This window comes from Molothrus aeneus, chromosome 2 (genome assembly GCF_037042795.1).
Source record: "Molothrus aeneus isolate 106 chromosome 2, BPBGC_Maene_1.0, whole genome shotgun sequence".
In the NCBI taxonomy this organism is placed as follows: Eukaryota; Metazoa; Chordata; class Aves; order Passeriformes; family Icteridae; genus Molothrus; species Molothrus aeneus.
In genome coordinates this window covers 109,344,777-109,411,555 of record NC_089647.1, presented here as the reverse complement: position 1 = coordinate 109,411,555, position 66,779 = coordinate 109,344,777, and the positions used below count along the sequence as shown (strand labels likewise).

At 42.1% G+C, this 66,779-nt stretch overlaps 1 protein-coding gene across 1 annotated transcript; it reads right to left on the bottom strand.

Moving 5' to 3' along the window:
- Positions 1–6,439: 6,439 nt before the first annotated feature.
- ATP6AP2 (ATPase H+ transporting accessory protein 2) lies at positions 6,440–18,260 on the bottom strand. Its single transcript, XM_066545487.1, has 9 exons — positions 18,144–18,260; positions 15,384–15,514; positions 13,065–13,187; positions 11,646–11,741; positions 11,396–11,533; positions 11,025–11,078; positions 9,473–9,622; positions 8,288–8,404; positions 6,440–7,513 (listed from the first exon to the last, which is right to left on the bottom strand). The coding sequence occupies exons 1-9, from the start codon at positions 18,220–18,222 to the stop codon at positions 7,319–7,321; spliced, it is 1,083 nt and encodes a 360-aa protein (XP_066401584.1). The 5' UTR covers positions 18,223–18,260; the 3' UTR covers positions 6,440–7,318.
- Positions 18,261–66,779: the final 48,519 nt, after the last annotated feature.

Below are 66,779 nucleotides of genomic sequence, written 5' to 3'. Positions count from 1 at the left end.
TAGAAGCATCTTGCTTCTTTCTTTGGCACAAAGAACAACAACAAAATCCACACAGCCTCCAGCTCTTTCTAAGACTGATGTTAAAGTTAAGAAGTGGAGGGAGCAGAGGGAGGAGAGCAGCAGGGACTGGCCCAGAGGTGCCCAGTGTCCTGCAGAGGGCTGGAGAGAGGCACAGCCCCTGGCTGCTTCTTCCCTCCTTCCCTGTGGCCTCTCTCCCAGCCCTAGTGCTGGCACATCCTCCCTGCAACTCAGAGGGAGCCAGAATATCCTTCCTGCATTATTGTTCTTCACTGCTTTCCAAACCTTCATTTTTAACAAAAGAGCTCAAAGTCTTACTCTGATTCTCTTCACTTTTACAAATTTTCCTCCCCGTCTGAATTGAACAGGCATTCAAATAAACAAATAAAAGTATTTTTATTTTATACTCCTCCATCCCATCCCAAATCTTTGCCAGGGTGTCCCATGTTGCCAGTGCAGGCTCAGCCTAGTTCAGGGAGTGGCAGAGGGCAGCTTACAGCTGATGAAATGAAGATCACCTGAGCTGTGCAGGAACAGGTCAGCCCTGGAGAATTCATTCATGTGTCCTCCTGAGTGAGGGATGTCCTGAGGAATAATGTCCTGTGTAGGAATAGTTAATTCCATCAGAATAGTTTTGTCCATTTGTGCTACTCCAATGCTGGCAAGAAGTGCAGATTATAAAGGACTTTGAAGGATTGGAGTGCAGAGCCTACAATGCTTCAAAAAACAGAAACATGGCAAAAACCAAATTTTATCAGAGACCAAAGAAGAAGAGCTTAAGGAGAAAAAAAAATGGAGTTGAGAATGCATATGTGTTTATTTTCCAGCTAAGATTAAGCTGCACGTTACAGGGAAATTCGTAAAGGAATTTGTCAGTATTTAAAGACTTCCGCTTATTTTCCCCTCTGCCAAATAGTTAATTTAGGCTACAGTAACCAATTACTCCCACACAGTGCTGGAAATGATGGCAAGTAGGACTTGTTTCACCACTTCCAACAATGTGAATATTTCAGCAGCTGTGGAATTTTTAAAGAATCAGGTCTGTGGCGTGGAAGTGGCTGAACACAGGGTGGAAAGTAGAAATAAAGGTGATTCCTGTGCTGATGAATTCCGGGGGACCTCTGGGTTAGCAGAAAAAAATCAAACAAAGGAACAAAACAAAACAAAATAAGAATGAAAAAAATAAAACCAAACCAAAACAAAACGGGGGGAAAGGGAGCAGAGGAGGAAGCAAACTGCAGACTGGTTGTTTGTGCTGCTCCAGTCTGGACAGTCTGTCCCAGACAGGAAGCTGGTCTCATGACAAGATCATGACTGCAGTTGTGACATGTCAGAGGCTGCTTTCCAGAGCGATGTTCCTGGGATGGAGTGGTTTGTCTGGCAGCTATCCCCTCACCAGGAGCACAGGAGACTCCAGCTCTGCCCTGGGACGGATGGGGAGGCAGAGCTGGAGGGAGCACTGCCCTGAAATCACTTTCTAAAATTTCAGGCTTCTCACTGCTGTTTTGGGTCCTGGGGGAGTGTGAGGAGTAAACCTCTCTGACTCCCTGTGTCTCCTCTTCAGTGCTGACTCTTCCACTCCCTTGGATAAAACACAGCACTTCAGGGACAAAGGTGAAATTAAAGTGAGCCTTGTGCTGCAGGTTGGCACTGGGGCTGTTACACTCCAACAGCACTATTTGTGTCATGCCTATTTTCCTAATTCACTTGTGCTTATTTTTGATGGATTATTTTGCTTTTTCTCCAGAAGTAATACACACCAAAGACAGCTTCTGGTCAGCATCACCTGTGGGATGATAGTGGTATAGGCACAGTTTTCCTGCAGATTTTTTTCCTGGACATCTTTTTTTAGGTGGATGTATTCCTGTTCATCTTCTGAGTTCACAAATCCTCATCTTTACCAAATATTGAGAATTTTTTTTTTCAGTCTCCTTTAAAATATGGATATAGCTTAACAATATTTTCACTTTTTATTAAAAGTATTGTTTTTAATGGGGGGAGGAAGCTTCTCCCAAGGTTTCATTTGTAAAGACCCAAATAACACTGTGTGTGTGCATGCAAACATGCAGGAAGGAGATCAAAACCATTTCATATATAGAGAAAGCTTAGCTTAGTTTGTGCTTTTTCCAGTTAAGCCTCCTCACCCCATCTGCTTCTCTGCATGACTGACAGCTGATTGCACTTCCTATTTCTAGCCTGTTTTCCTGTCGGGTTATCCAGAGCTGCTGCCATTTGGGTGCCACCAGATTTTCCTGAGGAACATGACCCCATTCAGCCATGGAGCAGAGCCTCCCTGCTCCCAAGGAATCCACCACAGCTTGGACACAGCTCCCTGGAGATTTCCAGAGGGGAGAGCTGCACATTCACCGTGGGGCAGAGATGGTTCAGACTCATCTGTCCCAAAGGGAGGCAGAGGTGCTCTGGAGTTGGCAGCTCTGCTATGGGCAGCACTGGCAGCAGGATGTGGCTGCCTCTTGGCTCTGCAGCCTGCAGAAAAGCTGGGATGGGCTCATGTAAAATTATTGGTACAGCTGTTTTTGTGAATTTTTCCCTCCTTTTTCTTTTTTTTTTCCTACAGCAGAGTCTAAAAGTGACAGAAATAGTTAAGAGCTGTTTTTTTTTGTTTTCCAAGCTGATGCTATACCACAGTCAAGATTTTTGATTGATCACCTGCTGTAGGGTGTGGCTGGAGCTCCCATTTAGCCCTCCAGTGTTCCAAATGCTCTGACTGATCACTCAGGTGTTGCAGCAGACTTTTTTTAATATCAATTGCTTGGGTACTTGGACCATGCCATTGTAAAGAAGTATTTAAATACAGGAGCTGATCAGGTGAGCAGATTGGTAGCACTGAAGTCATTCAAGTCTGTGACTTTACAGTGCTGGCCATCAGCTACCAGCTAAAATATTGTGAATTTATTTACCTTAGTCACTGTTTCTGTGTCCCTGGCTAATGAAAAGCATATGCTGACTAGATTAAGGACATGTAAATTTGTCATCACAAATTTATGCACTGGAGCATAATTAATTGGAATTTGACTGCCTTTGTGATTTTGTGCAACCATCAATTTTGTTCCTCTTATGAAACATTTTAAACATTTTATTATGTGTATTCATGCCAAGAACTTAGCTATATATTTTTGTTGATGTTGGGTGACATCAACAATACTAAATTTGACTGCCAGAGTCCTTTAGTGTGAATCCATCCTTCAGCAGCAGAGGAATTTCTATAACTGTGAAAGCACATGAGCAAGGCAATTCCCTATTTAAGGATGGGATTGGGTCTAGGTGCTGTCCTCAGCCACTGCAGAGTACAGATGCAGTACATGCCTTTTTGACCTGTTCTAGAAAATAATTCATGAGAGTTGTTACAAAGATCCAGGAGAACCTTTACACTTCCAGAGCACTGGAAGTCCCATGCATTCCTGGTTTTAGACAGCCCCATCTCCTGCCTGCCACACACAGACACCATCTGCAGCAGCTGCTTTTCCAGCAGGTCAGGTAGGAGAGGGCACCGGAGCAGGCTCTTTGGATGTTTGGCTTTGTGCCATCCATCAGCTTCTGCTCTGTTTATTTGAGAGGAGCGTGGACACCTGGGCTTTCTGTCCCTGTCCCTCAGCCCTGGGCAGGCAGGACACGTTGCACAAGCCTGGGCAGGAACACCAGGGTGGTGATTGCACACCATGAGCTGTAGGAGCCCTTTAACATTCAGCTCCTCCACAGCAATGCTCTGCTCTAGTGGCACAACAGGACAGGAAAGAAACTTCTGGGTTCCCCATTTTTTTCAAGTTTCCTTTGTTCTGGCAGATTTGAAATCTGATAGTTCCACTTTCTGTCTTCCTTGATCTTGCTCCATTGATGTCCTGCAATACTTGTGTGGAAATGTTCTCCTTGCTTCTACAAAGATGAAAATTCCTAAGAATGTGGTTCAGAGCCTGCAGAAGGGAAAATAAAAAATGCAGGAGAGTCCCAAACCCTCACCTGAGCAAAAAAAAAAATTTAAGAGAACATTTGTGACTTTTACCTCAAAGCACCCATTTCACCATAGCCAAAAATTGTGTCAGTATAGGATACAGACTGTCATTGTTTTGGAGGGCTTTTGTTTTGTTTTGAGGGATGCTTATCTCCTTACCTAGACTCTGGCAGGTAAATTGCATTCTTAGATCCATGAAGAATGACCTATAAATCTCAGCAATCGCTTGCCAGGTTGCTCAACATTTGCATTTCAATGTCGTTTCTTCATTTCCACTTCCTTTTTTTAGACATAACATTTCAGATCTGCTTTAGGCTTCCCTTGCCTGTGTGTTGCTACAGCTGCAAGAACTCTGAAAGTTGCCATTCCTGCCACAGAGAAGTCTGGAAAGTTGATGCAGGCACAAAGGCTGATTTTACCTCCTTCTGCCAGGTTTAGACTTTGGGGCATTATCTAGAAAAAGCAGCATACTGACTCTTCAAAGAACCCTTTATTTTATGGCTTACTTTCTCTTTTTAACCTAAGTATCAAAAGCAACACTCAGTCTTTAATTCTGACTCAGGATTCTCTCCATCTTCAGAGATTTCAGCACTTCTTGAGAACAGCTTAGGTACACCTCAAGCCAAAGAGTGGACAACATAAACACCAAGGTCTGAAGAAGACCCAATCAAACACACATCACCCTTTGTGCCAGAGGCCAAGCTCCCAAAGAAAAACTCTCTTTGGTGATCAGATCACTACTCCTGCTGCAGTTGCATCCTAAATCCCACTGCCAGCATTCTGTGGAGCCTGTCCCAGCCTGGTGAAAGCTGCTTGCTGCCAGATACTGCAAAACAACCCTCCTGCCCTTCTCACTTTGGGCACACAGGATCCCAATACCAGCTGTTATTTTCCTTGCCTCCCCTTCCTGCCTTGGCTTCTCCCTGTTGCCTTCCTTCCTTCACCTGACAGTTTCACTGCTTTCATCATAGTTCTGTGCACAAAACCTATGATCTCTGCCATATCACATAAATATTTTTACAATTTATATTCTTGGGGTGATTTTAAATTTAAAGAGAACAACCAAGAGCAGGTCTGGCACTGTTGATGGCACTTGCATTCTAATTAACTTAATTCAAAGTATGAAAAGGCTATTTCTGTAATTGCCTGTTTGATTAGCAGTTATGGACCAATATTGTTTTATAATAAAGTGTGTCTGGCTTTCCTAACTCAAACTGAAGTACAGGGGCTCTGGAGTGGTTCAAAATGCAGCCAGTGCTGCACAAAGCATTTGGTATTTAAGACACAGCACACATGACAGTGCTCAAAAGCACCTTTAGTACCAGCTGGAGGCCTACAGCCATGAGAAGGAACAAATGTGGTACTAACAGGAGAACTGGGAATTGCAATTCACCCTTCAAAGCAGTCTAAGACCAGCTTTAAAAAGTAAAATTAGAGCCTACAGCAGCAGCTGGGAGAGAGCTGACATGCAGAGACCATCTCAATGGCAGGTCCTGCATTTAAACAAATTCTACACTGCCAACTTCACACTGACTAAAATACAACTGTTAAATACTTCCCATTAATTACACAGTCCCTTAAACAACCAGCTCCTGTAAAACTCTGTACCAGTATCTGAAGTGGACTGCTAATCTGATCAAACCTCTGAATCCACTGTTAGAGATGACAGAATTGTTATTTAGATACTGCACTGGGAATATTTAGATACTGTATTAGCAATAAATCTACTCATAATCATTGACATAATCACTGTGTCCCACTTCTCAGACCTGGCTGAGAGCCTGCCCTTGCCTACTCTGTCATGGTGTATTAGAGCACGTTCAGTAATTACATTTCTGACAGAGGAACTGCCACTGCAACGCTTCCTTTCCATCTACTGGTATCAATCATCCAGATTAACTTTAAATGCCATTAAAAGTAATTTCAAGGGATTGCAACATATACTGAACTGGATTTCTTGGACTAAGGTAAACCTGCAATTTGCTCATTTCAACCTGAATCCCTGTCCAGGATCTCCAAGACATGAACAATTTCAACACCCCCAATTCAGACATTCCCAGCAAATGAGACTGATTCAGTGAGAACATCTTTTCTAGAAGTAGAACAATTATCTCCTAACAGCAGGGAAAGTTCAGCACATTAGAGGGCAAGATGATAAAAAATGTAGTTTCCATTCATGCTGCTGTAAGTCTGGAAGATCTCCTTTTACCATAAGAGCAAATGAGTTTCTAAGAAGGATGTAGTTCTAAAAAAGACCCAAGCCAGAGATCAACCACTTGTTTTAATTACACTCACTATCTTGGCTTAGGAAAATTCACACAAGACTATTTTTCTTTTGCTGCAGCCTTAGGGCCACCTTCACACATCAAATGCTGCCACACCTGCCCTGGTCAGCTGAACAAATCCTAAACAGAAGTATCCACATCTACAAAACCACAAGGAATAAATGCATTCCAGAACAACTGTTCTTTGTTTTATTGAATGGTTGAAGCAGGACTATAATCCAGGTATACTTAAATCAAGTGTTGGTCCACTCATCATCAAAAAGAACTGTTTTTTTTAATAATAACATCAACACAAATGGAAGAAACATGAAGCATCATAACAGGAACTCTCAACTGTGACATTAGACCATGACCAGACTGGTGCTGCCTCAGGATTTCCAGACTGCACTGCACAGAGCAGTCACACCAGTGTTATTCATTTCCCAGTCACTGAAGTCCTGGGGAAAGGATCTTTCTGTGTACAGCTCACTTCTGAGCCATCAACATGAGATCAAAATGCCATTTATGCTACTAGAGTCCTAGGCTGATAGAAGTACTTCTATATTTAGTATTTTACTGAAGAATATTTACTATCCTCTCTGAAGTTACATATAACCATTATAAATATTTACATCAAACATTTACAGCTGGTTCATAATATACAACACAACAATTTAGGTATAATTTTTGATCTTCCAGTGCAAAAGTTTCAAATAATATGTTGCTATCATAATTTCAGTTTATCTGGTTTGCACAGGCAGAGGCAGTACAGGCCATTTCAAAAACTCATGTTACAAGATAAAAAAAATGGAATGATGTCACTTTAATAACTATTACTCCAGGGAGTGTTGTTTTGGTTTTTTTTTACAAGCAGATTTCAATTCCTAATTCCCATCTGGTGCTACTACTAACATTTAAAATAGTCTTGAAAGGGGGAAAAATACTTAGAAATAAATACACCTTTAAAATACTCCCACAATTAACCATATCAGAACATTTTTTTTTCCACACAGGCTAAAGGAGACCTTGCTCTTCATCATCTTCCTGCGCTGAAATACGGTGCAGTTCAATCCATTCTTATCTTCTGATTTGTCATCCTATAAATAATGCTGTCATAGCCAGGATCCATGTTCCACAGGTTGTAGGAGATAACTATCACAGCTAAAGCAAGACCTATCATCATCCACAGAACAATGTTGAAGATTACAGAGTAGTCGTAGTTATACGGATAGGCAAGGTTATATGGATTGTCATTTTTACTCTGCAATAAAGAAAATATTTATTAATTTAAAGTGAGCTTGCACACCAAACATCTTGACTCCACCCAAAGTCTGACAAGCTAAATAAGAGAGAGATGCACTTTTGTCTATCTCTAGACAAATCTGATGCAAGGGCACAGAATGCAAAGAAGTGACGATGTGAGTGGCATTAGTGGAACCCAAAAGAAGAAAGTGACAGGAAAATGAAATCCAAAGTCCTGAACCTGGGGCAGAACAACCCAGGTGACAGCACAGAACAACCCAGGTGACAGCACAGGGCTCTGAGCAGCTGGGCAGCTGCAGAGAGGGCTGGAGCTCCTGGAGGACAAGGGGAATAGGAGCCAGCAGTGCCTCTGGAATGACACAGGACCAAGAAAAAGATGTTTAGCTGGGAGGCAGGACTTGCCTGCACTGGGAAGACAACACAGAAAGGCAAATTCTAACAAGGCATAAGGGAAAGAATTTTCACCATGAAAGTGGTTAATGCAAGAGAGGCTGTGGGACTTCCAGGGATGGACTTTCCAAGAACTTGGCTGGACAAGAACCTGAGCAACTTGATCTAGCTCCTAAATTAGCCCTGCTTTGAGCAGCAGGTTGGACTGGATGACCTCCAGAGGCCTCCTCAAGTGAAGTTACTGAATGACAAATAAATAAGCTGTACCCACATCTAAGTCAGTCAGTACTTTAGTCCTTAAAAAAAAGGTTACACTCAGGTGAACTGATACACTTTGGATCACTTCTAATAAATGAGATGTAGAAAAACGTGGCTCTGCTACCTGTGAAGCCTGGAGAATTGAGCGAGTCTTCCTTGAGAGGGGAGAGTTAAACTCCTTCACAGCCACCACTTCTACAACTGCATTCCCACCATAGAGATTAAACATCTCATCTGCAAACTGGAAAAGAAAAGGTGGTTTAATTGAAAGCCTACACTGTAGCCAGGAATTAAGCAGAGTTTTGTTAGCAAGATGTAGTAAAATAAAAGATGTCAGCTTCAGGAATAATTATGGAAAGCTATAAAAGTTTATACTATTTTTTTATACTATTTCACCAAGTGTCAGCCTTCCCCTGGTTTACCAGGCCTTTTCAAACCCCCAGTCACTGTTCAGCAGACTGTGGCTTATGCCTGCTTTCTGGGCTGAGACTTAATCTGCTATTCCTTTTACAAAAGGCCTATCCCCACATCATTCCTAACTGCGTGCCTGTCAGTTCCAGCAAAATATTCAGGTTCTCAAACTCCCACTGGGAAACTATGAACCTGAATATTTTAATCAAATGCTAATATGTCTAATATTTAAATATATTTCCTTAAGGTCAAAGAGGCCAAAGAGCAATGCTTAGAGAAAACAAGTACTTGGCTTAACAAATTGATGGATTTGAATTTTTTCATCACACTCTGGAAGCTCTCAAAAGTGACTGATCTTAATAAAAATTTAACTAATGATTATGTAATGAAGAATTACTTTCTTGAGCACACTGATGGATAAACAGCAGTTATTTTACAGTTTTAGAAATTTACATTTACATATCTTTGTGGGCAAGGGTAAACTAACCACTGCATTTTGGGATAAAGATATTTCCAGATTTCCAAGAGCCTCTTTTTGTGAGACATTCTGATGCTTTCAAATGCAAGGTGTTTGTTTAAGAAAAACAAACGTATCAAGTCCTGTTGATACAAGGTTTCAATACCCCTACTCCTTAATTCAAAATATCTAAACACATTGTAGAATCACACCAACACTTTCCAGAGAGGCAAATTGAAACATTCCATTTTATAACTAAACAACAGCATTTTAAACATTTTAAAATACAACAAAAAATACAACAAAAAAACCAACATTTTAAAACCAAACAAAAACAAGCATTAGGCAAGCCAGCACTAATGAAGTTACTTCATTGTAGCTAAAATAAAAATTATTTTCTTAGTATTACCATGAGTTTTGTTCATTAGGCAGACAATATACCTTTTGCAAAGAGTCTACAAGAATTTGAGAAGCATCCTTGAACTGCTGAGAGTCTTCCCCATATCGTTTCCCAATCTCTTCCAAACCAGACAGCTCCAGGGAATAAAGGTCTGGAGAGTGATCTTTGGCTAAGTGCTTGTGTCGAGACAGCTTGGGCACAACATTGAGGGCAGAAAGAAATTAATTCACACACAGGTTACTTTAAAAACACATTGCACAATGTCAGTTTACTTGGACTAATCCTGTCTCATCTTTTACAGTCATATTCCATAATCAGGAAATGGAATTCTTGCCAACTAGAAGATGTCCATAATTGTTGGGGGTTTTTTTTAATTCTACAGAAGAAAGCAGATGATCATTATGTAGCATCTGTTCCTAACATGAGGTTACATCCACCTAATAGAGAGCTGTACTAAAAAGAAATAGAATACTTATTGACACCAGAATCTTTGTTCTGTAATTGCCATGAAAATAAAACTCAGAGAAAACAGAACCACATAACTACAAGACTTGGATACTATAATTTCCTTGTTTGAAGCTGGCCCTTGCAAAGCTCAGTAGAATGCAACTTCCACCTTGTGTTGTCCACATACAAAAGTAGTTTATCTGAGAAGTATCTTCCAATATTCAGAAAATCCAACTAATACAATCCAAATTATCTCAAAGGACAGTAGTGACATTCTTGCATTTCTGCAGGTGAGAAGATGCAGCACTGATATTTGCCTGCACAAGACAACAGCCTCTGAAAACAAGCAATTTAATCCCATCTTCCCAACTACTTAAACTGCAGCATTTCTAGCTTGCAAAACAAAACCAAGTTGTTCTACCTCATTTTCTCAAAAGCACCATTTCTCTCCACTAGCCCTTTACCTAATATGAATTTTTTATATATTGAGTTTTTATACACTTTTATTATACATTTTTTATAATATGAGTTTTTCCACAATTCTTTCTTTCGCTTCAGTAGCTAAGAGCTGCAGCTTAAAGGACACACAGGAAAAAAACCAAACCAAAATGAACCAAAAAGACCCACACACCACTGACCCAGTAAAACAAACCCTAAATCACAGCAACAAGACAGCAGCTTCTCAGTAAAAAGATCCTCAGAATTAAAAGCTCATCCCTCCATTGGAGCATTTTTACCACCATCACTATTCATGGCACAAAAGTCACTCCAGTCTTTTCAGACAAAGTGATATTTTGAAGTAAAATGGTGGACAGGGCAAAGAACGTGTTCTTAACTACCATTATACTTCTCAAGTTAGACACCAAAGAAAGCCCCAGCAAATTCTTTATTGAGTATTTCAAAATTGCCCCTGTTCTGACCAAGCACAACACAAAAGAAAACTACAGATGATTAAGGTTCCCATTCACAATTGCAGTGATGAGGCTGATACAAATAGAATTCATTATTTAAACTGATGGAACCAGCTGATAACACAACAGAATTATGTATCACTGGTTGCCACGTATCCTGGCTATGGCTTCTCTACTTTAAACATTTCTGAAGTTTGTGACACAAGACAGGTGAAAATGTTTCAAAACACCTTACCAGGCTTGCAATATCATGTAGGACTTGAAGTTCTGACAGAAAAAGCAAGTCAACCTGGGGGAAGAGGCAGAGACAAGTCTTTCCTTTGATGAAATGAAACCCAAGTTAGGGAAGTCTTGTTTTGTTGCAAGTATTTTATAACAGTTGTCTGCTACAACATCAGAACATGCTAGAAGGAAATAACTCTTTCAATAAAGTTACTTAGAAAAAAAATGCTTGAACTTAGATAATTCAGTTAGAAAAAATTAGGAGTGGGCTCTTAGGCAAAGAAAGAGGGAAGAAAAAGCAAGAAAGGAGAAAAGCACACGGTAACTAAGAATATTAGAAAAAAAAAAGTCCCACAGAAGTTGCCAGTGATGAATGTGCTTTACCTCGTTGTTCCTGCTGAGGGAGTTGAGAGGGAGGGAGCTGAGGATGGAGCTGTCCTGGAAGAGGCGGTTGCGCAGCTGGCGCAGGGTGACGGAGAGATCCTCGAACACGGCGTTGGCCTTGCCCACCATGTACACCCTCTGCAGGAACAGCCATGGTTACTGCCAGCACAGCCCCCTGCTCAGCTCCTCCACAAGTGAAAGAGGATTCCCAATTTGGGACACATGGAACCAGCAGTGAAGCAATGCTCACCTCCTCACTGGGGGCCAGCTGCAGCACCACGGGTGTCTCCTCAGAAAACAGAGTATGGATGGCATTTGCAACACTGTCCAGACTGAAAGGAACTGCCTGGAAGACAAAGTCAGACTTTTGGGTTAAACAGGGGCTACTGAGCTTAACAAAGAAAGAAGAGTAAAGGGATGCACATTTCCAAAGTGATAATAAGTAATAAGAACCTTTGTGCAAAACAAAACATCACCTGTGTATCTATGAACAGACATTTTATTTAAGTGGCAGACACAATATACTCTGAAGAACTCCAAGGGACCATGACTGTGAATTAAGAGGGTTATTTAGGCTTAGAGTATAGCCTTGTTTATCAGTAAAACAAGACCAACAAATATAGAAGCAATGCAAAAGGGAAACACTCTCACAGCAAATGGAAAGTTATGAACCACAAAAAAACTGATGGGTGAAAATATACCAGCAGAAAGACCAACTGCTGAAACAAAAAAAAGATACATATAAAAAAACCTACTAAAAATAGAAGAAATGCTAACACAGTATAGTGCCATCACCGGCAAGCAAATAGAACTGTTAATTTTTTTATACACTTATTTGTGGGTTTTATTAAAAAAAGACACAGAATGGCACACTTCCATTCACTACTTAAAGTATCCTATGACAGAAGAGGCAACAGCATAGATTTAAACCCAGGAAATTTTAACACAAAGTTTTTTACTCCAAGGGTGGTAAAATACTGGCAGAGGTTGCCCAGAGGTCATGGAGTCTCCATTTGTGGAGATGCTGATCTCCTGACTGAACACAGTGCTGTCAGCCTGCTCTGGCTGATCCTGCTTGATCAGGGTGTTGGATGAGCATCTCCATAGTTCCCTTCCAACCTAAAGGATTCTCTGTTGCTGTAAGAAGCCTGAGAAGCCTTAGCAAAGATAGACAGTGATAGGTAAATGTAATGTGTGTTGGTTTCTTCTCAGTAGAATGGAATGGTGTTTCTAAGTGCTGTATTTCACAGTCAAGTACTTGAGGAAAACTCAAAAGACCACTTATAGGGCAATACAGTACATCAAAAGAATCAACTCCATATAAAATGTTATCACACACTCAGCTGAAGCAGGAAGCTTAACAATTCTGATTTTAAAATCTTAAGTTACTGTGGGAAGAAGTGGATTGGTACAAACGTTAAAATCAGCTGTCTTCAAGCAGAACATGTTGAACTGAACTCAACACAGGAAGCCCTGGGTGGTCTCAAGGGCCTTATACCTTGTATAGAATCCTGACTAGGTTATTGATCCATCAGTTATGGGGATATGCAAACTTCCAGTGAAGCAGGAAATAAGTGAACATCAGGGCCTACAGCAGAGAATCATGTACTTGTCATTAGAGCACAGGAGTCCCAGGAATCAGGTGACAGTTCCAAAAGTGGATACTCACATTCTCAATGGGGTAAGAAAACCCTTTCACAGGCAACTTGTCCACACCCTTCACTGTCACCAGCACGGTGGCCTGGGGCCGGTGAAACAGATCACCCACGCCCAGCCCAGGCCAGGGGAGGTCCTAGCACAAAATAACAAAAAAAGTTAAATTTCACAGGCAAAGGAAAGAGTTCTTCCCAGTATTAAAGCAAAACAACTTATTATCCTGTTAATGCCTCTGTGCAGGACAGCCTATTGGAAATTTCATGGGGAAGTAGGTTAATACTACATTGCTTTCATTTTGAGAAATGCCTCCAGTCAACCATGAAGGAACTGTTAGTTTAAAAGCTGCCAGTAACTTCATAGCAAAGTCTACACTAAGAAAACATTTTATATATAATGGATACATGAGGAGTTATTTCCCATAATTAAATTATAAATACTTCAGTCTGTATTTAGTAAGTGAAGGCTGAACTTAAAAAATCCACTAACATCTTTATATTTTCAGTACAAGAAAGAAACAGGGTGGAAAGGAAGGGGAAGAAAGGGACATGTCAATCACAACAGGCAACTAAACTTAAATGTACAAACTTGCACAGAAATATAAAAAGATTTCTTAGTAGCTTACAACAATTACAAATCAGTAAGAGCACAGTGGAGGCTACTGACTGGTTTATTCAGGCACAAAATACAAATTCATCTGTCTGGAATAAAGGCAAACAGATTTCCCCATCTGTGTAAATGACATAACTGCCCCTTTTTTTTTTGAAAGCCAAGTTAATTGCATTTTAGAATTAAATGTCATTAACATTATGATTTGTATCACCTCACAAAAACAAAGGAAAAACCCTTTGAAGCATCACCAGGGACAAAAATGGGGTTTGGTTTTGTTTTCTTTTAACAAGAGAAGAATATTGAATGACTCTCTCTGAGAATTCCCACTGTAATGTACTAAGAATTCCAAATCCTCTCCAGTGGCCTTGCTGCACTGCCAGTTTATGTTCCTGGACACAGCTTTGATGTGAGCTGCAGAAGTGCCTGGGCTTTGCAGTACTCCCCTCAGCAGGGCTGGAAGCTGCACACACAGTGACCTCTGCCTTAGGGACAGCTTTGAGGAACTCTCAGTTGCAGGGCTGAACTGAATAATCAAACACCTCCTTCCCTGCCTGCTTCTAGGATTTGAATTCATAGCAACAGAACTATTTCTAAAGGATGCTACAGACCCATTGCAACAACTGAATCCCAAGCTGTGGCAAAAGCACTGAGTGAGTACTGGAACACTTTCTTCCATCATACCCATGACATACCCCTGGATGACCAGGATGCCAAATGGACAGAACAGGCCAAACTCCACTGTTTTTCTGGGTGACTTTATATGCAACACACACAATACCATTCAATAAATTGGTTTTTCCTGATAAAATAATCAACATTTACTCCTGAGTCATACTACTCATACAAGTTTGTTACTAGTTTGATGACAAAAATAGCAGAATTAATTGACAGGAAGGTATTTTCAAATTCCAAAACACAGGCTAAGCAGCCTTGCACTGAAACCAGCCTTATCAGACCTCTTCCCTAGCTGATGTATGGAAGAAATGAGAACTGGCTGCCCTCACCAGCGCTGTGAGAATGCCTCAGGCTGCAGATTTCAGTATCTGGCTGCACACAGACACTGCCAAAGATATCTGTCTATTACACTTTCATCTACTGCTTCAACAGCCACTCATCCCTGCTGAACACCAGCAAAATACTCAGTAGGCAAGATGGAATCAATCCAAGTGCTCCTGTTCATGTGCCCCACTATAAACACTGCTAAAGTTATATTTGAATACTTAACGTGGAGAAACACTACCATAAATCATGTTTCCAAGGTTTTGGATTATTTCCTAAGCAACCAACATACTTGTTCTACCTCAGCTCAGCAGACAGCTTGCTGACCTGACAAAATGCCTGCCTTGCCAAGCCATTCTCAGTCTTCAGGAGCAGAGCCCTACAGAGAGCTTGTGTGCAAGAAGTGACAGTGGTCCCATGGGTTCTCAGTTTGTGACCATGGATGGGGGGGATACAGCACACAGCTAGGTTTCAGAGGAACTGAGGAGCAGCCTCTGCAGGCTTCCTTTTACAGCTGGTGACTCAAATTAGCCAGCTAGCACAGCTTCTGGCTGCTCACATGACCCACACAGCTCTGTCCTGGAACCACCTCTGTCAAGTCATGCATTCCTCAAGACAAACAGGGCAGTATTTTATATATTCCAGCACATGACAGGAAGATTTGCATCTTGAGTGAGCAGGTCTGTAGCCTAGAGGCGTTTCACAATCAAGACCTGGAACGTACTTCTTCAACAGAAAAGCCCATGGTGAGGGCAGCAACGTCCGGGATCCGCTCGCCCGGGATCGGCCAACGCCCATCCCGGAATGCGACCGACTGAGGGGACCGTAGGATGCTGAACTCACCCCCACACACACCTGAAAACAGACACAAAGAGCTGTCAGAGCTCCTGCAGGAACGGGGGAAAAATATATTTGAGCTTTCATTGCTTCTTCCTCCCTCCCAGGCCTATCAGTTTATGGAAAGCCAGGAATGAGACTAAGAATGAAGAGACCCATATTAACAAAAGCAGGACAATTATTCCAACAACAGCACAGCTACAAGCAGTCTCACAGTTCAGACCTGGTAAAGTGAACTCTCCATGGAGCCAGGAAGACCCCAAAACCCTGTTAAGCTCACAAAGCACCAACACAGCTCTGTCTACTTCCAGGACTGCTTGGCACAACCCCTCTGTTCATGCAGGCAGCAGCCAGAGCCACTGAGCCCAGAGTCCAGTGGAATTTGTCAGGGCTGGCTTAAACCAGGCAGTGCCAGGACAACCTGGCTCCTGCAGAATAGCTCTGGTGTCCCTGCTCTGCCTCCTCCACCTCATGACACCAGGAGGTGTTTGTCTGCCTTGGATGCAGCTGGACCTGAGCTGATTGTGTGGAGCCACCATCTGCCACATGGGGTTTTCACTGCTCTGGGATCCCCCTTCACTCTCTTCCCCATTACCTGGAACAACAAAGCTGACTAAAAGCATATTTCTAAAATGTTTTATGATGACAGCAATTTACTGCATAATAAAGTCAGAAAGGACTCCACAGAAATAAGAGAAGGGCTTGTTTCAACCTGGCTTCCTATCTTAAAGTCACTTAGGCACAGCTGCAATACTGTGTACACCAACATTTATGTAAATAAATTTTGAAACTTGTTTGAAAGATGCACAATTCAAAATTTCGGGCATATGGCCCCCAGTGAGCAATCTGAGTAGGTTGCCACCAGAAAACTGATTTGATATAAGAAAATCAAGTAACAGTAATAACTGTTTGCATGCCTGTATGCTCAAGTTCTAATTATACAATGAATCTGACTGCATACCTCAAAATTACATGAATAAGGTAACTGTCTAAAAAACCAGAAGTATTTACTCATATGATCATTAAAAATTGGTTACCAATCCAAGCAGTGATATATAACAGTTTTCCAGGGCATCAACAAATCTAAAGGCTATTTACAAAAACAGTGCAATAGTAAACTGATGTGTTGTGCAGCTAAAAACCTCCCTAATATTAATTTAATTAATGTGACCTTGAAGATGCTGTTCCAAATCCTGGCTCATGATCATGCACACACATGTTGACAGTAAATCTGAGCTATGTTATGATAAACACACCAAAGGACAAAGTTCTGAGGTGCAGGCTGGGGAGGGGGAAAAGGAAGGAAAGAGGCCAAGCCAAGTGATATTTATGGAGCAGATTCAAGAATTTATTTCAATTGATGTGTTCCTTGGGTGGTCTGCTACCAATTTTAATGGTGGATCAACCCACATTTTGAAGGGCAGAAATGTTTCCAGACCAATTTCTTTAAGTAAGAATTTACAAAATGCCTACAAATCCATAGGATTTCACATGCTGCTCTCCACAGGGCTGTTACACAGTCACCTTATTCAGGGCAAACTGGCTTTACCTAGCGCAGGATTGCTCTGGTGGATGGAATCAGAGCATGAACCCTTCACAACTAGAAGGGAAAGTCAAGATTGTTGCTCAAGATTACAACGATTAAAACTAAATTTGAAGTTGGGAACATCAGCAGATTCCCTCCAATTGCCTATGGAATAGAAAACCTAATTCCTACCCTGCCAAAGCTGTACCTCAGGTTCTCAAAAGCCTTTGTGAACCTGGAAGGCCAAGGAACATTGGGTGGGAAATATTTACAGGGCCTGGAAGTGCCATCATGAGCCTGACTCACAGCAGGCAACAGAGAGGCTGCAGTGAACACAGAAACAGCTCAGCAAAATGTGAAAATTCATACAAAATAACAAAATTATGTGTGTCTATCACAGAATCAGCAGAGCTGGAAGAGACCTCTAAGACTATCAAGTCCAACCATCAACCCGGCAGTGCCACTGTGACCCCTAAACCACTAAACCAGGTCACTCAGTGCCAGGTCCAGATGCCCCTTAAACACCTCCAGGGATGGTGACCCCATCACCTCCCTGGGCAACCTATTCCAATGGCTCACCCTGGCAGGGAAAAATTGTTTCTAGTCTCTGATCTGAATCCCTCTGTCTCAGCTTATAGAACTGGATTTTAATATAATTTGTGCACAGTATAAGTTAATTTAATAAAGCAACACACTACACATAATTATACATATGCATTATAAAAATACATAATCTATTATCTAAATTTATCTTATAATTTTGTGATGTAATTATAAAACTAATTTTCTATAACGAATTTACACAATAAAATGATAGAAACTTATAATTTAATATAAACCAGCCCTTGGATTGAAAGGGACTGGATAAAAGGGTTCGAGCACCGTCTCTGGAGGTGGATGGGGGCAGGGAGCTGCAGCACAGTGACAGCCCCCGATGGCACCCCTGGGTCCTGAGCCTGGCACCCACAGACACAGAGAGCCCCCCTCACCCTCTCCCCTCACCTTCCCCCTCCCCAGCACCGCGGCCCAGCTCCTTTCCCGCAATCTCCCTTTGCAGCAGCCTGGCGGCCCTGCCCCCTCCCCTCGGCGCTGCCCCGCGCCGGGCCGGCCCCGCTCACCCACCGGCCACACAGGCCGCAGCCACCAGCGCTGCCAGCCCCAGGGCCCGGCCGGCCCCGCCGCACCGCCCCATATCCGCCATCAGCCGCCACTGCCGGGCCGCGGACAGACACCCGAGCGCCCCGCCCGCCGCCTGACCGATAGCCACCGCAGCCAATCGGCGAGCGGTATTCAGGATGGATGGGCGGGACTCGGCAGGCCTGACCAATCGCCAGCGCAGCGCCGTCCCTGTCACGGAGCTGAGCAGTCAGCTGTTCAGCTGGGGGCGGAGTCTTTGTTTGAGTGGCGTTCCCACTTGGCCAATCAGATCGCGAGAGGTCCTGCACCATTTTCCTCCTCGCACCGTAAACCCAGAGGGAGCAGCGAGGAGGCGGAGCCAACTGGCTCAGCCAATCAGAGCGTGAGGGATAGGGAGTTTGCTCCGGCCATGCTCGTCAGGCTCACATCGATGGGGCGGGGCAAATATGTGATTGACATCCCAATGCACCATTCAGAGAGCAGGGCGCCGGCCCCACCCTCTCGGTGGCCGTGTGGGGAGGATATCCTTGGCTGTGGGGCTGTGAGAGGCCCCTTTGGGTCCTAACGTTGATCTCGTCCTTCCCCTTGTCTATGCTGCTATCTAATTTGTATAATATATTGTATATTTTTATAATGCATATGTATAATTATGTGTAGTATGTTACTTTATTAAACCTTCAGTGGTTTGTTCCTTATATTTTGTTGAGAACATCCCCAGTAAAAAATTCAGTGACTGGCCCAGCCATGCTCGTCTCACTTCAGCTGTCAGTGCCAGTGATAGGAACAGGCAGGTGGTGCACTTTGGTGAGTGTATGTTTAATATTCCTGTGATATGCCATGATCATCACAGTCAGGGGAGGTGGTCCTGCTCCTCAGCCCTGTGAGGATCACCTGAGGGTCACCAGTTCCGGGCTCCTCAGGACAGGACAGACATGGAGCTGGATCCAATGGAGGGGACTGGGTCCAATGGAGGGTGATGAAGATGATGGAGGGACTGGAGCATCTCACTGAGGACAGGCTGAGGGAGCTGGGCCTGTCCAGCCTCGAGGGGCTGACAGAGAGGGGCCCTGATCCCTGTCTGTGTCTGCAGGGAGGGTCAGGGCATGGACTAGGCTCTGCTCTGCTCTGTGGGGCAATGGGACAGGAACTGATGGCCAGGAACTTCCACCTGAGCATGAGGAAGAATTTCTTTCCTGCTCAGTGACCGAGCACTGGAACTGGTTGTCCAGAGAAGGCATAGGGTGTCCCTCACTGGAGATATTCCAGACACATCTGGACACAATCCTGTGCCATGTGCTGTGGGATGACCCTGCTTGAGCAGGGAGGTGGGCCCAGGTGGACTGTGGTCCCTTCCAGTCTGACCCATTCTGTGAAGTTGCGAGTATTTTTCAGGGTCTTTGTACATTTTTAGGCTCCAGGACCTCGGTGAAGCTCTCTGCAAGTAAAGGCAGACAAAACCAGGCTTTGAGGGTGAATTACCATGTAGGATAGGAGGTTAAGGCCTTCCAGTGCATTGGAACTAAAACTGTGTTATGAGCACTTCAAATTAATACTCACTCATTCCTATCGTGCATCACAAAACCAGCGCCACATAATAGCTTTTGTAAAATAAATGCAAATAAATGCTTGAGATTATCTGATTCAAAATAGTTTTTTTCTGGTGAGCTTTTTTGTCCTGGACTCCTCGGGAAGCAATGTGTGTGAGTTCACAGTAAACCCAGCCGTGCTAGGGAGTGTTTTGTCTGCTTTGCTGGGAGACAGCACCTGTGTCACATCCACATGGTAATACTGTATCTATGTGCAGAACATGCCAAGGATTACTACCCATACAACTATTTGGCCAGAGCTATTCTGCTGTGCATTTAGAAATTCCAGCCAACTATGAAACACTTTGAAAATGTGCCTGAGCAACTGGGAAAAGAAAAGGTTGTCTAGAAGAATGAGTGAGTGGGCACATGAGTGCAGGTAGTAAAATGAAAGTGTGTTTACAGCAAACAGTATTTAAGAGAGTAAAGTTATATCCTTGCCACTGCCACATGATAGTATGTGACAATGGGCAAATCACTTAAACTCAGCTTTTCATAGGTGGCAATAACAATCCCCCCCCTTGTCTGTGAGTTGTTTTGCATAAATTAGGAGGAGCTCCTGCTCCTCCTGCTGCCAGGTGGAAGCTACACTTTGAATGGGAAAATCATGCCAGATGCATAGGGTACTCTAAAACTCAGCAGCCGAGCAAGTTATGAGTACTTCAAATTAATTATTTCTTACTCTGTATTGCATGTCACAAAACCTGCACGACATAATAGCTTTTGTGAAATAAATGCAAAAAAAAAAAAAGATTTGTGAGATTACCTGAATACTGTGGCAAAGATATGATCAAAATAAGTTATTTCCTGATGGGCTTTTCTGCTTCCAGAACAGGATTAGAAAAACACATGGCAGAGAAAGCCTGGATCAGTGAACAACAAAGATATTGAATGATTGTTTTTCTGTGAGCCCAGCTGGTTTGTGCAGTGAGCAAGGCATGATGATTTTGAAAATATAGTATTCTGTATTGTAAACTGATAATGCTAGCACAACATGTAAGCCCATGGGTCCTGGATTAAGGTTATGTGGGTTACCTTATTTCTAGCATTTGCTGTCCCTTGGGCACTTGACTTTGCAAGTGTAGTGTTCCATTTACTGTGTATATTTTAGCATAATTTCACAAAGTTTTGCCTGTTTAGGAAAACATGGGTCCTGCACCTTGTAGTCTGAAGTACAGATGAACTGCAGGTATGCTTTGTCCTGCCCCTTACCCTGCCTTCCCTTCAGATTGTGTCTACACCCAAAATGTGCATAGAAAAACAGCAAGGAGAGTGACTCAAAGCAGTAAATTTCTGAAACTGCTAGAGGACACTGGGTGGATGTGGTTGTACCTTAGATGGGAAGGTAGTGGGAATCACCAAACAGGAAAAGGATCATATGAGGGAAGAAGTTTCTTCATCTAAATTAAGGATTTCTTACAAATGTGATGTGGAAAAGAAGGTGCCAGAGTGAATAAGACTGTTTTGAAAAAAGTTCTTTCTCTTATAACTGTTACTCTCTCTGTGTTTCATATCTGTGCATGTTAGCAATCATCTCAATTTTTTTTATTAATCTCTTGACACTGCTTTCCATAAAGCATTCACTCTGAAAGTCATACCACAACAAAAGAGTATCATGTTATTTTTTTTTCTCATTTGCAGAAGGAATTGTATTTTTGAGACTTTAGCATTTGCATTCTCATTTTCTTTTTCTGAACTTGTGGTGCTAGGAATACTATAATGTAATTCTAGAAATAGAAGAGAAATCAGAGTTCTGTATTTGAAGAGTCTTATATTCCTTCTCTGCTTCTCAAATTGCTGTTCTTGAAATCACAATGCAAACATGGTTTCTGAAGAATTCTCTATCTTATGTTTTCCTGTTCTCATCTTGGTTTCTTCTTTGGGAAAATAATAAATAGAAGCAATAAATTTTATTATGAAACAGTCAAGTCTCACAAACTCTGTACTGGTTTCTAGTGCCCACTGGGTATATCTGTATGTCAGTGAAGCCCAATATAAGAGAATAATACCATCACTTTGTAGGCTGGCAGAGTTCTAGCTATTTTCTCTAGGCTTAATTTAGATCCCAGCTGTGCTTTGAAGAGAGTGAGTTTTGTAATCCTGTAAGCAATACTTGTGACAAAATCTACATGCAGTAAATTTCTTCTATTAAACTGATTTCATTTTGAGCTTCTGCTCAGGGCAAGTGAAAAATTGAGACAACATGCACATTAGGTCAGAAATAATTTTTATAAAGCCATATAGTGCTAGCAGCAGTCACAAAATCAATGTGCCAGCTGTAGGCAGAATACCAGCGTTCCCTGGCTGTTTTAGGAGTGTGCTGTGCAGAAATGTCTTCAGCAGGAATTGCTCACAAGGCACTTGGATGCTGCCTTTGCCTGCAGCCCTGTCTGTACCAACAGTGTTATGGGTGAAATGATGGTAGAGGAGGGAATATGAGGAAAAGGCTGAGTCAAAGAGCCCACCATTGGTCTCAACTGGACTGCTGTGTGATCACTGGGTTTCATTGTGTTACTACTAAATCCAGGCTGGTTGCTAGCAAAGTAATTGTCTCAACCATCATTTCCAGAATGATGCTTTAACTGGAAAATATTTTTCTGGCTGCTGTGATGACTGAGCCAGTTGAATCCTACTGGAAAGAATGAAATCCCAGTGCCAGGTGCCACTTGGAGTTACCAACTCCAGAAGCACACAGGGTCAGCAATGCCCCTTTTGGTACTAGGATTTGCAGTCTCAAAGGAAATTTATACACAGAGGTTAAGCAAAAGATTCTAAAATAAAATTGAGCAGACAAAACTCTTTTTTCTCTTATGTTTTCTGACCTGGAGACTTTGGTTGAATGTGAATAAACAGTACAGTCAGTTGGGAACCCCTGTCCTGGTGTGGTGGGGAAATGGGACAAGGGGACTGTGTTGGGCAGTTTGTTTGGGGGATGGTGACATCCTGAGAGGTGAGAGATGAGAAAATTTAGCCCAACTTGGTGATTTATACTGGGTGCAATTTATACAGGTCTCATGTGAAAAGTTGTTGGTCCTTGCTGCTGAATGGCTTTGTGATCTCCTCATTCCCACCCCCATTTGCACACTCCATCTATGTAAGCAGAAACGGTTGTTTTTGCAAATGTGGATACCAAGGCTAAATAAATCAAAGACAGCTCAAAAATTTCTAAAGGAGTCAAAAACAACTCTCAAAAAGCACTAAAAACCCACACCAAACCTGTTGTTACTGAGCCAAATCTTAGGCTATGTCACAGCTGATATCCTGAGGACTCAAAAAATAAGCAAAATCTGAGTTCTGCCCTCTCTAAAGGGCAGATTTGTCTTCTATATTTTTTCTTTTTGAAAGGAGAAGTGCCTTTCTCTTTTACTTCTGTCAGTCAATAGCTGTCTTAAAGAGGATTGCCAGCTTTCTCTTTGTAGAGCTGAGCTACAGTTAAAGCTTCCAAATATGCACAAGAAGCCCATTTTAGGGTTCTTTCTGCTAGGTTCTATATGCTCATCATATAAAGAAAATTATATGGCTCTTTTTGTGTATCAGTACAAATGTCACGAGGTCAAAATTGTGACCTTCTGATGAAGCTCTAGTAGACTTTTGGCATTTTCTAACAGTTCTCAGCATGGCCTTTTTTGTGACTTTGCCTGCCCCTGTGGGCTCACTGGAGGTGAGAGTGTCCCTGTTTTGTCATAGGCAGCCCCAGTCCTGCAGAATTTGCAGGGGCTGGACAGAATATTGAGGAGGGGACTGGTTCACCTGAGGTCCTACAGCAGGTCAGTGGGAAGACAAGGAGAACCTTTCCTCTGTGACCTGTACTTCAGCCTGTACTGCCCTCTCAGCCATTCTGCCTTCAGTGATCACAGCCAACTTTTAGAAATATATTTTATATATTGTTCTAGAACACAACACTGCAGTCTGCTGAGACCATGATGCTGATATAACAGCTCTGAGGAAGATGGTCATCTGGAATTCACTTAATTTTAGTGGTTTCAAAGTCACGTTAAACACTATTTTTTTGTTAAGTCTACTTAATCAAAATGCATTTTAATGTATTATAACATCATTGAAGATAGGAGATGAGTGTGGTTTTAGGGGTAATTGATATAATTAAAGGTACGCAGCTTCTCTATGTTGACATTGCAGCGCTAATGAGGAACGAAATGTGTGAGAAAGAACAGAAACTGCTCAGAGAAATCCGCATGTGTGTGATGCGTACGAATGGCAGTTGATTCGTGTGTTTCCTCTCCCTTCACCTTTTCCCGACGATTTTGGAGAGGGCTGGCCCGGCCGCCCGGGCAGGTGGGAACGCGCATCCCAAACCTGGGCGCTTTGGCACCATCGCGTGGTCTGAGCTGCGGCTGCAGCCTCGCTGCTCTTGTGTCGCGTCCGGGGACCGAAACTTAAAGGAAACAACTTTTGGGAGCGTTTAATCTGCTGTCCCCTCCACAGATGCCCGTCGTATCCCTCTACCCACCCTGACGGTTTCTCTGGGTCTGGACTGAAGGCACTTGAGACCATAGTTCATGTTCGGACTCAGGTGTTTATTATTTCTTATCAGTAAAACAGTCTCACTACTGTGAGTTCTGCAGCTTTTCATTAGAAGGCACAAAATGGCAACAATCTCTTGTTCCAAGGTCTTTTAAGACTGAACTATCCAATGAAGAACTGGCACCTGGATTATTTTCCCTTTTCACCCAATAACTGACCCCAAAGAGCTGCAATGGGGACTTTTCTGCCCAATTACAAAATGCCACCCAAACCCATGGAGAAGGAGGAAGAAGAAGCATGAAGAAGAAACCCAGGATGACACCCTGTGCCCCTCCATCTTGCTTCCATCCACAACACACTAAAAACCCCAAAACCTCAATTTCTCACCAAGTGATACACACCTACACTGCTCTCTATAATCTATTTCACACTTTTGTGGATTCCAGTCTATCTTGAAGTCTGGGAAACTTTCTCCATGAATGAGAGTCAAAGTCAGTGCTCCCCTGGGGGTCAGGGCACCCCAGAACAGACAGAGAAATATTCCCAGTGTCCTGGGTTTCCACACCAACCTTCCTGAAAAACAGTGGCCAAGAGCATGCATGGAGTGGGTGATACAAATTGAGCCAGAAGATAAAGGGCTAATGTGTATGTCTCAAACACTGATAGCCAGATGGCTGTGGAGCAAAGAGCTGTGGGTAATAGCAGACAAGAGCTCAGTGAGAAGGAAAAGAATGTGGCTGGGGAAGGGGCCCTGCAGAGGTAGGGCAGCAGTTTTCTTCACAAATGCTCTTGTTCTGGCTCCTGGAGATAAGCCCAACACAGTGCAAGCACAGCAATGAGGTTGAGAAGCAGGTGTGAACTGTAGGGGGCATCGAGACCACTGAAGACCCCAAAACCTCTGACTCATTTCCAGAAAGGTCTGTAGGAATGGGCAGCAATAATTAATTTGTATGGAAAGCTAGAAACTTCTCTCCAGGGCAGAGAAAACTTACCTATAAATAAGTATTCTCCCAAAGCCCAGTGCACCTGCTCTGCATCTGTATCCCAGGACCCTGGACATCCCTGGACACCACAGCTAGATCAACACTGGAGCAAGGACTGGTGATCTCTTGTCCTCTCTTTTCTTTCTCTCTCTCCCCCTTTAATTCATCTCTCTTTCCCTCTTCCCTTTCATCTTATCCCTTAATCCAAAACCCACTGCTTATACTAGGAGGTCTGGGACTAACACACCAACTTCCATGCCAAGTGTGTGGTTTGCTAAAAAGACTTTGTAACCTTTTGCAAGAACCTCTGACTTACATCATTCCATTCACCACAAGCATCTACAAATCTTGGGTGCTCCCTTCCCTTTAAGGGAGGAACATCATAACAAGGAACCACTAATTTTTGGTAGGAACTGGGATGAAACTGGAATTTGCTGTTTCCTTCCACATCAACATAGAATTTAGACCATTCTAGCCCACTTTTTTTGAGCTTACATGGTTTTGTAAGAGGTAAGAAGGCAATTCCTACAATTTACTAGCTTATTATGAGGGAACTTGCCTTCAGTAGTGCCAGGCTACATCTTACAGACAATCTGCAAAACCTCTTAAGCTGCACTGTGAGGAGATTAGCACACTTTAGCTGACAACACTTGAGGTATCTCTGTTCCTAATTCTTGTTAAAGACTGAAGCTGGTACCTTAGTCATCCAAAAATTAAAAGAGCAGGAGTATTATCTCCTCTCTGGATGCAAGAGCAATACCAAGAACATTATCCCTTCTCTGGCACAACTGCTCAATATTAACATCAAAACCCAGCTTGAGCCTGTAGGTGTAGGCCTGTCAGCCACTTGTCACACAGTGAGTGGGGGAGTGACTCTCCAGCAGGTCAGAAACTCAGCAATAACTGCCTGTGTCTGTACTCAAACACAGCTGTGACAGCAGAGCAGGGCTTTGGCTTCATCTCACTGAAGGGTAGAGCTAATTTACTCTTTCTCCATAGCTATTAGGTTTAAGAGTTGGCTTCTGAAATTTGCCTTCATCACTTCTCCAACTGAGAAGGACAAAGGTGGTCTTTTACACTTTTGGTTAATGAGCCCTCTCTGCTGTGACCTTTTGTGTTTTGCAGCCCCACAAACCTAATATTCTGTTGTGACTACTCAGCCTTTCTGGAAATGCACTTCTTCTTCCAGTTTGAGAAGATTTAGGATGTGGTGAGAAAGAGAGAGAGTTAAATTTTACATTCTTCCCCCTATGGTTGAAGAGATTTAATTGAAGTTCACCCAGGGGAGAAGTCACAGCCAGCAGATAAACACCTTAGCTTGCTGTTTCTACTAAAACGGTTAACAATGGAGTAGTTAAGACTTAAAATATAATTTGTTGTCATTAAGCTTTTATGTTATCTTCATCCTGAGCTCAATAGAAGCTCCTGTTAAAGGGTCCAGGTGCTTTAGATATGTTCTGTATTTTGAAGGTAGTCATTGCAACCATTTGTGTGAAGATTGCTGAGCTAAGCTGATAGCTTCTTGCTTTTGAGAGGGGTGGTGGGGTCTCTGTTCTCCCACAACTTTGGTTATCCCCCAGACCTCTTGCATGGGCTGTGGGTCTCCTCTCAGCTTACTGAAAAAAATCTGAGGCTGAGAGAGTCACTGCTCAGTGATGACAGCTCTGTGAGCCAGGTCATGGTGTGGCTGTAGGAGCTTTGATGTAGTGAGGCAGGAGCTGCTGGCTGGAGGTGGAACTGCCTCAGCACTGGTGCAGATTCATACCTGAATTAAGTGATGATGTATCCATGGCTTTAAGCCAGATTTTCTTCTCTGTGCCCTTCAAATTAGACTTCCAAATGAGACAGCCAAATACAAACATACTGACCATTGTCCTGTTAATCACACTTTCTGTAGTGGCAGTGCCAGTTCCTCTCAAACACAGTTGTGCTGTCTCCTGGGTCTCATTTGTTACTGATACTTGCTGTGGGACGACATCACATGCTTGAGAGCTGAAGGGATGGCATTATAATACTTACCATCTGTAAAGGCCAATGAGGGAACTTCAGGGAGATAGGAGGATGTTTTTGGCAATATACCACATGAGAAAATGACCCTTTTCCCATTGCATCTTTCCTTGTGGAATTTGAAACCACACTGTAGCTGCATACATCTTTGGAAGGATGCAGCATTTCAGTTGCAAGCTACAGAAAGGCTTTTTCTTTGTCTCATTTAACAATTTCTCTAAGGATGTTTTTGGTGCTTGCTTTGGGTACTTTCCCTAGTGGTCTCTCAAACTGATTATAGACTTGCTCAGCTGATTTCCATCTCAGGGTTTTCTGTCATTGGGTTATTGGAGAGCTGTTGTCAGATTTAAAACAACCATTGTAAGGGTCCCCTGTGTTTAAAAAAAAAAAAAATCTGTTCATAAAGTGAAAGAAAGAAACTGCTCAAAGGGGCTCTGAGCTGTGGGTGAGGAAACAGCCTGAGCAATGGAAAATGCAGGGCTTTGTCTGAGCAGTTGTGCAAAAGGGCTCTCCAAACCAGCATGGACTTGAGATAAGACAGATAACCTCAGTGGGGTTGAATGGAGTTTACCTTTCAGTGGCTTGAAATGAAATACAAAGGTGATGCATGAAATGTATTGTTCTCATAAGCTCTATGAAATGTCAAACAAAAATGTCTTTCATATAATGGCACGACAGAAGTTGAGAATCATGAAGGAAGGAATAGAGCATTGAAGTAAACAATTTGGTTTCTGAAACTATTGGAATGGAAAAGAAAATGTTGTAACCTGGAATACTAAGGGAAGGGATTAGAAAAGGAAACAACCAGAAAAGCCATATAACCTACTTGGTGTATGGGTAAAAGATGCTTTAGGTTGCTTAAATTTTGCTTTTTCTATTTCTTTAAAAGAAATAAATTTTGCTTTTTCTATTTCTTAAAAAACCAATCAAAATCAAAAACTACAGTAAGGAAAACAAGAAAATCAAAAACTACCTAGGAAAACAAGAACCTTGCTGATAGAAAGTTACTTTTTTGGGGACCCTGCTCCTATTTTTATGTACACTTATCCTGGATCTGAGCTTGGTTGTACATTTGCAAAATTCAGTGTCTTTTTTTTCTTGAATCTCTGTACCATCCTTATTTGGAGCACATTAAAAATATTCACCTCTTTATAAACCATTTGAAGTAGAAATGAAACCCAAAGAACTGCTCCATCCAGTAGAAATAGGGTAGAAGTGTCATCAGCAATGCTACGTCATGGAAGACCCTTGCAGTATTTCCCTGAGGCAGCTCAGCTTCTCACTCCTGCTCGCCCCAGCCAGCCTTGACTAAGAATCAGAAAAAACACTTTCTCTTGACATTGAACAAGGAACTTTGTTCAATTAAAGGTTGCCTCCAAAACTACACTGTGTCTTTCTCTGGAAGGCTTCTGCCAAGAACATTCTTGAGTCAATATACACAACATTCCAGCATGGCGATGCTGCAGTGACACTGCATGGCACTCTTCTGAATCTGGCTCTTAGAAAGGGACATTGTAGTGGGAATAAATTGTAGTACTTGTCCCAAACACAAGAGCTCATAAAATTCTTGCTAAGATGTCTTAGGTTAATGCTCTGGAACACTGCAGTGATTTTTAAAAGCTGTTGTGGTGAACAAGTTAATCTGCAAATTGCTTGTTCTGAGATGGCATTTTTGAAAAACTTATGTAATAAAAATTAAATAATGATAATGTTTTTTAAAGGAGAGGTATTAAAAGTGGTCTATTCTGCAGACCAAAGCAATAATATGTTGGGCAGCATCAAAGCATTAAACAAGATGGTTTGCATCATTAACACTAAATGAAATGGCTAACAAGTCAATAAATGAGGAGAATAAACCCAAGTTATCACACAATACAGTGTTTTAAAGTGCCAGAAACAAATTTTCTGAAGCAAATAATTTTCCAGTAAAACTAGATGGAATTTAAAGGAACATGTTTTTCTGATTGTTGAATGCATGATCAGTTAAATACTATTTTGCATATTCAGTGTACTGTGTGTATGGTCTTCCTAACATCCTAGTGAAGCAGAAAGGAAGAGGGAGCAGTGCTTTATTTTGTAAATCAGGCAAATAAAGAAATTGCATCAGGAAGACTGGAAAAAAATTTGCCTATTTCTGAAATCCGTATGGTGGTTAAATCTTCAAGTGCTGTTTTTCCTTTATTTTCTGTGTCTGCAGAAAGCCTTTACATGCTGCATTTCATAAAGAAAGTTATGAACAGAACAGTGCTTATTAAAGTGGAGGGCATTTTGGAACATAGAGTATTCCACTATGGAAATTTTAGATTTTGCAGTTTTGGAACATACAGTGTTCCACTATGGAAATTTTAGATTTTGCAGTTTTGTCTGGGGCAAGGATGGGAGATATTTGCTGTTGGCTGGTTGTGACCTGTGACTGGATTTTGTGCTGTGGGATTCTTTTAATTTTTAGGTAAGGAAAGTGGTAATGGGGCTAGAAGGTATCTTTGACCCCCAGCAAGGAAAAGCCCATCCCTGGGCTGACAGGAGGCTGGTCAGATTAACATTCTTCTCATTTCTGCTTCTTATCTGCATGCATAGCTGTGACAGTGTTCACAGGGGTTCTTGGATGAGGCAAGAGACGAGAATGTTGACTCCATGTTCAGAAGGCTTGATTCATTATTTTATGATATATATATATCTATTACATTATAACTATACTAAAAAGAAATAGAAGGAAAGGTTTAGTCTCTCAGAAGGCTAGAATAGAAAAGAATGATAACAAAGGCAGCTGGCTCAGACAGAGAGTCCAAGCTATCTGGTCTGTGGTTGGCCATTAATTGTAAACATTCAAAATGGCCCAATCACAGACACACCTGTTGCATTCCACAGCAGCAGATAACCATTGTTTACATTTTGTTTCTGAGGCCTCAGCTTCTCAGAAGAGAGAAAATCCTAAGAAAAGATTTTCACAAAAAGATGTCTGCGACACATAGCTACAGTCCCGGGAGCTAAATATTTTTTCACATCCAAAATTTATTACTCTTGGTCTGGAAGATAATTTTCCTTGTGCTGCTAAAGAGTACAGGATGGAACAGATGAACCTGAGAGATTTTATCAGACTCATTACTGCAGAACCTGCACGCAGCGTTCTCAGACACTGAGAATATATCTCACTATACTAATTCTGTCCTTTTGACATTCTTGTGCTTTTAAAACAAACCCTTCACATATGTGAAGCTCAACCATTCAGCCATGGCAGTGCCAGGCCCTCTCCAGTGATTTCAGTAGGTTATATTTAGGATTTGACTGCTATATACCATTCTCTCTTCCAAACTCTGATCAAGGAAAACCCTTGTATAATTATGAGCATCTGTTGAAGTCCGTGGTGTAACCACAATATCTTCTTCAGAAACAGGAGGATGGAGAATATTTCTTTTTTTACCAATGTAATTTTCTCAGGGGAAAAAATAATTATTTTGGCCTACTCCTAGAAGAGGAAAATGAGAATAGATTTGGTATGGTGATTTCTTGGATCAAGTTAGAAATAACTTCATGCAAAGAAGTACCTGAAAAGACTCTTGGGAATTTTGTGGATTATATTTGCCTGGGGTTAATTTTTGTTTTGTATTTAACTTTACATTAAGTACCCATTTAATGTTTTGCTGAACTGGTGCTCCCATCAGATATTTCTCTTACAGCATATTATGTTGAAAGGAATTTTGGGATAAACCCCTCATAATTCCCAAAACTCTTCCAAGCCCTGTTCTTGCATGATTTGACTGATTTTGATTGTTCATCACTTCCTTTTCACAGCAAACCCCACCCTCCTGATGGCAAGACAATGCTCCAGAGTCCTTTCCCCTGACAGAAACAGGACTTGGAAAATAATGAGTGAAAATTCTGCTCTCCCTCTCGCTGCTGTGGAGTGGGGAATGAGCTGCTCCAGTTCTCTACTGGGAGATGACTTTATCAGAAATCCAGTACCAATGGGGAGACTTTGGACTTATTTCTCTTGCTGCAGTGGAGATCCCTGTGGTGGAGGTGACTTTCTTGTCAGAGAAGTCCCAGTAGAAATTGCCTGTTTCTTATGGATAGGTTCAGACCATAAATGTTTTTTCTTCCTAAATAAATGTTTTTTCTTTCCCTGAACTGTCATGATGCCAAGCACTTTTTCCCTCTTCACTTATGAGGTGAGGCTGCAGTCTTTCTCTGAGGGGCCAAAGAACAGCAGAGATGGATTTGGGCAAGGCTGGGGGCTTGTCTGTGCTAGATGCTCCTTGCAGCAGAGTGTAGCAATGATTCTCTAAGGTTACAGATGCAAGCAGCAAAGTTTCAAATTAATAGAGAGGGCTAAAAGCAAAATTAAAGCTAATATGAAAAATGAAGCTTTAGAAAAGAGTGTCACACATGAAATTTGGCCATTGATTGTGTTTTAGTATTTTAATTGATGTTTTCTCAAAGACACATCAGAGACCACCAACCCCTACAGCTATGGCATTTTTTTTCTGATTACAGGGAGAGCTTTGAGTCAGGCCCTAAAGGTTTGAACCTGCTCTTTCTTGTCTTTTAAAAAATGATGGATCAGTTGTCAAGATGAAGAACAAAACAACTGGGACTTCTGGAGATCCCTTTGCATCCTGAGTTAATCTTGCAGAGGTGCTCAGCTCCTGCTGGTGCCTGCCCATTGTGGTCAATGCTTTCATTGCAGTGTCTGCACTCTCTTCATATTTTGGTGATTTGTTGAGTGCAGTTGAGCTTGATTTTGTAAATGCTTTTAGGATCTTGGAGCATTGTTGGACAGCCTTCAACAGCATGTATGTGACAGCATGAGCATCTGGAGGGTTTGTGTGCAGATAAAGCATCTGCGATGCTGGGAAATCACTGCAGTGTTTTTGCCAAGCTGAAGTTGAAATGTCCATGTCTAATTGAATGGCAGCTTTTGAATCACAAACTGAAACTTTCTGTGCTACAAACACACACATGGATCTTATGGCAGAAAGAATAGTTTCCAAATCAACACAGGGAAATTATGCAGCTAACTCCCTAACACAATCAGAGAACACTAAAAGCAAGTGAAAACAAAAGTCATTTTTAAAGCTAACAAAATAATCACAGGTTGAGGTTTTCCATAGCTTTATAAAATGAAGCCAAGGATCATTTCAGTGCCAGGTAAAAGTTTCAGTCCATAAAGAGCAGCTGTGTTGTGCTACTTTGCACAAAACAAATAAGCCAGTAAAGTTTTACAGGACATGGTTATACCAGACTCAACATGCCTAACAGAGAAGCTCTACTAAAGAAAAAAAATATATCTTTTCTTTCCTAGAAGAACTTGTGTGTTTCCATGCTTTCAGGAAGATGATTTAAGGGTGGATGTCTTCTTGGTTATGCTGTGAGTTCAATGATCTGAGAGACAATCTAAGACTGGAGAGACTGCTACTGCCTGTCAGCTGATGGATGAAGGTGATGTAATTAAATTCAGGTCATCATAATGTGGAAAGAGTTTCATTGAGATAAATAGTGTCTGCATACCTCAGCCTTGTGGACTGTTGATTATACATCCCCTAAAGCTCTAATCCAAGCCCTTGTTCTAGCTGAAGCTCTGTGGAGTGACTGAAAAGGTAATCATACTTTAAAATTAAACACCCTTGGTGAATTAGCAATGGTTTGCCCATAAATCATCCATACGAGCTTTCTGCTAAAGTCCTGGCCCTTTCCAACTTCTCTCCACAAAATACTGAAGTTTGAGCCTGTTTGGTAGAAATGGGAAGAGTTGCTGGAACTGCACTTAAAATCTGAGTTTGCTCTAACTTCAGCATTTGCAGTACTGCTGCATTTAGGATGGAAAAATGGGGAAACTCCAAGTTCTGTCTGGCTCTTGTGAGTACTGAACAACAATCAGGGCTCATTCTCAATCTCCTTTTGGGCTGGTCAGTCTGGCAGTGGGGAGCTCTCAAAACGCCAAGGGAAATTAAATTGGAGATGGAGAAACTCCACTCTCTTAACTGGCTCCAGACCCTGTCCAGTTCTCACAAGGTCAAGCACTCTGTGAGGAGAGAGGCTGGGCAAGGGCCAGCATCATCCAAGAATCAGCCCAGGCTTACTAGCATCCCATCCCATCCCTTCTCCTGGGCCTAACAAGTCTTGGAACAGGGAGAGCCTGGCCCCCTCCTCAGAAAGCTCATGTCACTTCTTCCATGTCCTGGGTTGGCTGAGTCCCTCCCAAGTGAGCAGGCAGGTCAGCTTTGCTCACTGTGAGCCATTTTCTCTGGGTTTCTCAGAGAGAGACTGTGTTTCAGCTGAATTCAAAGCAGCTGGACAGTCAGGAAAAAACATTTCTTCTTGTCCCTTGTGTCTGTCTAGATCTGGCAGTCAGTGTTTTAGCACATTATTATCTTTTAATTCCCATAGTTATTGAGCATTGTCCAATTCATAAAATGTAGACTTATTTGGATCTGGGGTAAATATAGTGAAAATGTGAAGAAAGACAGCTGAGGGGAAAGGTTCTCGTTTTTCCTGAATTGTAGGTGGTTATTTCAGGTTTGGAATAAGGGTTTCAGTTGATTCTTTTGTTATCCAAGTGTTGTGGGGGGAAAAAGGAGTTGTGTTGGGCAACTTAACAGAATTTATTTTATTGCAATTAATGTAAACTTTTAAGTCTTTATTCCAGTATTGAGAAATAAACAACATTTAAACTAGGAGAAAATACCACTTCCCTGTGTAAAAGCTCTTCTTCCCTGCCTCATCTCCCTTACTGCACACCACACTTCAGCTCCCTGATGGGACACTGGACATCACAGAAGAAGGTGGTCACTGTGTGGTTTTTCCTTTTCTTTCACTGCTCCTTGTTCCCTACTCAAATAGGGAAGAACCTTCCACTGAGGTTCCTCAATGGGCCACAGTCCCCACAGACTGTGCCTGCTCCTGAGACTCCTCACCCCTGCTCCAGCCTTTCCTTTTCCTCTGCCCCTGCTTTGCTGTGGACCAGCCTCCTCTTGTTGGATCAGTCTCCCCTTTTTCTCCAGTCTCTCCCCTGCCCTGGTGTCTCTCTTGCCCCTGCTTGTTCCATGCCAGCTCTGGCATCTCTCTTTCTCTGGCATCTCTCCTTGTTTAGTAGCTGCCACCTTTATTAAATATGTTTTTGCAGAGGCCCCATATGCTCCTCTCACTGGTTTGCTCTTGGGGCATCAGTGGGTCCATGTTGGCTGTTGCAAATCCAGCTGGAAATGTCCCTGACCAGCACAGGGCAACCCCTCATCCCCCCCACAGGTCACCCTGCAGCCTCTTCTCCTGCCAAAACCTTACAGTTCTGCCCAATATAGTGAATTATTCCAATTATATCTGTATTTAATGTGTATTACATGGGTCTCTGAGAGCACATTTATTCTCTTGTCTTCAAGCGCATCTGGCTACAATGCTCAGCACCTTTCAGAGTTGAGCCGTGAGGAAAATTACAATTGTAGCAAGTCTAATAATTTATTTTGCATGTACACATACTTAACAGACTTTATTTTCTGGCAAAGAAACCTGGGAAGTATCCATAAATAAGAGCAAATAAATTAGGTTATATAAAGCAGTTTAACACAAATGTGAGTATTTTTGAGGTTTGGGGAAGTATGGCTAATTTTCAACATTAATTTTTCTCAGTCCCTTAACTTCTGCATCTGTTCAGGAATTTCAAAGGTAATGAGCATCACTGACATTTCTAACTTAAACAACAAAAAGAAATGTATCATATGAGTATATGTTATTACACACATATGAAAGACCAGTTTATAAGGTGGAACTCTGGGTTATTTGCTCAAATCAGATTTGAATCTCTATGTTAAACACAAGCCAAATTTCTAGGTCCATATATAAACAAATACTTAAACTATTTCTGGGTGATGAGGTACCTTGATGCCATACATGCATTTAGCAAACCTTTGACCTGCTCTCATCTCCAGTTGCTGAAAGTCTGTTTGTAAGTTCCAGTGATCCTCTCTGGTGTCCTCTTTTCTCCCAGCCACTTTGTGTTTGCAGTCTGGGGCATGGCTGTACATGACAAGGAAAAACAAGTTTGTGAGACCTTAATGAAGGAAAAAAGTCATAAGCTCTGTGTGTGCCCCACATGCTCTTTATTTTACAGCTCTATATTTCAAAGCTTTTATCTTTTATTGTTCCAAGGTGGGTATAAAAAGTTAGACCTACAGAAGGGCATAAGCCACCACAAGGCACTTTAGGTGATTAACTCTGATATTTAGAGCCTCAGCCAGAAACTTATTGAAAAGAGACAGTGTTACACTGCACCACTCCTGCACATGGTGCTCACCTCACTGTCCCTGTCTGTGTGGGCAGCCAGGGGACAGCAGGCACCCCAGGCAGTCACCAAACCACTGCTCCCTTCCCTGGATGTCACCCTTGGAAGAACCAGCTTGATAATTCCATAACTCTTGAGTTACCTGGCACTAGCTCACAGCATTATCTGTGCCACTGAAAAATGGAGTTCAGTACCTGCCAGAATTCCCTGAATGTTATCACCTGAGCAGTCTAAATCCTCAAATCATTTACCTTAGAAAGACAACATAATATACATATTGAATACTGGGGGGTTTAAACTCCTATAGATTCAAACTCCTGTGTCCCTGCTCATTGAAGGGGAGTTGGATTATCTTTAAAGGTACTTCCCAACCCAAACCATTCTATGAGTCTGTGATTTCATATCTGCTCTGGTGGAGGCAGTTGCATGCAAAGCTAGCACAGCTCTATTGTCCCAAAATAGCCCTATCCATGCTGTTACTTATTTTAGGAACACATATGGCCTCTCTTTCTTTAGCATCTCATCATCTCACAGTCCCTGTGAGACTTCTTTGCTATTGTCTCCCATTTTGCACATGGGGGATTGAGACACAAAGATGGGGTGACTTAAAATAGTGTGAGGCACTTAGCATTCCCAAGGAGGAGTTCTGCAGATAATACAAGTACTGCTCTTGTGCCTGTGGTAGGATAAGGAATGGATCCTGGCCTTCCCAAATCTGAACTTGCTGCTAAATTGCTTGACCACACTTTTCTGTGACAAGCCATTCTTTCATTTTAAACATACATTATGGCTAGATAGCAGACACCTCCTGGGTGATTTTCATCTGTAGGAACAAAATCAGCTTTAACAGATGTATTGCAGGAAAAGCATCCTAGTTAAGTCCAGTGCAGAGAGTAACAGACCCTTCCTGACTAAGAAGTAATAGGGAAATCACTCCTCCCCACTCCACATAGATTTGCAGATGAATCCATAGAAACATTTAAACTCCAGATGAAAATCCTTGATCCCATCTTGGGCCTCCCGTCTCCAGCCTTGCAGTGGAGTGTCAGCTCCAAAAATGGTGTTCTGCCTTAGGCAATCTGACTTGGGGAGCTATAGACCTAATGAAACACAGGACCAGCCAGAATTTCTGACCTCTGCTTCCCCTTCCTTCGAGGTCCAAGGGGCCCCTGAGCTCTTGCAGAGCTCTCTGCCCTGTGTCCCATTCCTTTCCTAGCAGGACAGCTGCAGAGCACTCCGTGGAGCAGAACCCTGTGCCTGCACTGTCCTGTTAGCTTTCTGTGAGAAAAGTGCAGCTCTGGTTGGCAAGTGCTGGCCAGAGGCCTGGTGCTCCAATTCCCTCCCTCTGTGCACCAGGGATGTGGCCTGCAGCCACATTCTCACATTCCCCAGGCAAGGGAGGGCTACTGGCCTGGGAGAAAATGCTGGCCACAGACCTGGCTTTCATAGATGTCTTTCTATGGGAGAAAAATCACTTGCATCTGGCTATGATGCTCAGCACCTTTCAGAGTTGAGCCATGAGTGAAAATTACAATTGTAGCAATTCTAATTCCAGGTCAGTCTTAGTCTGAATTAAAAACAAGATCTAGAAAGCACAGACTTATTTACAAATTGTCTCAAATGGAATCCTCTGGATATGTGTAGCACTCCCATCTCTGTATCAGAAAGCACTTTGTAAAGCATTGAATTAATTAAGCCTAAGAAACACTCCAGGGATACAGAAATATTATTACCCATATTTTAAAGATGAGGAAATGGAGACAGTAAGAGGATAAGGGACTGGTATGTGAATGCAGGCTGAGTCACTTGTAAACTCAGAAATTAAACTTAAATTCAAGTTTTATATCCTTTCCCTCTTGCAACTAGAATTGGCTAGAAAATGGCAGCTTTCACCAATGAAAACATATACCACTTTCTATTATAAATAAATTAAACTAGATAATTTTATAGACCGGAATATACCTAAAATTTTCTGTTACAGTCTCCACAAACATCATTCAGTTCTTTGATATCCATAAATCTGAAGTGCATGTTCTTGTCTAGGCAGTGAGAAGAGAGTTAAGCTACAACTTCCCCTGGTTCTAAACAATAGCAACATGTTTCTCATAATAAAAGCAAACCAGATAAAAGTTTATGTAGGTCCAGGAAATTCAATTAACACCTGTCAGGGGTGAATATAAGAACAATGGATGCTTATTTCCTCTTATACCTTCAATTTCTAACTTGCTTCCCAAGAGGTACCTTCTCCTAATGACTTTCCTTGCTCATGTTTCAAGAATTACACTAAGCTCTTTTTGGCTTGCTTATCATTGCTCATAGTAAAAATCCCCAAGAGCATATTAATTAAAGATAGAAAATAGAAGTAAGTTTCCAGTTATCCCAGCTGGGAGGTTCTGGAAAAGTGTCCCAGGAAGAGTAGTGGTGACAAACAATTTTGTTTAATATTAGATTGTGCTTGGTAATTTTATGGAAGAGATTTTGTGATGCAGTTTCCATGATAAAGAACTTCCAATGACCCATGAGATCTTTTCTACTCCAACGATGTTAACAGAAAATGTTGTTGATAAAGCAGGCCTTGGGATAGGAGTTAACTCCTTTTCTCAGATCAGGGTTTTTTTCATGTGTTTTGGGGTGTTGTGGTGAGCAGCTGCTCTTGTCTGTAAAGACAGATACATCTAAACCATGGGAACCAAGGTCAGGTCCTGAATTCTGGCTCTGAGTTTCCTGGCACTGCCTTGACTAAGTGTGGAGGGCAGAAATGGAAGCCCCCCTCCCTCCCTGAGCCCTGCCTGAGCCCTGGCTTCCATGAGCAGTGGGGCAGGGACTCATTCATGGTGCTCTCCAAGAGGACCCTTGGGAGCAGCTGTGGAATCAGTGTGATGATTTGGAGCACGAGGAACAAGAAAATATCATTTTTGCACAGTCTCTGTTCTGCACTGCTTCTACACTTGAAGAGTTCTCAGTTTTTTGAAACCCACAGAGAACACCAGTGAGATTAACACTCAGGGCATGAGCAATGTATGTGTTGGTGAAAATTATGTTCAGTATCCAAAAGCAAAACTTAATATTAAAGAGAACAGTGTAAGGACCAATGATGTTTGAATTTTCAAATCCCCCTCTTTTAGAATTTTTATATCCCTGTTTTCATTTTGCTAATTAATTGATGTCCTTCTGCTAATGTGTATATAGAAATAAACCACTTATCAAAATAAAGATTAGGAGATTATTACCTGTTTTAACATGAGTACTGAAAGCATTAATTTCAGCTAAAAACACTGCTACTCTTCTCACCTTCATTACCTTTGTTCATTTGACTTAGCCTAATGTTAGAATGAAGTTGGTCCATGCATGTGACATCATTCTGTACTCAGATTTTTACTGCTTTAAAATTAATTTCAGTTAAACGCTGGAAAAAAGCTTTTTAGTGTCATCTTTAACTGTGGAAGTATTCCATTCGTGTTGAACTAGATATCTCAATTAGAAGAGAAAACGTTGCCAAATGAGTTGGATTGTGGGCTAGACCCAACCTGTAAAATATGGATTTGAATCCAGATTTAAATGCTAGAAAGAGTCCCATTCCTGTCTTCATACAAAATCTATTAATTTGTAGCTCTTAGAGGAAGAAAAAAAATGCTGTTTCTTGTGAAAGCTATCAGAGTCTGACCCAAGTGGTCAGGCTTCAGAATTTGATCCAACATGTTAGAAAAATAGGTTCTGTGCGAAATGCAATGCCAGGTTTAAATGTACCAAAGGTTTGAAAGTTTTTGTGTAATGTTTGGGGTTTGAATCTAACCCTATGGGTCCATTAGTAAATGGCTTAACTTTACAGTTTCAGGACCATCTGTGTTGTGGTGAAGGGTAGCTGAAGGCAAAAAATGACCTGTATTAATCTAAAGTTCAAAGTCTGAAATCCACAAGTAGGGGAGAGGAAAGATGTCATTTTCTCCATGGTAACATGGATGTGTATGCACCTTTTCATCTGTGAAACAGAGAATGGCTTTAAATGCTTTGGAGAATCCTCCCTACTTTGGGAACGTCAGGGCTTTCTTTTTGGAACAGTGGGCACAGATCTGTTGATTGAACCATCTTCCACCATTTCTCATTGTTAACCCTTCATAGCTTCCATTCATGTTGGGGGTGTAGAAGCATTTCCCTCTGAGTCACTGGACACTTTTTTCCCAGCTGGCAGCTTATGTAGCTGAATGGTCCAAAAGTAAATATGATTTCTCTGGCTAGCTGACCTTTCCCTGAGCGAGATCACAGGAGGGACCATGCTGGTACTCTGCATGCTGAAGCTCAGTGAAATATCCTTTTATCAAATGATGAGGACAGGATCATCAACAATTCATTTTATTTTGCAAATAATTCTGTCTCTTCTGTGCAACTTTCGCTGAAACTAAACCAATTGTTGATGTTCAACTTGGCAATTTGCAGATGGAAAGCAATAAAGAGTTATTCGTAAATTTGGATGCAAAGTTTATGTTATGTATATACTGTGTAATGAAACAAACATCACAGTTCTTTATGTACTCTGTTTTCTTTTGTTCTGTAAGGTCTTGAGCCCCGGTACTATGTGCTAAGGAAACCCACTAGTTTGTAAGCACAGTGTGTTTATTTACACTGGGTAAGCCTGTTGGTGCTTTTGCAGTTACTTGGAGTTATTTTGTGTTTCTGTAAACCAATGCATCTGTAAATACAGCAGCTTGCCTACATCAGGCAGACTGGCAAGGGTAAGATCTTCCATTCAGGCTATCTGATGTCTTTTTTGCTCAAATATCCCTGCAGTCTACTGGAATGCAAGCTTGGCTGGCATGCCTGCTCATTCCCAGCAGAGGAGATGCTATCACAAGCCTTGTTTCCAGCAGCATTAGTTGGCAATGCTGCCTTGTAATCTCCTCCCTGCAGCTCAGGCTCCCTTTCATTCTGCCCCACCAGGCTCCTTCTTGAAAATCCCAGTTGTGCTACTCTTGATTCCTTATTTTCAGTGAGCTGGAGTGAAGCTGCTGGCCAGGGGAAGCCTGTGCTGCTGGAGTCAGGGTCCAGAGACCAAACATCCCAGCAGTGCCATCGAGTAATGACAAGAGGCTTGGCATGGATGCTGCCTTGGATTATTCCTCATTTATGCCAAATCGGTTCCAAGAGATGGCTGGCTCCCCCACCACTCTCTGGGAGCCAGCCACTTGGAGAGTGGTTTCAATAAAACCACATCATCCCTTTTGAAGGGAATATTCCAGCTCATTGGCTTTTTGGTTTGAGAATTCAGCTGTTACTTCTGGATCCTCTGCATTCAAAGAGCTATGGGAGATAGGATGGTACATCACATATAGAGGCAAAAAAGGGGGCATTCATATTCTTCAGCTGTAAGTCTTTTAATAAACCACCATCACGTGTTTTCATATTACTTTGACGGTTTTGTCCTATTTTCTGCTTCTTATGCATGTAGCTACGTGCCAAAGACCCAGAAAAAACACTTCATTTATATCAAATCTGATCCTCCCATGTGCTCAGTTCTTATTAGTTCACAGGCATTTCTCCAATATCACCAAAAGAGATTAATGTAGGAATATTAATCTGAGTAATATCCAAGGTCCTAATAATTAAGATATTACAGGTGAAGCAGGTAGTGATTTTTTCACTTAAACTCACCTGACCCTTCCCATTATAACCTTTTTTTAGACCTTTTACCAAACTTCAATTGTCAGAGTTGTAATTTTCCATTCCACATAATCTAAGTTGATTCTAAATTTTTTTTTTTGCCTTTTTGTCTTTTTTGTTTTGTTTTGTTTTGTTTTGTTTTTGTGAGAGGCAGACAGAGATGATGAAGTTTCAGAAAAAATAGCCATTTCTCAAAATCGGGCTGGCTGATTTTGAGAAAAAAACTTTGTTTTTTCAATGTCAAATAAGAACTTCAGCAGGAACATGATATTAAGTTGAGAAGGTGCTTCTTGTGACAAGTTGATCTTTTTTATTTTGCGGTAACAAAGAGACACATTTGGCCAACTTAAGGGCATGTAAATGTAAATGTTTTGTATTTTGGATCTGAAGTGTTCTGGATTGTAAAAAGATGTGCAAAGTTGAATTTTTCATGTAAAATATTCAGTGAGATCACTTTGCTTTTTCTATGTCTGGGGTAAATAAAATGCTTTTTCTGCTTCCTGGAAACTTGGGCCTCCAGTTTATCCAGAAGATAAAACAGATAAGAAAGACAGAAGAATTTAGAATATGGAGATGTCAAATTTTTAACTTATATAAAGGTCAATACTTTAAATCAATGTTTCAATATATACCCACCAAATTAGTGGTGGATCTGAAAAATAATCCCAAAGATGGTATTGTGATGAATTACAGTTTATCCAATACCTGGGAGGGAAATGCCCAGGAGATCCAGCACTGACTGATCAACTAGAAAGATGACTGCAGCTGAGTGTTTAAGGGCTAACTGGAGAGAAAGGAAAAGGGAAGAGCAGAGGTCATTAAAAAAGTCTTTACACTTTAGTTGCTTCCTTTTCAAATAGGAATAAAACCCCAGGTTGCATCAGGCTTGCCTTTGTCCCATCTGTGCCGCACTAAAGAGGATTTTGTGGCACCCCTCTCGGGCACTGTAGCCAAAAAGAGATTTATTTCTGAATATATGCTGTTTCACTGCTTCTTCTACCGCTTTCTATCTGTTGGCAATCACATTTCCAAAATAAAGCTCAGTGTTTTTAGCTGCCACAGGTGGGACTGGTTCTTTACCATGAGAGAAGCTCCTGCAGAGGCCAGGAGCTGCTTCTTCAGCTGCTGCCCAACATCTTCCCTGTGCAACACACCAGGGTTTGTGCACTGCCATCCAGCTGAAATCTGCCTAATGGCTCAATCTGTGCCTGGACATCTCTGGCAGAGCTGAAAAACCCTCTTTGCAAATGTGCAGTGTGAGTTTGTTTACTTGGCCCAGCACAGGGCCACACAGAGACACCCACAGTGGTTTCCAATGGGGCTGGTTGCACCAGCTGGAGCTTTGCAGGAGAGCAGCTCTGCTGCACCTTCTCCCACAGGACACTGGTGCCTGGATTAGTAGGAAAAGGAGCTTTAAAAGCTCAGGAGCTCCTGCAGAGCTGGGGAGTGCAAGGGGTACCTCTGCCTGTCAAAAAGCGTGGGTCTCTCCTGGCAGGCTGGATCCATGGGGGAAGAAGGAAAGTGCTGCCCACCAAAGTCCTGTGCAGAGAGAGGCACTTTTTGTTCCTGCTGAGCATTCCAGGAGAGCCCAAAGGACAGAAGCCATTGAGGCAGGGAGAGTTGGGTGTCCATGGGGAGCTGTGCAGGCGGTCAGTGCATACACTGGCCACCTTCAGCACGCCCTCCTCCTCCTCATTGGCTGGCAGGTGGGTGTTTGCCAATCCCTCCTGGAATCTGGAAGGATGCTGGGCTGGGTTTCACAGGGATGGAGAGCAGCCTAAGTGGGATTTCAGCACCAGGCCACTCATTAGCACATCAGACATTGCAGTGGGGTGGGCTGGGTGATAATCTGCCTATTAATCTTCTGCACCCTCTCACTGTGCTGTCTGAGGTCTGAGGCAACTTGTAGACAAGATCCCCATTTCACGTGGAGTTTACTCTCTTTTGTTGTGGAAAAGAGCTGTTTTCTGGCAATCAAATGCAGTCTGACATTTTCACTTCCTCTTTTACTGATTTATTTGCAAGAAGAGATCATTCTGGCTTCCAGAGCTGAAGGATACAGCATCAGAGAAAGTTTGAGTTGCACTCTCCCTGCTTTTTCAGTCTAAAAGTAAAAGCAAGCTGTAGGCATTTTAAATAAAATGATGCTGCTGTAAGGTTGAAAACAGAAGCTGATTTAGAGGGTTGCTTCCTCAGATAATGAACTGCTCCTGTGTAGATGTCTGTCTGTGATACCTGAAGCTGGGACTCTCAGAAATCACACGCATTGGAAATTTGGAGAGGTAAAAATAATGCTTCTCCTGGATTCCATAATCACAAATAGTGTTTTCAGTGCATTGTGGATTTTTTTGTTTTCAGTGTTTTAAAAACTGATTTGTTCATAATATTTTGTATCTCTTAAGCTATTACCCCTCCTTTAATTGCCCACGCGCTGCTCTCGGGAAAACAGGAGAATGTAAAAGTCAGCGCTGTGCTATGTAGGGAAGTGTTAACTGAGTGTTAATGAGCTGCCACATCGGCTCCCAGCCATCCCTGGAAGCCAGCACAGTAAAACAGAATTTAAAGGCTATCAAGTCCATTCCATGGCTGCGAGTTCTGAGCGTGTTTTGCAGGGAGGTGGATGTCCTTGTTATCTGGATGCCAGTGAAACGCTGCCAGCTCAATGTGTGCCCGAGAGAAGCTGCTTTTCTGTGTCTGGAGCGATTCTGTTCCTGAGCACACCTCAGCTAGGCACTGCTCCTCATCTGCACCACATCTGCAAACTGGAGAATAGCAAAAGCTTTTGGTTCAAGAGGAGGCAGAGGGAAGTGCAGAGACCACTGGGTGCTTGATGTGGAGCAGCTACAGAGCACAAGGAGAGGATGGCTGGCATGTGGTGGTGGCTAACAGCCTTCAAACGCATCTAAAAAGCTCTTTTGTCTCAGTGTGGAGGAAAAGTCTCTTCAACTAAAAGTGAGCCGTGGAAATTCTGGAAACGATGATAGTGGAATTAAAAGAAGCCCCATTTACAAGCAGTATCCCCTGCACTTTCTGCTGCTGATGGCCCGCTCACAACTCGGCCATTCTGCAAAGCCCTGTGGAAGGCAACCATGTCTATATTCTTGTGAATATCTTTTCTCTTCACTTTTTTATTAAAGTGGGAGAGGTGATGGTAGTAACTTCACCAGACAGTAGAAAAATAATGTAGTGAAAGGCAGTAACAGAAAGGAAGGACAAACAAGTTGCTGTTCCTGGCAGCAGGAGTTAGGTAGACATTGATCAGGATGGCAGTAATTGCCCCTTGAATCTCTTTTCAATACCTGCTCTTCCTCTTTCTTCACAGGTTACAAGTTTTAGGTTGTCCTTGCAGTGAAAAGGATAGAAGCACAATCTCACACAGAAGCACAGTGCTCACCTTAGATGTTGATAATTGTGCTTGAAGGACCTGCACAGGGTGAAATTGTCCCTCTTACACTGCATGAGTTAAAAAAAGATTAAGTTCTTCCTCTCTCTTGGGGAAGAACTCATCATCCTTGAGGAAGACTAACCAAAATACAGACACTTGGTGAAACTGATGTAGAGCTCTCAAATCTCAGTTTTGTTGTGGGCATCTCTCATAACAGCATCATGGCATTCAGTGAGCTGTGGGTCACATATTCGCTCTGCCACCACCCACGATATCCATTCAGGTAAGGGAAGGTGTCTGAGTAAACTGAGTAAGCACCTCTGAGTGTCTCAGTAAGCTTGTGTCCAGAAATGCTCCTGCCTGCCTGAGAGCTGAGGAGTGTTTGCTTGGACTCAGCTGCATGGAAATACAACCATGTTGGTTCTCTCTGTTACAATTCATCACATTCTACACATCATGACACCTCAGGTCTTTAGCATCCGGGGGTTTGGTGCCCAGTGCTCTGTTCAACAGGACTCTTTCAAGTGCCTGGGGAAGCTGCAGGAATTTGTAAGTTGGAAGGATCAAGAGCTGAATTGTATCATGTGTGAGTTGACTTCTCCAATCCACTCTGAGTAAGCAGACGTGGGAAGTCTGCCTAGGCTCCATGACTCTCTGAACAGCCTTCCTGGCTCAGTGCCTAATTTAGTTGGCAAATTTTATTTAAGAGGCAACTTGCCTCTTAGCATGCTTTTGCTGCTACACTGCTAGCAGGAATACTATCACAAAATTTTACCTCTCTTCTGTGAAGTAGCTAAGCACAAATGTATCTGACATTGAATATTTAAACTTAACTTTGGTGCCTATTCAGACGTTGTTATTAAGATTTTTGAATTTTTTTTTTTTTCACTTTCTTGCTGTATATCCTTCAAGAAAATAATTTAGATTCAAACACTTCCAAGTAAAGGGAGCTTTGAAAAAAGGGTTGCAAAACCTGAGATGTAAAATCCTAGATAAATACAATTACTGAAATTCATCTTTTCCATTGGGAATAGATATGGTGCTTTACCAGTCTGGGTTGAGAAAACAACACCCTTTATGAAATCTTTCCAAAAAATGAAGGATTAATCTTCCTTTCCCCTTTTAAGGAAAAAAAAATAATTCCAGCCTGAAGAACCAGTCATTAATTCTGTGTCAATCAGAGATTTCCTACAGAAAACAATGATTGAAGATTGCTTGTATACACACTGAAGAAATTGGTATCATCTGGAGGACAGTAAATGAAAAATATTTATCTGCCTTTTGGCCCTTTGGGCTATGATTTTTCCTTACCATCAAACTATAATTCTCAAATGATTTAAGAATATAAAGCAGTTAAGAGTATGATTCAGGAATATATTTAAATATGCACTTTACTGAAAACAGCTGGATATGATTTCAAGGAATGGTTTTATACCTGTCCATGGACACAGTACAGAATTAGGGCCTCAGGCTCATTTACATAGGACATTCAACTTAATTAGTACAAATTCACTTAAATTAGAAATTGAAAAATGGATTAAGCTCTATACAAAGCTGAATTAAGACTACTTTAATTTTGAAAAGTCTTTACAGGGTTAAATGCACTTTAACTAATCTGCTTTAAATTAAGCCCTTAGTTAATTTGGATTAATTTTCCTGAATATCTTTGCGAATACCAGCTCAGAGTTAGGATCCAGTCCTGCAAATACTCAGAGAAATACCTCTTATTTTAGGAATTATTGCAATAGTAGAAGTTAAGAATGTGCATAATGTTAGGTATGCAGCAAGGTCAACACAAGCCTAGAGGGCTTGTCTGGAATCAGCAAAGAATATATGGTCAGATTACTTTAGTTTTTTAACTGCTTGAACACATGTACAAATGCTTGGGCTCACAGCCTGTTTGGTATCATCTCCAGTCTCACTGTAAATGGGCCTGGAAAGCCATACTGGAATATTTGCTGCATGCTAATTTTGTATTGCCTTCTGATGCTCTGTGTTTGTGATAACAGAACATTTCATTTCCACATCCTTACTAGTGTTGACTATAAGTAATTTTAGAAAGAAACAGCCAACCTTTTGACCATGATCTTGATATGATTGATGTATTCTTGGCCTGTTTGCTGTATTGGATGGAAAAGATGATGTCTGCTTCCATTCAAGTCAAATACACAGTATTCCTATTGAAAATGTTGCAACAGAAGGATTCCCATGAATAATTTTGGGTCCAGAGCTCATCAGTAAGGAGCTGATGACAAAGAATTTGTTGCTAGTTAGTTTTGCTTTGAACATTAACATCATGTTTTCATATTTAGGCTTAAAAGCATTATAAGTTCTACAGTCAGGTGTGCTAGGCAAAAAATTCTTTCCTCTTTCCAACAGGTGACAGAGGAGTCCAGTAAATTGATGTTTTTCTAGAGCAGTGGGAAGCTTCTCTTCCCTTTTCCTCCTGAAGGAACAGTAGGGAGCATGAGGACTCATCCTCTGCACCCATCTGAAGACCCCCTTGCCTTGAAAGGGAAGAATGTGTACCTGGTCTTGGAAGTCCATCTCCCTGACTTTCAGATTTGGGCTTGCCAATGTGGTCCCTGTGTTCTTCACATATGCTGGGAAAGGGGGAAGCTCACAGTAATCTTTAGGAATTAATTTTTCCTGGTCTTCAAGTGGCAGAGCTGCTGCAATAACCTCAAGGCAAGAGAGTTTGCCATCCTGTGCTTTTGGCTGCTCCTGATCTTTGTGGCAAAGCACATTAAAGAATATGATATTCTGAATAGGAATAATTCCATACCTGTGCTTGGGCACTGTATTGAAATAGGGCCTCAGGCTCATTGACTTAGGACATTCAACTTAATCAGTCCAAATTCACTTAAATTAGAAATTGAAAAATGGATCAGGCTTTGTACAAAGCTGGGAAAGATGGGAAAGCATGTCATTCTGACATGCTTGGAGTGAGGGCAGGCTGAGCTTGAGGGCACCCTCTAGGGTGACCCCTCCCAGGGAGGAGCGTGGAACACACCCAGCCTTGCAGCCTGGGGGCTTCCTGCAGCTCCTGGCAGTGCTGCTGTCTCAGTTTGCAGGCAGGGTTACAGGTTTGAGGTTGTCCTTGCAGTGAAAAGGGTGGAAGCACCATTAAAAGCTAAATGGAGATGCCAGAGCACAGTTGCATAGGAACGATTTTCACAGCTATGGGACTGCAGCATGTATGTATATATATAACACTCATTCTAGTGAAATTGTAGCTGGCTTTGTATCAGAAATTGTATCAGTGAAGCTGTGTGAGGTATTTAAAGTCCTGTCCTGGCTGACAAATGCAGTGCAAGGCTGGCTCCCCAGCCCCTGATGCCCTTGATGTGCATCTCCTCTGCAGGAGGGGCTCTTGCTGGATCCTGCCATCCCTTTTGGCTGTTTGGGCAGCTCTTTGCTTTTCTGCCTGCAGATTTAGTGAGTTTGGCACAGCATGGACAATACAGAGGTCATGTGCAGAGAAACCCACCCAGGGCAGCCAGGAGCAAAGGGAAAAGGAGAGAAGGAAAAGTCACCACCATCTGTTTGAGGGAAAAGAGAGGAGGATCTGTGGTACCTCGCTGCCTAGCAAGAGATGAGATTTGGCTCTGGTTGGTGGTTGTGTGACTGCCAATGCCTCACCAACTGTAACAGGAAGGATCTTTCCTCTGCTTTGCAATGAAGAAACCTGCTCCTGATCCTGTGAAGTTCGGTAATTTCTCTCTGGGATGAGGAGGGGATGAGGAGAGCAGAAAGCAGTTGCAGTGGCTGGTATGGCCCAACTCTTGAATATCAGCATCACCAGCATCTCCTTCTGTAACTGCTCACAGCTGCAGAAGTGAACAGCCCTAATGATTACTGCTAATACCTGACAGATCACAGACCTACCCAAATATGCACAGGGTCCATAATAATTTTATAGGAAGATATTGGCAGGAAAAGTACTATGGGATGTTTCAATTGATGCTATCATGACAGAAAACATATATTTGTATATGTAGCTCTGCTGCAGACTGATAAACAGCACATGTTGTTTCCAAGTGAAGGTTTTCAGGGTAGGCAACAAAATCTGAAGCTCTTCTTTGAGAGTCTATATTGATAAGCCACTTAATGCTGAAAAAATATGGAGTGATATCCCCCTTACAAGTGATAGTAAGGAGATTATAATGTTTCTGAATTTCTAGAGCCTACCAAATTCCCACCCCACAACCTTGTAGGCCATATGTATTTAACTTGGCTTACTTAAATGGATTCACAGAAGCCTACAATTTGCCACATTACTTCCTTTATAAAACCTGAAATGCTCACACACTTTTTTTTTTCTCTTCGCTCTCTAAGTGAGAAACAGTTTTACTCTTGTGGATTTTGAAGGCTTTTTATGAAATTGATGATATAGGAGAAAAGATTATTTTTTTAAAGCCAGGGTCCCTTGTGTTGCTCTGGTTTTGATTAGTGTGTGAGCTTTGAGATAGACTTCATGGTGAGTGACTTGTTTAAATGCTACTTAGTTTTTAATATTTCATTTGTTGCCTTTAGAAAAAGTGAGATGTCCATAGGAGCTACGATTAACATTCTTTACTGCGTTCCCAAAGGTTTACTTCTGTAAAAGAGATTATTGATTGTGACTCTTTGAAGGAGAATTGGCCAAAAATAATCCTTCTTGATAGGATTTCTTCTTGGGATAGGACATGAGAAGGGGCAGTTTAACAAAAATAACAAACACAGCCACAAATGAAACAGAATTTGTTTCAATCTCATGAAGGAATTCTGTGGATTTTGCTAGTTCTAATAATACATCACCTTGCTGTGCAAAGTCTGCCTCTCACCACAGGGTGGTAGGGGAAAAGCTGCTTTTTTCATACCAGGAGCCTTTTACATCAGCAAATACACAATATTATGTTCCTTAAGAATTAGTGTTTTGTTAGGTTGACAGAGGAAAGAGGGGAATTAAAGTTCTCTGTCTAAGATCAAGGTCTACTTTGATGAAACACAAATTGTGGTAGATTGGCAGAATTGGTCTGTGAAGCAGAGGCACAATGTTCAGAGCATTCAATTCATTTTCATATGTCATTATGTGCACTGGAGATTGTCTTGAGGGATCTGTTCAAGGTAGACAGAGTTCTTCCTTCAAAAGTACACAAAAAATAGTGGCAAGTAGCAGAGGGTTGTGGTTTTTTCTTCAATAGACCCAGAGGACTGGCAGAATGGTGAGCAAAGTCAAATCCCTTGAGACAAAAGGAGACACAGCTTTCTAATTTCTTCACATGATGTACATTTCTGAAACAGTAAAATCAGGAGAGACTGTGGAATTAAAATTCCCACCTCCGGGTCCAAGAGATCCAGCTGGTCCTGAGCTGGGTTAGCACCATTATAATGATTTCTTTAGATTTACAAATACTGCCTTAGACACTAATCTTTCTCCCTCTACCCTTTTCAATTATCTGCAAAAAATAGCACAGGAAAAGTGCTGCAAATCTTATGCTATTTTAAGCTTTTTGTGACACCCATGGGGAGGAAAAGAGGAGGAAATCCAGGCAAATGTGGAGGTGTAGTTTCCTCAAGTTGAGCTTCTGTAGCTTCTGTGAGAATCAAACACTGCTGTGACTAGAGGGACAACCAAAATATCAGTTTTGTGCCCTGGACAGGGCTCAGGCTCTGCACTGGACTCCAGGATCCTACCTAGAGGTCAGCTTGGGCACCAGGGGAGTTGTGCTGCAGGAAGCACTGTTTTCTCAGAGCAGATCACAAAAGATGCCAATAACAGTGGCAAGCCATTGATTACAGGCTCTGAGCCTCACAATTTTCAAAGATTGCTCTCCCAGTGCAAAAGCCTCTGAGTGAAAAACTGTGCTGTGTGGGTTCCTCATGCTGTCCTTCCCATGCAAGGGTGGGTTTCTAGGAATTTGCTGAACATGATGAAGAAATCCATTATTCAGAGAGCTTGAGAGATAAAATGTGGAGCATCTTCTTCATATGCCCTTATTTATTAGGAGGGCTGTGCACTACTACTCTGTTGCTGTCCTACCTATTGCAGGCTCTGCTAAAGCAGGCTATGTGATTAAAAACTATTTTTCTGAGCACATCTGTTTTAGGTAAGAAATTGTCCAGTGAACATCACTGGGTAGTTGTGATAGAAATTAGTCACTCCCATGTATTCAGTGCAGTGATTTCCAAACCTGGGCTTGCAGAGTTTTTTTAAAGTAGGTATTTGGCTCTTGTTTGCATTGAGTTTGGTGAATGTTTACTCTCCTTTGGCATATGAGCACAACAGAGGGAAGCAGCTGCTATGCATGTATCTGAGGCCTTTTTATCCCAGGTACACCAAAGAGAAACAAATCATTACTGTTCAAAAGGACAGATCACTTCCACCAAAGGCTTCAGCATGCCATCATGTCTCTGCTCTTGCCCAGAAGTACTTGCTTCACCTGCCCTCACATAACCCATTTCTAAGTTGTTTCATGAAACCCTGGATCTTATTTCTTTCTGATTCTTCACTATTACCCTCACTCATTCCCTCAGTAACTCCCAGTGCTTGTCCAATCCAATCCCTGTTGTTTATTTTGGATAAATAACATCCAGCTATTCTGCTCACAGAGCTCTGTTCCATTTAACCTCTTCTTTCTCCATTATAACTTCTCTCTTTTATGCTTTAAATTGCTCCCTGAATCCTGTGGAAAAGTCTGTTGCAGGGAGGAAAAGGAATACTTTGTTCACCAAATCTGGGCTGTGGTGGGCAGGATGTGAGGGTTTAAAACTAGCAGCAGAAACTTCCTCCCAGCCTCATGCTAAGAGGTCAGGACAGAATTAGAGTAAATTACTTAGGGAGGTAGGTGTTAGAAAAATAGAATAATAATTAAGAAAAAAAAAAGACAGAAATTTTGAGTCCTGATCCAAGTACAGATCTCTCATGGTCTTCTCTTCAGCCCTGTTTTCTGTAAATCCATAATTCATCCAGAAATCCTTTTCAACTTTTTCTCACCTGCTGTGAATTCTTTTTTTGCACTTTCCCCCAATACTTTGTGGCCTGTTCAGTGTATCTTTTGTGGCATTGACTGTATCTATATAGTCATATGGATTTATTATTATAAATCCTTGCATGAGACTAACGCTTGCAATACAAAGCTTTTATATCTGTGAGCAGCAGATCTTTGATTGATCAAGAAAATAGCAAGATATGTTACAGAAAGAAGAAAATCTGTCATTTGGTGGAGATATTTCTAGGTTTTTTTATAAAATATTTGAGTCTTTCCATCACTGGCAATAAAATTCTAATCTACTTGTCTGTTAAAAAAAGCATTTTAAAAAGACCAAATTAGCAAGATCCTTTTTTAACTTCCACTGACAGAATCCTTTACATACATTTTCCTTGAAATTTATTGCTTCAACATTTCTCGTACTCTGAAGTCTTCACCTAAAGCTACTTAAGAGTATTTATGATTAAAATAATACTAGAATGATACTGAAATATTGAAGAAGAAAGCAGTGACTATTTTATATGCATAGATACAATTTTGAAATTGTTATGTGTACAGACTAACAGGTATTGTATGACTATAGCATAATGATGCATTGTATTGCAGTTATTAAATGTACTTTATTTTGCTGTGTTATTTTATTACATTTACAGTACATTTGTGTGAAAGTGATAATACTTATTTTATCCTTGAATCTTGTTCCTGTCATGACTTATGCTTGGTATAAATATAATCCTTACTCCACTGAAAATAAGAATTTTTGGTCAGTTTTATTCAGATATTTAAAATCTATTTCCACTTGGATTCAGGATGAAAACTGAACTGAAATTAATTTTTCAGTGGGACAGAATGCCCTAAAAAATTCCAACTTGGAGTCTTTAATTTCAAAAAGTCCTCTTAAAAAGTTTGGATATTCCTGGTCTGAAATGCTTGGTTTGCCCTTGTAGAAGGAAGAGGACCTGTTGCCACTTAGTTCTCTGTGACATTAGTGTCAGCCTGCCTGGCAAGCTGTGGACCCCATGGGACATGTGTTGAGAAGCTGAAGTTCTCTGGTCACCCCGGGTGAACAGGTCCAGAGCCTGGACCTCTTGCAGTGCCTTGGATTGTGATGCAGTGAAAAGCCAACATCTCACATTACCATGGGAAGGTGTAGCCTGGCCAGCTGTGACTGTGTGGTGTGTGGCAGCCTGGCTGGGTCAGGGAAGCATTCTTGGTTAAAAATGACTATTTTTGTTTTGCTTTGTTTTGTTGCATTGGGTATTTTTAACCCAAACCAGCTCTTCAGTCTGGTTCACATAACCCCATGAGCAGCTGTTCTGGCACAGGCAAGGCACAGCCTGGTGGGGAGAGGGAGCAGCACAGTGAGGGAGCTGCCTGCACTGGCACCAGGATGGAGGGAATGCTCATCAGACTCTGGCAATGGTTCCTTTTCTTCCAGCAGGTTGTTTTTAAAATAGGTAGGGGGATGAAGGGAGGTTAACTTGAATTTGAACAAAAGCTGGAGTGCTAAAAGTTGACAATAAAGAAATAAATTACAACTTCTGGCTCATCCCTAATCCCATCCCACATTTTGAATGGACTTTGGAGCTAAGAGAGGATGTGGTGGTGGTCTTTTATCACATGTTTACATTCTTGACCCCTAGCAGGACACATTCCCTGTCACCAAGTAAGAGGGTGACACACACACAGTATCAGTGGGCTTCTCAGTCCCATGGTAGGTGTGATGAGATCAGTGTTCCCTTGGAGTCAGTGTAGAAAACAAAGTGCATGAGAACACCACAAACCATCTGCAGAGATATTTCTCTCATTCTCTTTCCTTTGGCCTCTCAGTGTTGGCCAACAGCTGTGGAGTTGAGATGGCCTTTGGAGCAGAGGGATCTGGAGAAAGAGGCTGTCCTCCTATCCTATCCTATCCTATCCTATCCTATCCTATCCTATCCTATCCTATCCTATCCTATCCTATCCCATCCCATCCCATCCCATCCCATCCCATCCCATCCCATCCCATCCTATCCTATCCTATCCTATCCTATCCTATCCTATCCTATCCTATCCTATCCTATCCTATCCGTGTTCTTCCAAAGGGTGGGAAGCACAGAAAGAGGAAAGCCTCCCAGAGAAGCAGCAACAAGGAATTGCCTTAGAAAAGCCAAGTCTGAAGTCTGGAAGTTTAGTAAATATTTGCTTTCGTACCTTGAGGGCAGTGATGTTTAAAATGTGAAAATGTTTTTCTTACCCTGAGGCCAAAGGAGTTTGTGCTTTGATTTAAACATTCATTCTGGTTTGTATTTAAGCCACCACAAAGTAAACTATCACACAAGCAGGGCTCTCAAAAACACTCATTGTGCATCCACCCTCTGGCTTCTATTTTATCACAAGTGATGAGGGATTGGAATTTAATAAGGGATAAGCTGTGGAGCTGGCCCAGAGGGTTGGCACAGCCAGCTGGGCTCCAGTGTCTGTAAAGGACTTTCAGCCAGCAGGTTTCTCTGAGCTTTGGGAATTCTACATCACTGGCAGCAGTCAAAAAGCAGCACAGATGAGCTCCCCAGAGAGCCTCCCCAGACCCTCACAGCCAAGGCAGGTTGCTATTGAGAGAAACCTTTGGGAAAAAGAAATCTTTTCCAGCCAAATGGATCCCATCAAAAAGGAGCATGTTTGGCCATTCCACCAGGTCCTCCTGCAAACCTGAATTGTGAGAAGATCCATTCCTTGTGCACAGTCCATCAGCCTTTCTGAGGAGCTCCAGAGCAAAAAATATGGGCTGCAGCCTTTGAGTTGCTCTGGGGTTTATTGACCTTAAAGAAATCCCTTTGACTTCAGTTGTGATGTCAGATGAGTGCTGTAATTTCAAACCCCTCTGTGAAAGTAGTTCTGCACTCCTAAGACAGCAGCCTTGTCTAATAGTTACAGCAGTACCTGGGTGTCAAAACTGAAGGGTTTTATAGGTCACCTATCACCTGCAACTGTGGGACTGAGTCTCCTCCTCTATTACAGCATACCCATTTCTAAAATGGATAATGTTTAGTTACCTCAGGAATGGTTTTGCAGGACTGATAAAATGTCTGCAAAAATCTTTAAAAAGAAATATTGCTCTTTTAAAAACATTTTATTAAGCTGTTTATCTATTATTCCAGTTCTTTATACACTGAAAAAAAAGGAAAATTAAAAACCCCTTATCACTTTTCTACCATAGTCCTCAAAGCTTCAGTGTCAAAGCAGGTATCTTACATTAACAGGAGGAAGTGGAAAGCAAGGAAAATAATTGTACAGTGGTGAAGACTTTCACCATCACCAGACTGAGATTAGGCACTATACTGGGTAGTATTGGTGTTGTATCCATTTTAAATCCATGCCACTGAGAAATTACAGCTGGTCTCATACCAATTCAAAATAAGTGCAGATGAACCCTTAAAATTTTTGGTTTAAATTTGTAGTAATACATTTTTCAATCTAAATCATTGCTGACTTCTTGAATTGGACTTCAGAGTGACTGTGCTGGATAGAAAAGCCAATATTGAGCTTTCTTAGACCACTGATGAAGATTTGTTTTGGGAGCCACCATAAGACAAGGTGCTCTTACAGTCCAGGCAGCTGCAGGTGTGGGATGCAGCCCCAGCCACACAGAGCATCCAGGCTGAGCACTCAAAGCACCTGGGTAAATGAGGAGTTATTTCTGAGCATTACACCAGCTGTAGGCTGTTGCTGTCTGTCTGCTGGATTTGGAGGCTGCCAAGAGAGACAGGAGAGAACAAAATACTGTTCTTTGGTGTCAGCTCACTAGGAACAGAAGAAAATGGAAAGGCACAGATTACACTACCTTACTTCACCAGTGACAGTTTTCAGTCTTTATAGAAATGCTTTATGCACTGTCATTTTGCAGATTTCTCTGGCTGCCTGTGCCCATGACCATACTTTTCTTTTATGGTGCATTGTTCTGCTTCCCTTCTATTTTTCTTTTTCTTGCTGTCCTGCAGCAATTCTAATGTGTGCTGTCCCGTGATTTGGAGGTTACATCTGCTGCCCATGAAATTTTGGGATCACAGGATCTGTGCTATACTAAAAAATGAATTTGGAAGGTAACTGACCAACAGATTGATTGTTAAACAGTGTTCAAAAGCTACACACACCATTTTAGGCCACTGTTAAAACAGTCAAGTACCAATGGCTGTGGCTTCTCTTATTTTAGTGCAGTTCAGAGGTACACCCAGTCTTCTGCTGCTGCTAACCCAGAGGTTCTGAATGTAAAGACATCACTGCAGTCTCAAATACCAGCACATATTTATAGCATCTGTCTCAGCAGAGTTTCCTTTCTTCCCTACAATTATTTGAAGGCTGTAAGCCAACTCTAACACCCACAGAGAACTAATTTAAATCAAGATTTAAATCACCAAGTAGGAAATCTTGGTTTTAATAATACATTTGATCTCTTTTTGCAGTAGTAAGTTATGCTAGATATTTTTTTGAAATAAAAGTTAGCTTTCATGGGTTGGTAACCATTAGAACACCTAAAGGGGGCCTACAAGAAAGCTGGAGAGTGGCTTTTTACAAGGATATGTAGGGATAGGACAGGGAGAAATGGCTTTAAAATGAAAGAGGGTAGATTTAGATCAGATAATAGGAAGAATGAGAAGTTATTTCACTGTGAAGGTGGAGAGCACTGGAACAGGGTAAAGCTGAGGATGCCCCATCCCTGGAAGTGTTCAAGGCCAGGTTGGATCAAAGGAGTGACCTGGTCTGGTGGAAGGTGTCCCTGTCCATGATGGGGGTGTTGGAACTGGATGATCTGTCCCTTCCAACCCAAACCATTCTGAGATACTATGATTAGTAACAAAAGATAGCACACAGTGAGATCTTTTTTTCTCGTTAAGCAAAAGCATTTCTCTATGAATATTTATTATGTTGATAAATTAATGATCACTTTATCATATTCTTAATTTTGTCATATTTTTAATTGGAAAATGAAGCATGGTTCATTTTTTTCTAGATTTTTCCCCTTGTTTTTATGAATCTATAATTGAATGAAAACTAGAATTCAATAAAAAATCCCCAAATAGCTTAATACTCCCTTTGTTACCTAAATAAAATATATTAAGTGATATAAGAAAATAAAAACCTACATTCTTTTTTAGCTTAAAAGCAACTAACTGGTTTGTTACTATGAATAATTAAGTTATCAGTCACTGAAATAAGTCAGAGCAAAGAAATTGCAGAGCTTATTGTACTCATTTTTATTCATAGATTGGAGAAGGGAAAAAAAGTCTTTTTTTTTAAATATTCTCTATGGATTCACAACAAGAAATGAACTTGTTAAATAGAACTAATGGAATACAATTAAATTAGTAAATATTTTGTATGTTCTAGAAGGCTACTGCTTCCAAATCTGCTTCCAAATTTTCTACTTCAGCAAATTTTTGTCCTAGGGAATCCACCTAATTCACCTGACTAAAACCCACCTAGTACACCTGACTAGAACTTCAGCAGTAACAGTATGTTAAGAAATTATACAATTTTAGACCTTGCTATGAATTGTTTTAATTTCACATTTCATTTAAGTAGGATTTATTTTAAGTTTTTATTTCATGTAAAGTTGTTTTGTTTTTAAATGACTGTGGTTTATTTTGTCCACTTTGTCAACTACCAGGGTGTGGAAACCCAGGGCACCAGGAATATTTCTCTGTCTGCTCTGGGGTGCCCTGACCCCCAGGGGAGCACTGACTTTGACCCTCATTCATGGAGAAAGTTTCCCAGACTTCAAGATAGACTAGAATCCACAAAAGTGTGAAATAGATGATAGAGAGCAGTGTAGGTGTATCACTTGGTGAGAAATTGAGGTTTTGGGGTTTTTAGTATGTTGTGGATGGAAGCAAGATGGAGGGCACAGGGTGTCATCCTGGGTTTCTTCTTCATGCTTCTTCTTCCTTCTCATGGGTTTGGGTGGCATTTTGTAATTGGGCAGAAAAGTCCCCATTGCAGCTCTTTGGGATCAGTTATTGGGTGAAAAGGGAAAATAATCCAGGTGTCAGTTCTTCATTGGATAGTTCAGGCTTAAAAGACCTTGTAACAAGAGATTGTTGCCATTTTGTGCCTTCTAATGAAAAGCTGCAGAACTCACAGTAGTGAGACTGTTTTACTGATAAGAAATAATAAACACCTGAGTGTGAACATGAACTATGGTCTCAAGTGCCTTCAATCCAGACCCAGAGAAACCCACAGCTGGTGCTGCCACACCAGGGCGTTGTAGAAAAGGCAGTGGCCTGTGTTCTGCACAGCCCCACTAATTCAACTTGTGCAGGTCGTGGATTGGCACAAACTGTGTGCTCTGAAAACCTGAAAACTGCATGAAAATTACCTGGAAACCACATTCTCCAGATGGAGAAGGGTGTTAGGGTGTTTTGAGCTCCTGGCCTGGCCAGGAATTCCCCAGGCTGAGAAGCATCCATGTCTGGCAGGAGCAGCATCTGGCATCACCCCTGCTCAAGATCTGGTTTTTCCTCTGTGTAAGGTAGAAGGAAGGGGGCAGAGGTGACAGCAGCAAATGACAGCTGAGGCATAGGGCATTTCCCAGGGAATCAATGCAAGCTTGGCTTAGTGGTCTCCCAGTTTGCTGTGGGCCATCAACTCTTCCCAGCTCCTGGTTAATCCCCAGGGATGCCCTGTGTCTCAGTTCTCATTGCGGGGAGTGTGAATCAACAATATTCTACACCTGCTCTATGTAGTGAAAACAAGAATGGAAGGTACTAAATTTCCTTAATTATGAAAATCTGTCATATTTTCATCCAGAAACCTTTTGTTCTCCCTCTTAGCACTGATAAAATGTGCTGAAAAAGAATTCCTCATCCATAAAGCGATGCCCAAGGATACAAACAAAATGTCTCATCCCTTCACTCCAAGGTCTTTTCACTTTAATTTTTCCACCTCCAGCAGCCCATTTGCGGGTTGTTTTACACCTGGGTGGATTTTAGAATATGGCCAGTGCTTCACCTTAACTAAAAGGAAGTCATTTGGCAGGTAGCTGAGTGCTATGTTCTAGACAGGAGTTGCTGAGCAAGAGTCCCACTCACAACATCTGCTTTGCTGCTGGACAGGCACAGAAGTTTTAAAGTGAGAGCAGAAAACTGCTCTGCCATAAAAGGAAGATGAGGAGTGATGAGCTCCTCTGAACAAGTGTCTTTGCTGCAGGAATATATATATTCTGAATATATAATCAAGACTGAGTCGTTTGTAGAGAAACTCACATATAGGTAAAAGGACACAAAATCTCTTGGTTTAGGGTAACACTGGGGTATTTTGGCTCTTCACCTGTCATTTATTTAACACAATTTTGAGCTGTACATTGCAGGTGTTAGACACAACACACCCTGAGCTCCACTGTAAAATGCAGTCCCTCTTGCCTGAGGTAAGTTGAATTCAAAATTTTATATCTGAGTATTCTAATTTTGGTGTGCACAGATTCCACATATAGCATATCATGGTATGAAATTCCATAATGTTGCTATGGAAGAACTCTGATTTGTTCTAGCCATGCACATTGCAAAAATCAATTTTTTTCCCTCATACTTTATAGGGAGACATGTTCTAGATGGACCTGTACCCAGCCTTGTATGGATGTATGGAGCCCCAGTAAGTTCTGTGAATTTGCTCAGGGACTATTTTGTCTTGGGCATGGTGTGTGCAGGCATCCCCCTCACCCTGAGCCCAACACCCCCAAAGAGCAGAGCAGCAGAGCTGACTCTGTCCCAGGCCCCAGACTGACTGGTTTGGTCTGAATGCATGTCAAAGAGCTCGGGGGAGGCTGGAAATGCACAGATGAGTGCTGGGAAAAGTGCTCTGCACCACCTCCAAAGCCCCATGCTGGGGTAGAAGACTGACTGATACAAAGACCTGCTAAGTAAGAGCAAAAAGCAGACACCATGTCTGCCTCCTTTTGAAAAGGAGTTGAAATATTTATTCTTTCTTGTTTCCAGCACACTGGGAATGCTTGCCTGGTGTTGTTCTCTCTGGGCCAGTTGCTCTCCTGTCTGAGCAGACAAGCCTCAGATCAATTTTTTTTTTCTTTTTTTTTTCTTTTTCTTTTTTGGTGTGCTGATCTAGGAACAGCATGGCTCTCTGTCTTTTTTGGCAGAGGTTCCAAACCAGGCTTTGACATCCTGGGTCTGGCTCACTGTTGGGTGCTGTGTGTTGCAGACAGATCCTAAACCAAAGTGTTCCCTGTCCAGTGCTGCTTCTGCAGAGGGGCTGCAGGCCAGCAGGGAATGAGGGACTGCTGTTTCTCAGGAGCTGCCTGCACATTATTACCAGCACCATGATTCAGTCTCCCTCCTCTAGCAGCCCTAAGCATTCCTTTGGATTCCAAAAGCCTCATATGACTTCTCTGGTACTTGAGAAGCTGGGGAAGGAGAAAAGTGAAGCTGGGAGCTGGGGAAGAAGAGCAAAGCCAGAGAAGTCACATATGTGGGAAGGAAGTTGAATTCCCATGAAAGAGACATTGGACATACATCTTCAGAGAATTTTTCTCAGACAGCTTTGATAGAAGTCCAAGATCCCCTGAACTGAGGTAGACACACTGTTGTTGGAGAGGCCATGCATGACATGTCTCTGTCACCATGGTTTTACACAGAGTGTTCATACAAAGCAGAGTCTGAGAAAACTGGAAATTTAGTACTGGTCTGTGGTCAAAATTTTCTGCAAGCACAAGGATATGTTATTCATCACTCTGTTGAAAGTCCAGTAGTACCTTTCTACATTTTTGATATCACACTTTCTTAGTCAGCCCAGACACAGAGGAAATTATGATGTTGTGAAGGAAAACTTTTCACTTTAAAAACAAAGCCAGCACCAATATCCTCAGCAGTTTCCACATGCTCAACATTAACTTCACCTTGTGTTTTGTGAATCTTGCTAAACTTGCTGTTGTGCTGGCACTGTGAACAATGATCATCTGAAGAACTTTATGTTTGCCTTTGGATCTCACATAGATTAAACAACAAAACCCACATCAAGAGAGAAATGGTTTTTTCTTCTGTATTTCAGTATGCTTTTTAGTGACTGCCTAAGAAATAACAACTTCCCTTTACCTTTTTCTTTTGAGGTTTGAACCTCTCCCTCTGTTGCTGTCATCTTGTGGGGGTCCCAGTTGTGGGTTTCTCTGGGTCTGGATTGAAGGCACTTGAGACAATAATTCATGTTCACACTCAGGTGTTTATTATTTCTTATCAGTAACACAGTCTCACTACTGTGAGTTCTGCAGCTTTTCATTAGAAGGCACAAAATGGCCAACAATTTCTTGGTACAAGGTCTTTTAAGACTAAACTATCCAATGAAGAACTGACACCTGGATTATTTCCCCTTTTAATCCAATAACTGACCCCAAAGAGCTGCAATGGGGACTTTTCTGCCCAATTACAAAATGCCACCCAAATCCATGAAGAAGGAGGAAGAAGAAGCATGAAGAAGAAACCCAGGACAACACCCTGTGCCTCCATCTTGCTTCCATCCACAACATACTAAAAGATCCCAAAACCTCAATTTCTCACCAAGTGATACACCTAAACTGTTTTCTATAATCTATTTCACACTTTTGTGGATTCCAGTCTATCTTGAAGTCTGGGAAACTTTCTCCATGAATGAGGGTCAAAGTCAGTGCTCCCCTGGGGGTCAGGGCACCCCAGAGCAGACAGAGAAATATTCCCAGTGCCCTGGGTTTCCACATCATCTCTCACATGTAAATGCACCAGGGTCTTACAAACCTCTGGTGCTTTGGAAAGGAAGAACATTCTGTGTGTGCTACCCTGATAAAGCCACGTGAACTGCTTGCTCTGCATTTGCCACAGGAGACTCCTTGGGGGCAAGCCTGGAGCTGTGAGACAGGCCAGGGCTTGACCTGTAAATAGGGAAGGAGCTGGAACACTCAACGGCCAACAAACAATTTTTTTTTGTCCCTGTCTCTTGTAAGGCAGCACAGATGCCTGTGATCTGGGGCATCCAGGATGCAGAGGAAGAAGCAGCTGGATTCCAATGGGCATTTGGGAGGTTCCCTCCCTGGCTCCCTGGAGAGGCCATGGAAGTCCTGGTGCATTCTCCCTTTTTTCAAGGCCACCATTTCAAATGAACGTAGAGCTGTGTTGTTTTTCCAGGACTGTTGCTCTGGGTAGGAGCATCTTCCTGCTCCAGACCCTCTGTCCATGAGGGTCCTGTGCTGGTGTTTGCTCCATGGAATAACTGTGAAATCCACAGCATTTCTGCAGGCTCTTCCAGTCCACCTTTTCTGCAATAATATGGCTTCAGTAGTTAAAAATGTGTGATGTATGTGTTTTGAGGAGGCAATTCCAGGACAAATCACAGAAGAGAGGCCCTGACTGTTAGTAGTTCTTGGAGTTCACCACTTTTCACCTCTGCTCCCTTGTATAAAAATGAAGCTTTAGATTTTCTTTCATTTCAGAACATGAGTACTTTCACTTTTAAAAAATAAATTATTTAAAATTTCTCTGCAGTCAGCATTTTGAATACCTTAATAAAATATATTCTTCCTCTGCAAGTCTCAAATAAAAAGCTGTTCCTTCCCCCTGTATTCCTGAGCTCTACATTTAAAATAAAAATGAACATATTGAATTTGAAGAATTGTGGAGCTGAATTTTACTACAAGGCTTAGAGTAACATATACATGATTTTAATATCTGGAAATGTGTGGTTTTCTTTTATCAGTTATGTAATGGTCTGCTATTAGCTATTTTATTTCTGTGCTAGACTGGGATACATTTATGAAATTCCTTAAGGTGAACTGAAAAAAAGAAAATGCAACAGACTAAAATGTTATGGTTATGTGCCATAAACAGCAAATTAGTACACAGAATTTGAGAGTTTTAAAACCCCCATGCTATTTAGGGACACATTGAGGGGATATTGCTGTTGGATTAAAGATGTGTGCTCATTGCCCCAACTTTGCTGTCAGGCTCACAACACCCTCCAAACACATGCTCTCAGATCCTCAGATTTTCAGCAGAAACTCTTTCATGTGAAAGGGCGAAAAAAAAAAGTCAAGGAGACAGATTTTGGTTTCTGCTTATTTTTTTAAAGCTACAAAAAGATGGTTCTATAGAAGCCATATGAATTTTATTCCTACACAGTCCCCTCCCGAGCATCGTCTGGGCTATAGACAAAGGGCTGTGTTGCTTAGCAACCCCCTAAAGCTCATCAACACAGCCTTGGTATTAATATTTATCCCCCCCTTCCTTAAAAAAAAAATGCCTTACTCTGGAATTTGAAATGGGATCTGTCCTCCCTCTCTTTTGTGCAATTAAAGCAATACTGCTCACTTTTTCCAACTAATGTTACTAGCTAAACCAAACAATATCTGCCAGGAGGGCCAAATTCAGCTCTTGGGTGACTGACTGGAATGAAAGTTACATCAGGGATGAATTTCTACTGTCAGTGTTTTGTAGTTTTTCTTTCCTTTCGATCACTGAAATCCCTAATTTCCATCTTCCCTCCTATTTTTTTCTGAGTCCTCTCTTCCCATGCCTGCACTGAGGGGCTCCCTCTTGGCTGCATCCTCCTCACTGCCTCCAGCAGCTCTGGTGTCCTCAGTGGCAGGGCTGGAGGGGTTTTCCTGCAGCCTCTGGGGGCACCCAGACACCAGGACAGGTGCTGAACAAATATCAGAGTGAAAAAAATCCAGTAAACACAGCAGAAAGCTCAACTGCCCACACTGGGACTAACCAAGACCTGGCTGCTCCTTGGCAAAATGATTCTCTACACCAGCAAGAGCCCTGAGTCCCTTTACAGCCCATTTTTGAGAATTTCAGTGGAATGTAATTAGCACACAGACTGGAGAAAATGTCTCTGAAGGGAGCAAAGCAAATTATTCAATATTGCCCGCAAATAGGGAAATATTTGGAATAGGCTGTGGCTTTCTGTTTGTGTTAAATGGCCATGAGATCTGGGGATATTCACTTTTCTGCCCTTCAGCCTTTCCAGAGAAGCACCACCAGAAAATACAGACCTGAGTCTACAGTCCAGGCAGTGCATTGCCATCATATATACTTGTCATTGTATCAAAACACCGTGGGTACACTGGGATTTGGTGTGAAAACAGAAGCAGGATGGAAAGTCAGCTAGAGCCACAACTTACCATGCTGAGAGTGCTGAGAAAAGGGCACTTAAGTGCCTAAAAAACAGCTTGGTGCTTAAAGTTTTGGTCTCATTTGCTGTCCCCAAAATCCTGGCCACAAAATGTGGCACAGCTTCTTTCTGGAGTAAGCTGGGATGTGTCAGGCTGCTGGGAAAGACACTGAAGGATGAGGAAAGAACTGATTCTGGAAGCAATTTATTCTTAAAATCATTTTCCTTTGGGAGATAAAAGGAAATTATTTTAAGGTCAGGAGCAGATGTGTATGGAAAACTAATTGCAAATGTGATAAAGAAGGAGAAGTGCAGGGTCCTTCAAACAGAAGCAGCAACTCTGTAAACAGCAATATTGACTGCAGGCTCCAGCAGTGTCTTAATACTATATTTTTTTTTTCATAACTTCTACCTCTCCTGTCATGCCAAGCAATAATAAGAACTGTTCACTAATATCAGTGAGACAGGAGACCACAAGGACTTGTTGTTAGGCTGCTCTGGAATGGGGAGAACACCTTGCAGATGCTTCACTGCCAGTTCCAGCCTGCCCTTCCAGGCTGTGAACATGGACCATACCTCAGGCCCACACTTGCCCTGGAAGGTCACACCAAGACCTGTCATGTGGACTTTTCTGGGCCTGTAAGTTCAGTGCAGGGCTCTTTAGAACAATGTTAATTCCACTTGGCCAGATCCTTAGCTGGAGCCAGCCAATACACACATTTCGTTCATCATCATCTCTGTGACAGCCAGGCATGATCAGTTCTTTAGATCTAAAAAAAAAAAAAAACTTTCTTAGAAGTCCTGAAATCTCAAAACTTCTTACTTTTGATTGGATTAGCCTTCATTCAAAAGAAAAAAAAAACTGGACCTCCTTTGGATTCCACTCATTTTTCACTGGTTTTGCCCTTGTGAATCTCCTTTAGAATTACTCCTGACTTACACTGGTGTAAGAACAAGAAGATACAGGGCCACCAAGTGGTCCTGGCATTTAGAGCCAAAATATGTGTGGCAGTCCAGGTGCAGGTATAGTAGAGGAAATGTATTTGAATATCTGTATAGAGGCTTTGCCCCAGAGGTCCCGGTTGCCCTTGATGGGCTGCAGCTGTAACCAATGAAGATAACTGGGATAAAAGGGGGTGGGTTAGCCAGTCAGGGAGAGCCTTGGAGGAGCCCTGACCTGAGAGAGAATGGCATGCAGCAGAAGGAGTCAGTGAAGACTGGCAGCCATAAGAACACACCGAAGAGGTATGGACTTTAGAAATCTAATAACAACAATATGCAGGTACATCTCAGCACAGGGGGTACAAATACAGGAGAGGAGTGGGGCAGATGTGAGCAAACTGAGTGGGAGCTGTGCAAGGGGCTCAGCCACTCAGAGAGCAGTAGAAGCATCTCCTCTTTTTCCAGCTGTTGATGATTCAGCCTCACCTTTGCTTGCTCTCACATCACTCAGCTCCAAGCAGACACCATCTTTTGGATCCAGTAGTGCAGTGAGCAAGTACTCTTTAGCACCTTGCTGGAAGACTTTAAACCCCTTCTTGACAGCTTTGGCAGGAAAACAGCTTTTGTAAACTTCCCCTGTTTTACTTTGGGCAGTGAAACTGAGCCTGGCTGTGCCTGACCTTTCCTGTTGTGGGTTAGAGGGTGCACACAAGAGCTGCTCCTTCAGCACAGCTGGAAAGACCCCTCAGTAGTGGGGAGGTGGGTGATGCCTCCCAGACTTTACTGCACACAGGAGCCTGGCTGCTTGTTGCTGTAGGTGCCCTGTTAGTGCTGCCTTTATGCCAAATCAGCTCCAGCATCTTGAGAAGATCCAGAACAGCACTTCCAAGGGTAACTGGTGTAATTGGCTTTGTCCTGCTGAGTTTAGCTCTTTAAATGACACTTTAGGAGAGCAGCTGCTTCTTGTTTACTTCCTCCTCTCCATTTTATTTTTTTTTTTTTTTTTCTGACAGGAGTTAGTGCTGCTGCTCATCCTGATCTCCTGAGCAGATTCTCATCTTCTCTGTGACAGGAGCTCCTTTTGTGAACTGGACATCTACTTTAGAATTAATCTAATTTAAAGCAATGCTGGTGAAAAGCAGGGGTAATAGCTGTGTGAACCTACCTTTAGTGCAAAAGACTGGATCTAGCCTGAGCAGGGAAAGAGCAAATTTCCTTACCTTTTGTTGGTCTCTCTCAAAACCACCTGAGGCAGCATAGAACTTGTTCATTCTTCTGTAAGTCCAACTGGAATACTGTATTTTCCACTGGGACCAGTAATGTTTCCATGTTTCCAGATTGACTGGAATCAGAGGCCACCAGTCAGGACAGCTGGGCTTGAGCCAGTAACCAAGGCAGAGATCCTATCTGACCACCACATGCTGCTCATTTCACCTCATCTGGCTGCCAAAGGGCTGAAAGGTTATGTGTGTGCAAAGCTTTCCCTCTTACGGCGATCTCCCTTCCTCAGCACTCACACATCAGCAGGTTTTGAGTTAGGCAAAATCCTCAGCTTTGGTTTCCTTTCGTTCTGAGCTTCTAAAATCACTTGTGCAAAGTAGAAGGGGTTATTTTTTTTGTCCCAAAGAAACAATACTTACCATGTGTAAAATGCTTTTCACCTTTCTAACAAACTCGGTTAACTAATTAATCCTTGCAATATCCCTGGAAAGAAAGCAAACATTATCTCACTTTTACACACAGGGAAACTAAGGCAGAAAGGTGAAGTGAATTGCTCCAGGCTGGTGAAAGATTTAGTGCTGCAGTCAGTTTTATAAACACAGGGGCTTTCAGGCTCCTGGTCCTGCAAGCAGGCAATTAGAGCAAGTCTCCAGTGGATAAAATGGGCTGCAAGGCACAACCCCCCCCTTGCAGCACTGGTGCTGCTCTGGGGTCTGCAGAGGGTGAGGCTCACAGCTTGGGAGAGGTGAGGGAGGGACAAGCACTGTCCTGGTTTGAGCCCATCCCTTTCTAACTGTGCCCCACCACTGTCCCAAAGGTAAAACAAGCTGCATAACATGCACAGCAAATGGAGCTGCAGAATGCTGCAGGAGTTCAAAGGAGTTTTGGGTCAGCCATAGCAAACCAGTGTAATTTGGATGCAGTGTGGAAGACATCTCCTGCAAATGAGCCTCCATGTGATGGAGATGTGATTTGCTATGCCTGTCATCAG

What these genes read in the sequence shown, in the direction of transcription:
- ATP6AP2 (XM_066545487.1), bottom strand. Translation starts at nt 18,222, where the DNA reads ATGGCGGATATGGGGCGGTGCGGCGGGGCCGGCCGGGCCCTGGGGCTG. An exon ending in CCCTCAGCAGGAACAACGAG is followed by an intron (nt 11,079 to 11,395) that starts GTAAAGCACATT and finishes CTCTTCCCCCAG; the next exon opens with GTTGACTTGCTTTTTCTGTC. An exon ending in TACATGATATTGCAAGCCTG is followed by an intron (nt 9,623 to 11,024) that starts GTAAGGTGTTTT and finishes GTTGTGCCCAAG; the next exon opens with CTGTCTCGACACAAGCACTT.